Raw genomic sequence first — 72,089 nt, 5'->3', positions numbered from 1 at the left:
TAAGGTCAACTGGTGTCTCATGACTGGGTCTCATTCTCCACCTGGCCCCCAGCCTTCTTTTTCTGCAACTCTTTTTTTTTTTAAAACCCTCATCTTTATTATTTTTATTTTCCAATAAAATTTTCCAATTTTATTATTTTTTTATTTTCCAGATATATGCAAAAATAGTTGGGGTTTTTTGTTTGTTGTTTGTTTTGCTGAGGCAATTGGGGTTAAGTGACTTTCTCAGGGTAACATAGCTAGCAAGTGTTAAGTGTTTGAAGTCAGAATTTGAACTCAGATCCTCCTGACTTCAGGACTGATGCTCTATCAACTGTGCCACCTAGCTGCTCCTTTTCTTTTTTCTTTCTTTTTTTTCTTTCAAAAATAGTTTTCAGCATTTATCCTTGCAAAACCTTGTGTTCTAAATTTTTCTCTCTCCCTTCCCCCCCAGTCAATTAATCCTAGACAGCAATTAATCCAATATAGGTTAAACATGTGCAATTCTTCTACACATATTTCTACATTTATGGCACAGGAAAAATCAGATTAAAAAGAAAAAAATGAGAAAGAAAAAAAAGCAAGCAAACAATAAGAAAAAAACTATGTTGCAATCCACACTCAGTCCCCACAGTCCTCTCTGGGGGTGTAAATGGCTCTCTCCATCACAAGTCTATTGGAATTGGCCTGAATCACCTCACTGTTGAAAAGAGCCACATCCTTCACATTTGATCATCATGTGCAAAGATCTCCTGGTTCTGCTCACTTCATTTAGCATCAGTTCATGTAAGTCTCTCCAGGCCTCTCTGAAATCATCCTGCTCATCATTTCTTATTGAACAATAATATTCCATAACATTCATATACCACAATTTATTCAGCCATCTGATGGGCATCCTCTCAGTTCCAGTCCCTTGCCACCACAAAAAGGGCTCGGATAAACCGAGGTCAAGGGTTTATCCAAATCCAAGGACCTGGATGTCCATCAGGAAAACTTGCAGTGTGGTGTCCATCAGGAAAACTTGCAGAGTGTGGCAGCCCTTTTTTCCTCCCTGAATTCCTGCCCAGCTGGCAACAACTGGGCCCACTTATCAGCAGGCCTAGAGATGCAGATAAATATCTATCTGAGGTCTTGGAGATGCCGTGTCTCACCTCTCTCCCCATTTCCCCCCCAAAAAAAGTGTGTGGGGAGGAGGGAGTTTAAAAGCACAGACCTGTTAGAAGAGAGTCATTTCTATCCCTTGTTTCATTTATAAAAGGTATCATCTGCACCTGGCTATGTTGTGTCCTTCAGTTAAAAAAAAATGTTCTTTCTCCTCCCTTTCTTCACCTTGGAATCATTCACCCACTTCTGAATCTTTCCTTCCTCCCCCAGGCTCTGGGGTTTCACACAGTAAAAGCCTGTACCCTTAAATAGCATCCAGCTATTGAAGCTCCCACCCTCAAAAAGGAAGTGAGAAGCCTTCAAGCAGCTTGAGAACTGATAAATACCCAACTGTCTCCTTTCTTCTCCATCCCCCACCGGCCATCCATCACTCAACCCATAAGGCGTTTATTAGGTGCCTACTTAGGCCCTGATCAGGGCACATAGAGCTACCACAGTGCCTGGCACATAATAAGTCCTTAATAAATGTATATTGGATTAAATTGGGTGGCAATACGTAGACTTGGTTCCAGAAAGGTCCTTTTCTTTTCTTTTCTTTTTTTAAGGCAATTGGGATTAAGTGACTTGTCCAAAGTCACATAGCTAGTTAAGTGTCTGAGGCTGAATTTGAACTCAGGTGTTCACTCCAGGGCAAGTGTTACTATTTAGTTGCTCCTTTTCAAAGACACTGGGAATTTAAAAGTTGGAAAAGTTAAAAATTTAGTGACTAGTGACTATTGAGGGTTAAATGAATTACTGTGTCTAAAAAGCTTTTCTAACCTTAAAAATATTATATAATATTACTATTATTTAATAATTTATTGATATTATTATACCCATTTTACAGAGGAAAACTGAGACTAAGAGATAAAGTAACATCAAGCGTCAAACAGCAAAAACCAGAGGCAGAATCTGAAAGCAAGAGTTCCTGATTCCAAATCCAGGAGCCTAACTACCACACCAAGCTACTTCTCAAAAACCCTCTGACTCATATGTGGATTCTCCACCTCCTTCCCTCACCCCAACCCACTCAATACTTCTCAAGTCTAATATTGGTATTTATTAAAACTTTTTATTTTCAAAACATATCCATGGACAATTTTTCAACATTGACCCTTGCAAATCTTTGTGTTTCAATCCCCACCTTCCCACTACCCCCAGAGAGCAAGTAATCCAATATATGTTAAATATGGTTTAAAAAAAATGTTAAATCAATATATGCATACAGATTTATACAGTTATCTTGCAGCACAAGAAAAATCAGATCAAAAAAGGGAAAAAATGAGAAAGAAAATAAATTGCAAGCAAACAACAACAAGAATGAGAATGTTGTGTTGTGATCCACGCTCAGTTCTCTCTCCCGATGCAGATGGCTTTCTTCATCACAAGATCATTGGAACTGGCCTGAATCATCTCATTCTTGAAAAGAGTCATGTATGGGGCAGCTAGGTGGCTCAGTGTGATAGAGCCCTGAACCTGAGTTCAAATCTGACCTCAGACACTTAACACTTCCTGGCTATGTGATCCTGGGCAACTCACTTAACCCCAATTGCCTTAGCAAAAATTAAAAAAGAAAGAAAGAAAGAAAGAAAGAAAGAAAGAAAGAAAGAAAGAAAGAAAGAAAGAAAGAAAGAAAGAAAGAAAGAAAGAAAGAAAAGAAAGAAAGAAAGAAAGAAAGAAAGAAAGAAGAAAGAAAGAAAGAAAGAAAGAAAGAAAGAAAGAAAGAAAGAAAGAAAGAAAGAAAGAAAGAAAGAAAGAAAGAAAAGAGCCATGTCCATCAGAATTGATTATAGTATAATCTGGTTGTTGCTGTGTATAATGATCTCCTGGTTCTGTTCACCTCACTCAACATCAGTTCATATAAGAATCTCCAGGACTCTGAAATTATCCTGCTGGTCGTTTCTTACAGAACAATAATATTCCATAACATTCATATACCACAATTTATTCAGCCATTCTCCCGCTGATGGGCATCCACTCAGTTTCCAGTTTCTGGCCACTACAAACAGGGCTGCCACAAATATTTTTACACATGTGGGTCCCTTTCTCTCCTGTAAGATCTCTTTGAGATATAAGCCCTAATGTTATTTATTAATAGAATTTTGAGGAGAGCTCCAAGGACAATCCTCTGGACTATAAAGATAACCCCTAGAGAAGACGACCTAAGAGTTTTGCAAACTGAATGAGGCTTCTTTGTTCTGAGCACAAAAAAGAACTAGGGAGAGAAATGTTCCCTGGTCCGGTTGATCTTAGCAACTCTGAGATATTCTTAGTCCCTGGTAAGAGTAAAACTGCTGGGTGTTCTCAGTGAAACACAGCTGTCACCACTGTTTGTTTTAACGCTGTTTTTGTCTTAACTCTTCTTTTCCTTTGTCTGGAGGAGACCAGATGTTGGAGACTAGATGACAAATTTATCAGACAGAAGAATAACATGGGTGGTAGACAGGAAATCTTCCATTACAGTAGAAAAATGGGAGGCTCTGCTCTTATAGATTACTAGCTCAGGACAAAAACTGACCCTCTCTGACACAGGGATAAGGATAGAGACTGGACATTTCATTGGTATTTTTCCTTCCAAACCAATCCACACTGAGTTCAAATCCAACCTCAGATACTTAACTAGCTAGGTGATCCTGGAGAAGTCACTTAACCCTGTTTGCTTTAATTCCCTGAAGAAGGAAATGGCAAACGATTCCAGTATCTTTGCCAAGAAAATTCATGGATAATATAATTCTCAGGGTGACACAGGGTACATACATATACAACTGAATAACTCTAATAAGTGTATAATACAGCTATTTTTCATCACTTTCACTAGTCATTGCCCTCCATAATTTTTAGCCACCTGCAGGAAGAACCAAGAATGGAAGCATAGTGAGTGTGATGGATAACGTTCATATTGGATTCAGGAAGACTGCATTTGAATCCTGCTTCAGATACATTCTGGCAAGTCATTAGCTCAGGCTCTAGCACTGAGACTACAGTCTTAATCACTTCCCAGCCTCAGTTTCCTCACCTCTGAAATAGTGATAAATAACACCTCTGGACTATAAAAATAATCCCTAGAGAAAGTGACCTAAATGTTTTGCAAACTGAATGAAGCTTCTTTGTTCTGAGCACAGAAAGAGCTGGGAAGAGAAATGTTCTCTGGTTCAATTGATATTAGCAACTCTGAGATCTTCTTAGTCCTTGATAAGAGTAAAATTGTAGGATTATTGTAAGGATCAAATACTATAATATACGTAAAACATTTTTATAAAATTTAAAATGGCAAATAAATATAACATTATTATTATATATTTATAAGACATTGACAAAGGGATAATTTTGCATCAATTTCACTGGTCACCACTTCTATAAAAATTTCCCCCATCTTTAGAAGGGACTAAGAGCAAAAACATAGGATAATGCAGCCAGGAAAACCTGGATTCAAATCCTCCCTTTGACACTTATTATCCGTGTCATAAAGGACAGATGGCAGAGCTTCCTCTCTTTGAACTCTCTAAGATTTCTAAGTCATAAACCAGATGCAATCTGTGTGGGTGGGTGAAGGGAGTTCCCACACCTACAAAGTCACAAGTCCTTGACATATTAATTAGGTCAGGGCCATATTTGAGGTGATGAAACTGATAGAAAGTTGTTTAGGCAAGTAATACCTGAGGGCTAGGAGCTGTCAAACTTCACACAAGCTGTAGCTTATGGTACCCAGATTTCTCTAGGAAAAGGAGCCAGTGTAGATTTTGTCCAATATTGTGTGCAGAAAGAGTTGCCCTTGTTCTGCTAGCGTTCTTTCTGCTGTACTCTTCATGAGCTAATAGCTGTCCAGTGCATCACTATAACTGGGACAGGCCACTGGAGCGTTGTCCCAGGGCAATGAATTTAAAAGTGCTGATAGCACTTGAAGTCTGAGGGATAAAAAAAAAAAGTCTGTAGCTGGAAGGGACCTTAAAAGATGATCTGATTTCATGAACTGATGTTGAGTAAAACAAGCAGAACCAGAAATGTGTTGTATGCACTAATAGCAAGAATGTGCGATGATCAATTATGAAAGATTTGGTTCTCCTCAGTGGTTCAGTGATCCAAACAATACCAATAGACTTTGGGGAAAAAAAATTCCATCTGTATTCAGAAAGAGAACTGTGGATACTGAATGTAAATCAATACAATCCTGTTTTGGTTTTTTTTCTCTCGTGGTTTTTCCCTTTTGTTTTGATTTTTCTCTCCCAACACAATTCATAAAAAATTTTATATTAAAAAAGTTTAATGTGTAACTAGAAAAAAATTTTTAAAAAGAGATTATTTTATCTAACCCCCCCATTTGAAGAAAATGAGACTTTTCCTAATACAATCTCTACCTCTCTTGACTTATTTGGTTAGAAGCAGCTGGAAGGAACCTTAGAGCTCATTTAACTCAATGCTGGTCTTCTGTCTCTAATTCTAGCCCTCTTCCCACTGACCAAGAAATTCTCAAGCAGAGTAGGAACACTAACTTAGCACCAAGCTAGAAAGAATAGTTTGTTACAATAGGAAACTTCTAAAATTGAAGTGAATTTCTCCATTCTTTCATCAGTCTTCACTGGGCTGATTCTCAAGGCTCCTATCCCTCATTCTCCCCTATCACAATTTAAGGCATATTTCATGAATAAATGAATGGAAACTGAATGAATGAACGGAAACAAATTCTTACTACATATCAAGCAGTTTGGAAACACAATTATAAAAGTAAAACAGCCCCTACCCTCATGATGTTTACATTCTTTTAAAAAATAAATAAATAAATAACTAAAAAAGGAAGTTTACACCTATAAGAGACCAGGGAAGCTTGATTTAATTAGTCACAGGAAAGGTGAGCGGAATGTCATCTGCCCCATTTATATGGAGTGGTACAAAAATTTGAGCAAAAATCCCCAGTGATGGTTCTATGTAAGGGGAAATGAAACATAATAAATAATTAGAAGGCACACTAATATATGACAAGTGCATGCAGAAAAGTGCAAGTCAAGCTCTGGGGCAAGTGAGAAGGGGAGAAAGACCATTACCATGCAAAAGCAAAAGGGGAAGGGGCAGCTAGATGGCACAATGGATAGAGCCCAGTCTGGAGGACCTGAGTCCAAATTTTACTTCAAACTCTTATTAGCTGTGTGATCCTGGGCAAGTCACTTAACCTAAATGCCTCCACCATCCCCCTCCAAAAAAAAAAGGAAAGGGAGAGAAAGCTTCCTGCTGTCCTGCCATCCTCCTGTCTGGTTGGAAGTATTTTGAGATCACCCAGGCTAACCACTGACTCAACCCCCAAAAAGCTGCAGGACTTCGAAAACAGTCATCCTGGGGAATTTACAAGTTAACTGAATCTGCTTGAACCAGATTAGGAGATCTGAAAAGGATATCAGTGTATGAGTAACTGTTTTTAAGCTTCTTGGGAACGAGGGTGTGTTCTTGTTCCTGGGAAATACACATTCATAATGTAAATTATTTGCATAGCAATATTAGCAAGCATTTTAAAAGAATTTTACATTTTGTAATTGGAATTTATAGATATTATTCCATTAATTAAAGTATAATGATTAATTATAATATCTTTTAGCACTTACTATGTACCAGACACTGTCCTAAGCATTTCACAATTTTTATTTCGTCCTCATTACAGCCATGGGGGAAAAAAGTATTATCTCCATTTCATAAATGAGGAAATTAAGGTTAAGGGATTTGCCCCAAGTCATACAGCTATAAATTTGAATTCAGGTCTTCCTGATTGCAGACCCAGCCCTATCCACTGTTCCATCTATCTACCCTGGGTACATATTAATATTACATATTAATTATTTATTATAGACATTAAAAAAATCAGAAATTTGGCTCTTTTCAACAGTGAGATGATTCAGGCCAATTCCAATAGACTTGTGATAGAGAGAGTCATCTACACCCAGAAAGAACACGATGGAGATTGAATGTGGATCACAACATAGTATTTTCACCTGTTTTGTTGTTGTTTACTTGGTTTTTCCTCATTTTTCCCCTTTTTGATCTAATTTTTCTTGTGCAGCATGATAAATGTGGAAATACAGATAGAAGAATTGCACATGTTTAACCTATATTGTATTACTTGCTGTCTAGAAGGGGGGAGAGGGGAACGGGGAAAGATAAAAATTTGGAACACAAGGTTTTGCAAAGGTGAATGTTGAAAGTTATCTTTGCGTATATTTTGAAAAATAAAAAGCTATTATTATTAAAAAAAAAAAAAAGAAAATTTCAAAATAACTCATAAGTTGTAAGCAGACAATATTTATTGAAACTGAGACGCAAATAAATAGATGTGGGAGATCACTAGGTGGCGCCATAGTACACAGAATATTGGGCGAGGAGTTAATAAGATTCATCTTCCTGAGTTCAAATCTGATATCAGGCACTTACTAGCTGTGTGATCCTGGGCAAGTCACTTAACTCTGTTTATCTCACTTTCCTCTTCTGTAAAATGAGATGGAAAAGGAAATGGCAAAAAACAAAACAAAACAAAACAAAACAAAACACCTTTGTCTAGAAAATCCCAAATGGGATCATGAAGAACATCAATAAAATGTGGACCATGAACTCAGGGATTTGATGATCTAATTGAAAAGATAAGATAAATAAACATAAAAGTAATAAGACTAATAGCTGATATTTATTATGGATTTATTAAGGACAAACTAAAAGTTTGCAAAATACCTTAAATATATCTTACTGTGTCCTCTCAACAAACTATGGAGTTGATTCTATATATTCTTTTCATTTTATAGATAAAGAAACTGATTGCAGAGATTAAGGGATTTGCCTGAATCATACAGTCTACATGAAAACTAGCTCATGAAAGCAATGAAAAAAAAATAATACTGGATTAAAATAATTACTAAGGCCCACAGGTATTCAGAAAAAAAAAAAAAACTCCCTTTTTGGGATATAGCCTCTCTGATATCCATTGGTCAAAGATTGTGCATACCTTAATAGCTTTTTGAATATACTTTCAAATTAAAAGGATGAATTCTTTTATTTATTTTATTAGTTTGTTTAGTATTTATTATTATTGTATTTTAAAAATATATATATCACAATCGATGAAGCAATTGGGGTTAAGTGACAGACCTTGTAGGTATTAAATGTTTGAGGCTGGATTTGAACTCAGATCCTCCCGATTCCAGGGCCTGTGCTCCATGCCATCTAACTGCCCCCAAAGTGATAAATTCTTTAACAATTCTCTGGCCTGCTTAAGTTTCTCCATGTTTCTTCTAATACCTCTGAGGTAACTCAAAGGCTTTAGGTGGTAGCAAAAATGTGAAACAATGGGGGGCAAAACATGGTATAAAATCCAAAGTTGTGGGTTTGAGACCTGATTCTGCCATTTGACCTAGGTACCATTGAGCAAGTCATTTAATTCCTCTTAGTTTACTCACACAGAGAAGGTAAATTTTAGTACTTTAATAAGAAAGTAATATCTTTGTTAACTTAGTATAACTGATAATGTTGCAAAAATAAGTTATATTACCTCAACAAACTAGCTTATTAAGCTTTAATATATTTTACCTGTATTGGTCAACCTACCATCTGGGGGAAGGGGTGGGGGGAAGGAGGGGAAAAGTTGGAACAAAAGATTTTGCAATTGTCAATGCTGAAAAATTATCCATGCATATAACTTGTAAATAAAAAGCTATAATTTAAAAAAAAGAAAAATTTTGGTGTCAGAGAAACTGGATTCAAATCATAACTGATTTAGCATAACTGATAACATAGTGAGAATAGATTTTATTATCTTAATAAGGTAGGTTGTCACCTTAACATAACTGATTTCTTTTTGTTTTAAGACCATATGGTGATTCAACTGTCTTTTTTTTTTTTGCTTTTTTCTATGTTGTTTCTCAATATAAGACAAACATCTTTGTGGTAGGAAGTGGTAAACAATATGTCTGTGTTCTTAAAAAATAACTGATAAACTTTTGTAGACCTTCTGACAAAATAGATCAACAATGGGAAAATTTTTATAAGTAACTATCTGTAATGTTGAAATAAATTATCAATTAAATAACAGGGTAAACAATTTTAGCCAAAAGGAGGCTAAATATTTCTGGTGGCTTGCCCAGAATTATACTGGTGGTAAGTAGGAAACCTATGATTTGAATCCAGTTTCTCTGACACCAAACTTTTTCTTTTTTTTTTTTTAATTATAGCTTTTTATTTACAAGATATATGCATGGGTAATTTTTCAGCATTGACAGTTGCAAAACCTTTTGTTTCAACTTTTCCCCTCCTTCCCCCCACCCCTTCCCCCAGAGAGCAGGTTGACCAATACATGTAAAATATGTTAAAGTATAAGTTAAATAATATATGTATACATGTCCATACAGTTATTTTGCTGTACAAAAAGAATCGGACTTTGAAATAGTGTACAATTGACTTGTGAAGGAAATTTTTAAAATTCAGGCAGACAAAAATAGAGGGATGACACCAGAATTTTTCACCATACTCCTCTTGTTTCTCCAAGTTCTCCATGTTCTAAGCTCAGGCAAAGTTCTCAGACTGCCCATGAATCTGTCAGATTGGAACCATCTTTTAGCCTAATTGCACATCTAATATAATCCTTGGAGAGGCAAAACTTTATTTATAAATAGTGGACTAGAAAACTGAGCCACTAATGCATTGTTGGTGGAGTTGTGAAATAATCCAACCGTTATTATTACTGTTACTTCTGAATATTATTACTGAACATTACTATTAACTCACTTAACTCTGTTTGTCACAGTTTCCTCATCTGTAAAATGAGATGGAGAAGAAAATGGCAAACTATTCCAATATCCTTGCTAAGAAAACACAAATAAGGTCACGAAGAGTATGAAAAAGACATGACTGAAAATGATTGAACAACAATTCCTATGCTAAGAATGGACTCCCTAAACTGGGACACTGATGCATTTGTTGGTGGAGTTGTGGATTGATCCAGTCATTCTGGAGAACAATTTGGAACTATGATCAAAGGGCTATAAAACGTTGCATACCCTTAAATCCAGCAGCACCACTGCTGGGTCTGTATCCCAAGGAAATCATAAAAGAGAAAAAAGGATCCACATATACAAAAATGTTTGTAATAACTCTTTTTGTGACAGCAAAGAATTGGAAAAATAGTGGGTGCCCATCAATTGGGGAGTGGCTGAATAAGTTATGGTAAAGGAAATTAATGGAATATTATTGTTTATGAGAAATGATGAAAAGGATGATTTTAGAAAATCTTGGAAAGGTTCACATGAACTGATGGTGAATGAAGTAAGCAGAACCAGGAAAACATTGCACTCAACAATAGGAAGATTATGTGTGGAGCAGTGACCCACTAACCCAAAATAATCCAAATAGACATTTCTCAGAGACAAAGCAGAAAACAGTTTATTCAATTCTTGCAGCAACTGAGCGTCACCTTCAACCAGAATAGTCTAGTGAAGAGAGGCAAAACACAGGCAACAAAGTAGGGTTTTTATATGCTGAAACAACTTTAGTACATCTTGGGCCCCAACTGTCCCTGACTTAGTATCAAGACTCACAATCTGTCAAAGGAATCCACTCCACCCTCAGCGTACAAGAACAGGGGGACTATAGAGAACCAGTGGTTTGTGCAAGATTAAGCAAGAGGGATTTTCCTGGAACTCTAGCCCTAAACTGAAAAAGCCTCACATTCATCCCACTTAATTGTGTGATGATTAACTACGAAGGAGTTGGCTCTTCTCAGCAATTCTGTGATACAAGACAATTCCAGTAAACTTGGGGTAGAAAATACCATCCACATCCACAGAGAGAACTACGGAGACTGAATGCAGATCGAAGCATAGTATTTTCAACTTTTTTTCTCTTTTGTTGTTTTTATTTTCTTGTGTTTTTTTTCCTCTTGTTCTGATTTTTCTCTCTCAACATGCTTAATATGGAAATATGTAAAAAAAAAAAAAAAGAAAAGAATGTAGATGTATATAATCTAAAATAAATAAATAGTGGACAAGGATCAACCTCAGATAAAATTGTGAAATAGACATTTGTCTTGGGTTTCCCAAAATCCAACCTGAGATCCTAGTCATCAGCCTGCTCCTAAATGGAGATCCATGTTCTGAGGGCAATGCTCATTAGCAGAAGGTGGATTACAGAGTTGGCCGGAGACCACCTTATAGGAAGACATAGCGGTCAGGTAGGCAGAGAGAGAATCTCATCTAGACAGTTGACAAAGAAGCTCATTGGAACATGTCAGGCTGATGGTTCAAATTTGAAGAGGGCCAATGACATGATGAGGAGATGTCTTGAATTGTGTGAGAACTGGATTTAAGTGAGAAATAGTGCCACAAAGTCATCACCCTCATTTCTTTGCTAGTCATCAAAGTCCAGCAGCAAAACAAAAAATAAGCCAATTGATGATGGCCCCAGGACGCAGTGGATGACCATAAGGCCTCCTTCAGCCACTTTGAAGGCTGTTGGAACAAAATGTTCTCATACACTTATTCTGCCTGGGTAAATCTTCACATACTGGGAGGAGACGTTCCTCCAAATTCATAGAAAGGTTTGAGGACATCATTTACCCTCAACCTGGTTTAGCCCATTTCCAGATAGTTTTGCTGGGCTGTGGTCACTGTGCATGCTACAGCTTCTTGGAGCCTCAGGTGAGAAGTGGGTCATAAGTAGAGACCAAAGGAGGATGAACATCCCTGAAAAGAACCTGTCAGCCCTCACCCAGAGGGGCTGCTCCTCCCTGAGCTCTCCACACATCCCAGAGGGCACTGTTTGCACATTTTGATTAAGAAAGTTTGATCAAATGCATTAAGAAGTTTAAGTCAAATGAGTATTTGTCTCACTAACATATAAATGGCAAATTGTAGATGTGCACATTGTGTCATACCTCAACTATAAAATGAAAGATTAGACTAGATAGCCCAAGCTCCATTCCAGTTCAGCAACTCTGACTCTATGACCTTGAAAGTGGAAAAGTCCATACAGGTTTTAGATCTAGATCTAGGTCTTCTTGACCAAACTCGTCATTTTACAAATGAGTAAACTGAAGCTCGGGGGCCAAATGTCTCTTATCCAATCTTCTTATCTTATCCAATATCATCCTGGTAATTCATGGGAAAGCCAGGATTTGAATCTAATTCCTCTGACTATCAAACTACTCTTGTATCACCAAGGGCTAAGATTCTTTTAGGTTCTAATCTCATGTCCTAAATTTGCCTTCTTTTATTTGAGAGAGGAACCATTTTTCTTCCCAATTACAGATCTATTATAACCAAGGAAGGAAGTTTTTTTTAATAAAAACTGGCCTAGTATCAACCCTGGGTAAAATTGTTAAGTGGAAGACAGTTGTCTCAGGTTCCTTATTTTATGCCCTTTTCATTACCTTTGTTGTTGTTCTCTTCCCATCATTCATATTCTTCTTCCTCCACTTTTGTTGCTCTGTCATTTTTCAGTCATGTCTCACTCTTCCTGACCTCCTTTTGGAATTCCCTTGGCAAAGGTATTGGAGCAGTTTGCCATTCACTTCTCCAGTCATTTTACAAATGAGGAAACTGAAGCAAATAGGGTAAAGAGACTTGTCCAGGAGTAAGTGCCTGAGGCCAGATTTGAACTCAGAAAGATCTCAGTTCCAAGCTTAGAGCTCTAGCCAATGCATCACCTAGTTTCCCTCTTTCTCCATCAGAATCTGTTTGGGGAAAGGCCTTTGTGTAAAGCTTATCTTTGTTTGAATTATAGGATTTTTTTTTTCATTTCAAATTGATTCTTTTTTTTGTTCTTTGATTTTTATTATGAATATCACTTTATATATCAACAAAATGATAGAATATTACATTTAAATGATACAAAAAAAGACATTCAAATATCAATATCAATATATTATTTCTTTTATAACTCTTCTGATTGCTTTGATTACCTATTGACTTTCAATCTTTTAACCTTTTAAAATATTGTCACAGTGAATATGGAGATTGTTTTGTGGGTTTTTTTTTCCAGTTTACATGATCAATCAACAGATCAATTTGTGCCCCCAGGCATTCTGCCAGGCATAGTAGGCCTATATGATATGATCCAGTTGAATCTAAGCACTGATCACTGTTTCTCATTATCAAAGGGAAGAAGGACTCCAAGCTCTATTTCCCACCAAATGCCAGTTTCATAATGAACACACATATAGCAAATAACAAAGAAACTGATTTCTCCACATCATAGCAAAACAGAAATCAGAGAAGATATCCATAGAAGAATATATACTAGGGAAAAATAAACAATACTCTCAAAAAGCATATGTTCTACTAGGGGGTGACAAGGTACATTTATCTCCAAAATAAATAGAAAAATAAATGTAAGGTAGGTTGGAGAGGAAACACTAACAGGAGAGGCTTCATATAAAAAGTAGTGTTTGGATTCAAACCTATGATTTTACTAGTTTAGGGAATCCGCACTATAGAAATTCCTTCCACCCACTTAGATAGCAACTCATCTGCACTTTATCATCTTAAAAGAATTACCTGGGACATCAAGAAATTAAATGACTTGCCCATCCTCACAAAGTTTCAGAGGTTCAAAAGCAGGTTTTGAATACAGATCTTTCTGAATTCAAGTATAATATTCAATTGACTATATCATACTGTTATCATATTAACTTATTATTAATGTGTCATGATTTGTTCAGTCATTCCCCAATTATTAGACATTTAGGGTTGTGGTTTTTTTTTTTCATTTAAAAAAATTATATTACACATGGTACAATTAATTATAGATAGCTTGATCCAGATAGGGTTTTTTTTAAAGTTATATTCTTGTCATTTATTCCCAATGGTAGCATTATCACATGAATATGATCAATTTTTTGATTCTCCTGTAGGGTCAGATTATACTTTGAAAAAATGGAGTCTATCTGGAAATCCCATGAGCAATATCTGTATCCATTTTCGTTTTAAAGCCCTAACAGACTTTGTCCTTTTTTGTTTATCTTTGTCAATTCTATGGGTCTGAGGTATTATCTTAAAGTTGTTTTAATTTACATTTTTGTTGATTATTGAGCCTATGTTTTTCTTAATAGTATTTTGATTTTCCAAATACAAGCAAAGAGAATTTTTAGCATTCACCCTTGCAAAACCATGTGTTCCAAATTTTTCTCTCTCTCTCCTTCCCTCCCTCTCCCCAAGACAGGAATCAATTTTTAAAAATGTTTAACAGGACACGTATTTCTTAAATGTGTATTTATAATTTTTGTTCCCTCGTTTATGGACTGTTCATCTCTTTTCACCACTCATCCATTGAAGATTGAGTGTTATCCTTGTAAATTTGTTATAGAGGCTTGAAAATTCTCTGACTAGAAAATTCTGATAAATTTATACCAAAATTTCTCCCAATTGCTGTTTTTATCTCTGCCTTGATATTGTCTTTCTTTGTATCAAATTTCAATTTTTATATAATCAAATCCATTTACCTACAAGACTTTGTTGCAGTTGCTATATCTCTCTCTTTTCCTCTCTCTCCGTGTCTTTGTATCTGTCTCTCTCTTTTTACACACACACTCACACATACACATGTGTGTATGTATGTATGTATGTATGTTATGTACTTCTCCAGCTCTGAATTTATGGACCACCTCTTCCCTGCCAAACTTTTCCAAAAAATTATTTCACCTTTCCTGTGCCTCCCTCACTACTCTTTCCTCAACCCTTTGAAATTGTGTTTATTCCCTCACTATTCCAATGAAATTGCCCTAAGGTGTCCCAATAGACTTTTTTCAGGCCTCATCCATCTTTCCATAGTTTTAAATATTGCTGACTCTCTCCCTCATTCTAGCTACTCTCTTCTATCTTGAGTTTAGAAACAACCCCCTCTCCTGATTCTTTTCCTATCTTGCTGACAGGTCCTTCAGTCTCCTTTACTGTCACTTTAACCTTTTTTTCTCCATCATAATGTTCGGGAACTTGCCTAGGGTCACACAGCTAGTCTGTGTCAAGAAAATTTAAATCAAGGTCTCCCTGACTTCAAGACTTGACCTGATGCACCATAGCAGGCTGCCTCTCCTTAAGAGAATAATAGCTGGTATCTATATGGAACTTTAAGGTAGTCATCAAAACCATTTGGTACTGGCTAAGAAATAGAGTAGTGGATCAGTGGAACAGGTTAGGTCACAAGACACTATAGTCATTGAATCTAATGTTTGACAAATCTAAATACTTAAGTTTCTCAAATAAGAACTTACTATTTGACAAAAATTGCTGGCAAAACTGGAAAACAGTAGGGTAGAAACTAGGCAGTGCCCAACATCTAACACCCTATAAAAATAAGGTTGAAATGGGTTCATGATTTGGACATGATTTGGACATAGGAGAACAAAGGATAGTCTACCTCCCAGATTTGTGAAGAAGGGAGGAATTTATGACCAAAGAAGAACTAGAGAACATTATGAAATGTAAAATGGATAATTTTGATTACATTAAATGACAAAGTTTTTGCACAAACAAAACCAATGCAGCCAAAAGTAGAAGGGAAGTCTCAAACCTGTGAAGAAGGAAGGAATTTGTAGCCAAAAAAGTAATGGAGTACATTATTGAACACAAAATAGATAATTTTGATTACATTAAGTTAAAAAGGTTTTGTGCAAATAAAACCAATGCAAACAAAATTAGAAGGGAAGCAATAAATTGGGGGGGGGGGATTTACATTCAAGGATTCTGATAAAGCCCTCATTTCTAAAATATATAGAGAATGGACTCAAATTTATAAGAATTCAAGCCAGTCTGCAATTGATAAATGGTCAAAAGTATGAACAGATAATTTTCAGATGAAGAAATTAAAGCCATTTCTAGTCATAGGAAAAAATGCTCTAAATCACTATTGATTAGAGAATTGCAAATTAAAATAACTCTGAGGTACCCTTCATACCTCTCAGATTGGCTAATGATAGAAGATAATAATGAATGTGGAAGGAATGTGAGAAAACTGGTATACTAATGCATTGTTGGTGGAGTTGCGAAATGATTCATTCATTCTGGAGAGCAATTTGTAACTATGCCCAAAGGGCTAACAAACTGTGCATACCCTTTGATCCAGCACTGTCTGCACTGGGTCTGCATTCCAAAGAAATTACAATAGAGGGGAAAGGCCCCTTTTGTGCAAAAATGTTTATAGTAGCTCTTTTTATAGTGGCAAGGAACTGAAAATTGAGTGAATGCCCATTAGTTCAGGAATGGCTGATTAAGTTTTAGTATAACAATGTAATGGAATATTATTGTTTTCTAAGAAATGATGAGAAGTCTAATTTCAGAAAAACCTGGAAAGACTTACATGAACTGATTTCAAAGTGAAGTGAGCAGAACCAAGAGAGAACATTGTACACAATAACAGTAAGATTATGTGATGATCAACTTGGATAGACTCAGCTCTTCTCAGAAATGCAGTGATCCAAGACAGTTCCAATAGACTTAAGATGGAAAATGCCATCTGCATCCAGAGAAAGAACTATGGAGATGAAGATGGATTGAAGCATGGTATTTTCATCTTGTTGTTGTAGTTTGTTTGCTCGATTTTTTTTCCTTTCTAATGGTTTTTTCCCTTTAGATCCAATTTTTCTTGCACAGCATGACAAATATGGAAATATGTTTTAAATATATATATATATATATATTTAGTGTAAAGTAGATTGCTTGCTGTTTTGGGGAGGGAGGAGGTAAGGAAGGAAGAAAGAAAAATCTGGAATACAAAGTTTTAAAAAAATTAATATCAAAAACTATTTTTGCCTGTAATTGGAAAAATAAAATACTATAAAAAAAAAAAGAAAGAAAGAAAGAAAATAGCAACACATCTTCCATGTTAGAAATTTTGGCATTTAGGGCAGCTAGATGACACAGTGAAGAGAGTACCAGCCTTAAAGTCAGAAGGACCTGAGTTCAAAATTTGGGCATTTGACTCTGCCCTCTCCCTCATCTTTCGTATATATCCAAGCAACCAAGTCCCATCAGACTCACATATAAAATACCTTTTCTTCTAAGTATGGAAAGGGGAGAGAATAACAAAGATTTGAATTTCCAAGCCATGGATTTATTAAACAATGAATGCCAGTTGAATAACAAATAAGGGTCAGGCTTCCTCAGTTTAAGTTTTTAAAAAATCATCTTTTGAATTGTTTTGATCTTTCTTTCAGCAACTATTTTCTCAGATCTGTATTCCATTTGGTTTAAGTTGAGAAAATTCCTTTCAAATCCTATCGTTTCATTGCTCAAAGCATCAGGGCTGTGCAAATGACCTTGGAGTTCCACTTAAAAAGACTAGAAACATGGGACAGAGCTGGAAACCTTGGTCCTTTATTCCTTTAACATTAAAACCACAGTTCTCCTTATATGTGAATTAAATAAGTTTAAAAGTCTTGTCTACCTAGTTTAATTCTTTATTTAATTTTAATTTTAATTTTTTTGCTGAGGCAGTTGGGATTAAGTGACTTGCCCAGGGTCACACAGCTCAGAAGCATTAAGTGTCTGAGATCAGATTTGAACTCAAGTCCCCCTGACTTCAAATCCAGCACTCTATCCACTGCGCCATTTAGCTGCCCCTACCCAGTCTAAATTTTAAATTTAATTAAAATCAAAATTTAAGTTCCCCTTCCTAGCACTCAAGGCTCTTTACAGTTTGGCTCTATCTTACATTTCCAGTATTCTCTCATTTTATTCACTTCTATATACTTTAGACTCAATTCAAAATAGATTGACTCTCTACTCCCACAAACACACGTCATCCATTCATTGCCTCTATACTTTTACTTATATTATCCCCAATGCTTGAAATAGTTTCCCTTCTCCCACCCCTTAGAATTCCTACCTATCCTTTAAGCCCAGATTCATAAACCATTTTTTCCTTGAAGTCTTTTCTGATTCCCCCAAATGATCATCCTCTTCAGAAACTGCCCATCATTTTGTCTTGCGACTTACACCCTTAGGTAACATTGTATATCAGTTATGTAGACATTACTAGACTCCAGGCCTCCGTGGGACAGGGACTGTTTTGTCTGAACCTCCTATCTGTCCCAGAAACTAACGATGCTCAGAACGCAGTAGGCATTTTATGAATAACGTTTGCTGTTTCGGATTGGATCGTGGGTTTCTTGAATGGTGACAGTAGGTGGCAGGCTTGATTTATCCAGCAATATTCTGCCTTGAGAGTTTCCTCCCCTTGAGAATTCTGCCTTCCTAGGATGAGTAAGTCCAAGGTCTCAGCTGTTTCCTCTCTGCGCCTCTAGATCAGATTCAAAAATAGACCAAAGTAGACTATTGTTCTAAAATTTGGAACGAGGGGAGCAACAGCTGACAAGACAAGGACAAAGGAGGCAGGATATTTCCCTTTAGCTCCAAAGAAAAGGAGCTACCTCTAATTGAAGCTTCTAGATACTTGTCTAAAACATTGCCACAAGGGAATTATTGTTTCCCTTTCCCAGTAAGAGGAGTGGTCCTTCTGAAAAGAGAACCTATAGGGGAAATATTATAGTCAATACAAAGTGTAAGCATCAGAAGGGGCTTTGGAATCCATCCAGTCCAGACTAAAGGAAAAGCATTAGTTTAGGAGACAAGATAAATAAATACTCATCATCTTTGTCTCTGACTAGTTGTCAGCTTCTGTTTCCTTTTCTGTTTAATAAAAGAAGTTGGACTAAATCTAGAACAGCCAAGTAACTTTGAGGAGAATGAGTTGGACTGGGAAAGCCCTTAAGTGGGAGATCTGGCCTGTTATAATACCAGGCTGGACAGTTTCTATGATCTTGTGATTTAAAGAGCCCATCTATATCCAGAGGGAGAGGTCTGTGGGAATTAATGTGGATCACAACATAGCATTTTCACTCTTTTTGTTGTTGTTTGCCTGGATTGTATTTTCTTTCTCATTTTTTCCCTTTTTGATCATATTTTTCTAGTGCAGCAAGATAATTATATAAATATGTATGCCTATAAAAAATAAATTTAAAAAATATAACAGACCAGAGTGGAAAGAAAGGGACAGCTACAAGACATGTTGTGGTAATAAAAAGGACAAGATACAGCAAGTAAATGTTATTGAGTGAGCCGAAGAGGACGCTAAAGTTGTAAGCCTGGTAGTATTCTGGACAGAAAGAGGGAATTTGGAGGAGTCAGATTGTGGTGATACTATAGGATCAGTTAAATGAATTCATGCCCCAGTGTCTGGTTGGTGGTTGCTATGATCCTTCTTATAATGTGTATAGGATAAGGAATTAGGGTTCCATACTCCCCACCTCATATAATCATGTAAGAGTACATGAATTTTTTAAAATTCCAATAGTATTTTATTTTTCCAATTACATTTATAGAGTTTCAACATTCATTTTTGTAAGATTTTGAGTTCCAAATTTTTTTTCTCCCTCCCTTATTTCCCCTCTCCCCAAGACAGTAAGAAATCTAATATAGGTTATATATGTTCAATTATTTTAAACATATTTCCATATTAGTCATGTTGTAAAAGAAAAATCAGAACAAAAAGGGAAAAATCATGAGAAAAAAAGTGAACAAAAATTTTGAAAGGTGAAAATAGTATTCTTTGCTCTGCACTCAGTCTCCTTAGTTCTTTTTCTGGACGCAGATGACATTTTCTATCTCAAGTTTATTGGAACTCTCTTAGATCAATATCTATTCCATATCATTTATTTGCTATATCTTGTCTTTTTATTACCACAACATATCTTGTAGCTGTCCCTTTCTTTCCACTCACATAGCTACTTCTCTGGCCTGTTATAACCCCTATATTGTTAAGAGGAGCTAGATCTGTCATCACTGATTATCATTCAATCTTGTCATTACTAGAGCACATGAAATTTTAAATGTATAAACAAAATGATTGGGCAGCTAGATGGCACAGTAGGTAGAGCACCAGCTCTGAAGTTAGGAGGACCTGAGTTCAAATCTGATCTCAGACACTTAACACTTTCTAGCTGTGTGACTGTGGGCAAGTCACTTAACCCCAATTGTCTCAGCAAAAAAAAATAAGGAAAAAAAAACATTTACACTTTGTTATCTCTTTATGAAATATAAAGTCCAGTGGCAAGAAACAAGTCAAGATGACTGGTGATATCCTGAGATGCAATGAATCACCTGAATGGCTTCATTCTCTGATCAAGCTCTGAGTTCCACAGGGCTACCTTCGTGGCTATTGGACCAAATTGTTCTCATTAAACCATTCTGAGGGAACTTTTCACATGCTTGGAGAAACCCTTCAACTCCCTGATGGGTTTGAAGTCCATTGGATACCCTCATGGTTTACTGGGTCAGGAAGAGAATAGTTGACTAAATAGTGAAATAAGCTAAGCAACCTCTGGGAATTTTAAATATCCATCTAGTAGTAAAGGACTCCAAGTTCAGGGTCTAATGATTCTGGTTCCAGAGTTAGAACAAGGCCCTTAAAAAAGAATCACTCTTATGAGAAAGTGTGTCTGTCTGTCTATACTTCTGTGTAATTCCCTACCACAGCTCCCCATTGACTGTGTCATGAAATAGACCAGTAACAGACAGCACATCCAGCTGAGATAAGAGACAACTGACTCTGATTGATTAACAATTAATTTAAAAAATATATTATAATAAGATTTGGGCTCATTCTAATTGGGGTCTTGAGGTATGCGACTTGGATCACCCAAGTCTTTGTCAAAGAGACATCAATTTCCATATCACCTATCTGACAAAAGAGAGAATCCACATTTTCCCAGAACTGTCCAAATAAACACAAATGAGCTGGAATCTTCCAATTAGCTGAAACTTAAAATTTCTTTAATTTAAGTCTGATTAGAACTTAACCTGAGTAATTTTTTGCCTAGAATTTTTCCATACTAGTTGATTTCTGGATGAGGAATTAGAGTAAAAAACCTTGGTCTCAATACAATAATTAGTTACTAATATAATAAATGATCATTTCTCTCACCATGGACTTACATTTGTGAACTCAGAGAAGGTGCTACATAGAGATAGGCTTGCTTCTTAAAATTTTATAACTTTAAAAGACCTTCTTTCTTTGCAGATTGTAAATGAGTTAATATTGCTTGCTAGAGATATATGCATACATATATATGCAGCTATGTTAATAATTTAGGCCTTTTTCCCCTGAAGTAGGGATTCTTGTGTACTAAAGTTTTCTCTTCTTCTTCAATAGAATCTGAATGAGCATATTTAGAATAACAAGGGAAAAAAATCTACAAACACATCCATGGGAAGATTTTTGATCCTCACTTGAGAGAACAACCCAAAGCTATCTCCCAGGAAATTGCCAGTTTTTTAAAAGATAGACTGTCCTCGAAAAATGTGATGCTTATATAAATAAGATCATTTCCTCCACACACATGTCATTTCCTTTTTAGGTTATATAGGTACATTTATTTTTTACATATTTTCATATGATTCATTTTGGGAGAGATAAATCAGAACAAAAGGGGAAAACCATGAGAGAGAGAAAAAAAGAAGAAGAAAGGTGAAAATAGTAGGCTTTGATCCACATTCAGTTTCCATTGTCTTCTTTCTGAATTCAGATGGCATTTTCTATCCAAAGTTTATTGGAGTTGCATTGGATCACTGAATTGCTGAGGAGAGCCAAGTCTATCATAGTTGATCATCACACAATCCTGTTGTTCTTATGTTTTTCTGGTTCTACTCATTTCACTTAGCATCATTTCATGTAAGTCTTTCCAGGGTTTTCTGAAATCATTCTGCTCATCATTTCATTACTTTCATATCCCATAATTTATTAGCCATTCCCCAATTGATGAGCATCCACTCATTTTCCAATTCTTTGCCACCACAAAAAGAGATGCTACATATATTTTTGTACATGTGGGTCCTTTCCCCTTTTTTATGATCTTTTTTGCACCCAAGTAGTTTTGATTGCTTTTTACCTTCTTTTGCTCTCATCCTAAAATCAATCAATTTCCCTCTTCTCTTTCTAATCAAATAGATGTGTTCAATATTATCCATAGCAACTTGGACCATAGAAAAGATTCCCTACATCCTCCTCCTTGGATAATTTCAAGAAGATGGAGGGACTTGTCATTCCTGTAATTCTCATTCTCATTAACTAATTATAGCACAAAGATCCTAGTGTTTAGATCTCAGACCAAAGGTAACAGATATGGCTTGCTTTCCATTGATCACTATCTTAGAACTGCTCCTTCCCTCCCAGCAGAAAATCCTAGGAAGATTTATACAAACTGATGCAAAATGAAGCGAGCAGAACAAAGAGAACATTGTGCACCATAATAGCAATATTGTAAATGATGATCAACTGTGAATGATTTAACTATCTGATCAATACAATGATCCAAGACAATTCCAAAGCATGTACCAAAAAAAAATTCTGTTTACATCCAGAGAGAGAACTGATGAACTCTGATCTCATATTGAAGCATACTTTTTCCTCACTTTATTTTTCTTGCTTTTTTGTCAACATGGCTAATAAGAAAATATGTTTTGTATGAGTTCACATGTGGATATCATATTGTTTATCCTCTCAATGAATGGGGAAGGTACAAGAGGGAGGGAGATAATTAGAAACTCAAAAATTTTTAATGAATGTTAAAAATAAAGTATAATTATTTTTTTTAAAAGAACTTCCCCCCTCAAAAGGAAGAAACATTTTTAATACACCAGGGTTTAGGCTTTTCCTAAACAAAAAGGGAAAGCTAGAAAGTTACTCAAGAGCTGATGTGGGAGATACTCATTCTCCCTGTCCACCTTCAGCCCTATCACTACTTAGAATATTTCTTCATAATTAATGTTTGGATGTATGTAATAGTTTACATAATTTTCCCTTTTTCTATTCCCTAGTGTGAAATCTTAGTTACTACATAATCACTCATTTGGGAGGCCAGTCCCAAAGGTAACAGGGAACCAAGCACTGAAGTTTCTTGAAAAGGATAGTGCCATAATCAGATCCACACTTCAGAAATATTGATTTGAATGTTTATGGAGTATGTATTGGCATAGGGAATGAATTAATGCATAAATACTAATCTCTCATTCAGATGAGAGATAATAAGGGCCTGGTCTAAGTAGGAAGAAGGGGACAAATGCAAAATATATGGTGGAAGTAGAATTGATTAAATTTGGAAACTGATTAACTAATTAGATGTAAGGGTAAAGGGAAAAAGAATAAAGAGTCCAGGATGACTCCTACATTGTGAATCTTGGTGACCTAAAAATGGTGTTATATTTGACAGAGATAGGGTAGTTGGGTGGAGGAGTGAGCTTAGGGGGAAAGATAATGGATTCTATTTTATTCATGTTAGGTTTGAGATGCCAAGTGTTAAACCAAAAAGATAAGTACTAAGAATAATTCACACTTTAAGCAAAAATAAGCCAGTTGTTAACTAAATGCAAAAAACCTCAGGGAGCTTCATTTGCTAAATCACTGAATGTTTCAGAGAAATATTTCATTAAAGTCGTGGGAAAAAATATATATATATTTTTTTACTCTTTTATTATGCTGTTTAAATCTAATTGCAGACTACACCCAGAATATCTTTCTGACCTCATTTATTCTCTAGGAAGGCTGGAGATGGCTATGAGTAATTTTGAGTTTCCACTGGCATTCTTGGTTTTGGGTCCTCATACCCAGGACTTATTTTGGGTCCACCCAAGTTTGTGTTTTTGGTTTGCTTTCATATAATTTGGGTGTAACTTGTGTGTGGAAATCTTTGTCAGAACACTATATAACAAACCTTCCAGAACAGGAAGATGGGAACTACCTTTTTTCTAGGTCTCTACCAAATGACCTAATAATTTTTTTTTTTCTTTTAAACTGTTAGGATTCTTACAAGGTGCTAAGTGAGTGGAATTGAGGGGACAGTGGTTAAATCTAGTTTAGCATTGATTTAATCCTACAACAAATAATGGTTTCCTAGTGATATAATGATTGGTGTGTACTCAATGTACAGCATATAAGCAAGAAGCTTTCAGGGCCAGGAGGACAAGCCCACTAAAGGACAAGCCTATTAGAGGAAGCCCTCTAGAAGCTCTCTGAACCTCAGCCAGGATTCAGTCGAGGAGATTCACAAGCCAGAAAAGGCAGTTAAGCTCTCGGAACCAAGACTACAGAAAGCCTCCAGAAAACTAGCCGAGCCCCAAGTGAAGGAGATAAAACTTTGAAGGAGACGATTCGGACTTTAACTCCTGGCTACATTTGGGTTGATTACTCAGATGAAACGAAGGCTGCTCCCAGATGCCCCCCAAGAAACCTGCTCCCAGAGAAGATTACATTTAGAGAAGAACATTACATTAAACTATTTCAGATTTTGGGAATTGTTCTTGTAAACAAGATCGATAGAGATAAAGAAAGGGTCGAAGATAGAAGGAAAGGATAATTCCAAAGTGAAGTTTATATTTTTGAAAAGATACAGTGAGAACAGAGAAATCTAAATAGTTAATAGCATAAGATACAGGGATTTTGTTGAGAGTGTTTTTTAATTAAGGCTTTATTTTCAAAACAAATGCATAAGTAATTTTTAACATTCACCCTTGAAAAACCTTGTGTTCCAAATTTTTCCCTCTCTTCCCCTCATCCCCTTCCCAAATAATCCAATATATGATAAACATGTGCAATTCTTCTGTAATTTCCACAATTATCTTGCTGCACAAGGAAAATCAAATCAAAAAGGAAAAAAATGAGAAAGAAAACAGACAACAATAAAAACATGAAAATGCTATGTTGTGATCCACACTCAGTTCCCAAGGTTCTCTCTCTCCATCACAAGACCATTGGAACTGGCCTGAATCATCTCATTATTGAAGAGAGCCACATGCATCAGAATTGGTCATCATATAATCTTGCTGTTGCTGTGTACAATATTTGAGAGTGGTTTTTTTAAATAATAAAAAACAATAAGTGACAATATAGCATAGATAGAGTAGGTCTGAAAGCCAGGAAGATCTTGATTCAAATCTTGCCTATGAGATAGGTTGGCTATGTGACTGTGTCAATCTCTCAAACTTAAAAATAGCTTCTTATTGTTATTGTTGTTACTGGTCCTTAGCAGAAGACTTGTGATAATCTGAGATTGGCTAAAATGACAGGAAAAGATAATGCAGAATGTTGGAGGGGATGTGGGAAAACTGGAACACTGATACTTTGTTGGTGGAATTGTGAACACATCCAGCCATTCTGGAGAGCAATTTGTAACTATGCTCAAAAAGTTATCAAACTGTGCATATCCTTTGATCCAGCAGTATTACTACTAGGCTTATATCACACATGGTAGATGCTTAATATTTATTTACTTACTGGATATATAGATAAATAAATGAATTGAACTTCAAAAATAAAAAAAAATTGAGTTAAAAAGCAGAAAACAACACTATTATGTGGCTTCTATAAAACCCTGTTGAATGAAATATGTTTGATCCAGACAGAGTTTTAAAAGATGTAAAGATTTTTTTCCTGCTATTTACCTTTAATTCACAAAAGGCAAAAGTGGTACTGATATCAATCAAATTTTAACCAGAAAGCTTTAAGAGAGAAAAACAGAAACATTATAAACTTATTAACTTTTAAATCCATACATCTAATAAGTTTGCAATAAAACTTGTAAAGGAAAAAAGTATAGTTTTACAGAAAAAAATAAATTACAACAATTATAGTAGGAAATTTTAGCATCCCACTATTAATATATTTGAGGTTTAGTATCAAATAATGAAATTTAGGAGAGCAATTGGCACCAAATTGGTTCACTCATGTGAAGAATTCATAGTGGCCATTCTCTTTGGCAAAAGGCAGGTTTATTTAGAAGCAGTTACAGAAAAAATATAATAGGAATACAAGCAAATAGGAATGGTAAATTTGAAATAGATTTAAGAGAGCATTTAACAGTTAACAATAGAAAAAACAAATTCCCTAGTGGAACTCACAATTAACCAGAAGAAATGGAGTACTCTATAAAGTGGGATTATGCCCTTAACAGACAAGTTAAATCCATAGAACAATTTAGCGCCCTAAAAGAGTTAATTAGCTATAAGGATAAAGACATCATGAGGCATGGGAGGGAACAGGAGAAACACTGCACAAGGCAGAATGCCTGTTGGTGAACCAATCCAAAAGGGATTTGGAAAGATGGTGTGAGCCATGGACAGATTTATAGGGAAAATTTAACCTTGGGGGTTTGACATAGTTTGGATTTCTGACAGGGCACAGCAAGGTAGGGCAACCCACAACCTCCACAGAAGGTGGGAACTTTAAAGTTAAATTAATCTTCATCAGGAGAGATTCCTGCCTCAGGAAGTAATTTTATCAGTATATCAGATTCTGTCAATCCCATTTGGTAATCCAGGACTTCATCACTATCAAAACAAGATAAATCCAATAAAAAGAAAAATAAGAGGAAAATTACAGAGCTTAATCAAATAGTAAACCAGTTTAATCTAATATGTGCATATAGGTATATAGATATAGATATATACATACATACAAATATAAAGAATTCACTAGGAAAGGTATAGAATATTTTCCCAGTAAATTCCCAGAACATTTTTGTTCATGTACTAGATCACAAAATAAATAAAATATAGTTAAATTAGTAAAGCTAGATTTATATTGCTGTATAAGTATGTCAAGCAGAAAATAAGAATTTTAATGATTTGAGTTTGTATTTAAAAATTGGAAAAGAAAAAAAGCAATACAATAACAAAAAATAGAAATAACTCAAATGAGAACAGAGATTAATAAAATTGAGTGTGAAAAAAAATTGAAATAGTAAATAAAACCAAGAGCTGATTTGTTTTAAAATACCATCAGTATCAACAAATAAGTCAATCAACCATCTACTCTGGTACCAGACACCAGAGAAACAAAAACAAAAATGAAATAATCCCTGTCCTTAAAGAAATTACAAAATTAAATCAAAGAAAGAAGAGGGAAAAATCTAAATTATCCAAATGAGAAAGTAGAAACCATAGTAAAAAACACAAACAAATAAAATTAACAGAGACAACCTGTAGCTTTATGTTATAAATTTTAAAACTTTAAAGAAATAGACAAATATCTACCAAAATGTAGCTGTCTTCTTTTCCTTAGAATGTAAGCCTTATCTTTCTTGCTTATATTTGTATACACAGTGCTTAGCACAGTGTCTATTACATAGTAATAATTTTATAAATATCAATGATTGTATAATTTTAAATTTTGAAAAGTTTAGTATCTTTCATTCATTCCAATATTAACTTAGAAAAATCTTATTTAATCTAGTCTCATTCGGACAGAATTCATCTTCAGACAAGAATGAAATGAAGTGTCTTTTTTCTATGTATAACAGATTGATTTGTCAAATTGAATGAATAGTAAAAATATACCTAGGAAAAATTGTCTTCAACAATTTTAGAATTAGTCATTTGCATATAACTGATATACCAGTTACAAAGCATTCTTCTCTATTGAAGCACTATGGGAAATAGAAAGAAGATCCAGCTGAGGACTCTGTGGTTGAATGAATATAAGACCAGGTATTCAAATTCCATACTTCCCTGAGAAGTACAGGTCCCTAAGAACTTGTTTCCTATTTTAGTTAAGAGTGTTGCTAGTGAAAATAACGAAATTATATTTCTTTTAAAATATTCTTTCATTCAGATTTTTCACTATTTCTTATTAAACTCTCTCCAATTAATCCATACTAAAGAGGTCTGATTGACTTTTCTTATGAGTAGCTCACAATGTTGTGGCTTTTTCAGCATCCCTGCTTCCTGGTAGATCAACCTGACCTCATCTATCAAAAACCATTTTTCTAGTACCTCCAGTTTTACTCATTTGTCATCCTAAATTCATGACCTTTCCCCATTCACCTAGCTCTTCACCATGGCTTCCTAATTCAAAGTTTTTGCTTAAAAAAAAAATGACTATACACTAAACTTTTTTTTTCCAATGGTATTTTATTTTCCCCAAATACGTAGAGAGTTTTCAACATTCGTTTTTGTAAGATTTTGAGTTCCAAATTTTTTTCTCATTCCCTCCCTTACCTCCTTCCTCCCCGCAAGACAGCAAGCATCTGATACAATGGAATGGGATAAAGGAATAGGATAAACTAAGTAAAGACCTCTCATAAGAATTTGGCCTTGATCTATATCCTAATTATAACTGAAACCTTTGCAATAATAAGTAGTGCTATAGCCAAAAGCTGCAGGTGTTCACTCAACTTAGATAAACATCCATTTTCCTCCTGTTCCCTTTTCCCTTTTTGCCACTAGCATTAAGTTCCTAATATGGTAAAAAGTGTGTCATCGGCTAGCATTCTTTATCTCTGGGTAGATTTTTAGACTCTGGGCAGATTAGAATGTAAGCCTGTTTTCCCCAGACAACAGGAGAAAAGGTCAGAAAGGGGTGGGGAATTTCCATGTTAGGTTCTATATAATCCTGTGTTTTGAAGTTTGCACTTTACAGACACCTTGTCTGTTGGGCGTTGTCCTTTCTCTCAAGATAGTAATAAACCTTTTTTGCTTTTTACCTTGAGAGTCTCTAATTTTAATTTGGGTAAGGGTCACTGTCCCACACATCCTTTTACAAAAATTGTGGTAAATCAGAACTTAGTTTTTTGGGGTTTTTTTTGTTTGTTTGTTTTTTGTTTTTTTTTTTTTTTTTTTTTGCTATGTTAGCATTAAAGCAATATGCTGGAACATGCATACAGTAGGAAGACCTGAGTTAAAATCCAGTTTAGAAATTTATTAGCAGAAATTTCTTCAAGTATAAGAGACACGTAAATCTTTCCTCTCAAATTAGTCCATGTAGAGCGCTGTAAGCAGCTGGATCTGTAGCCTGACTTAGTTTATCTTTAGAGTCCATTTAACAAAGTCTGTCTCTTTAGGGGGTATTGAAGTTATGACTCTTCCTGTATACTTTGTGTCTCTCATTCTACCCCTGTAATGTCCCTTCAGGTAGAATATCATTCCTTCTAGAAATTCCCAATAGATAAAGCATTTAAATAAGTGATCCTGGAGGTTAAGAACCCCAGAATGGGAGGGGGAATCCGTTACATTAAAAGTAACTCCATTTTGATTTTTATGCATCATTTCAACTTCAGCTGGTTGGAAGCTATCTGATTTTGGAGAAGTCACAGATGTCATCGAATTTAAGGGATGTTACAAAAACTACCTTTCTCCTCTCATCTCAGGGTTTCCTGATCCCCATCTCCAACTATGAGAAAATAGATGGTTTATTCCTATAATTCTGCTTTTCCTATTTTTACTCCTTCCAAAACGTTTATTGATTGCTTCTGAGTTCAGAACATTGGTTCCTGATTGTTTTGCAACCAAATGCATTGCTTAATAAATCATTGCCTAGATATAATTAGTTAGTTGCTTTATTTCACTGTAACAAGTAGAATACACGTTCTGACAACTATTAAGCTGGAAAGGTTTTAAATACAAAACTGGCAAAGAATTTTAATTGTCTCATAATCATGTTGATACAGTTCAGTTCAGTTATTATAAAAGGTTTAATAGGTGATCTTTCCATTACAATACAATACATTGTTTGCCTCTAAATTACCCTTCTGTTCCCTTCCGTCAATTCTAAAAAAATCACAGATACTCATCTTTCTTTTTTTGTTTTTCTGGAGGCGGGGATATCACTATCACTAGCTCCTTTATCCTTCTTTCAGTTCTCCACACACACAAACACAAAGTCCTCCTTTGTAATAAATAAACATAGTCAAGCCAAATAGATCCATACACTGGACATTTCTGAAAATGTATGACTCATTTTTTATCTCTAATCCATCAACTGTCTTGTCAAGAGGTGACAAGCATGCTTTACCATTGATCTTTTGGAGTCGTGCTTAATATTGCATTGATGAATGGTCTTCAGTTTTGGAAAAAAAAATTTCTTTATATATCATTGTAAGCATTGATCTCCTAGTGAGTAGAAATTTTGCATCAATTCAGGTTTCCTGGTTTTTCTAGATACTCTTTTCATCATTTCATAAAGCAAAATAATATTTCATTATATAAACAGACCATAATTTATTCAGCCATTCCCCAGTTGATGGGACCCTACTTTGCTTTCTATTCCTTGCTACAGCAAAAAATACTTAGGTTCTTTATCTCTTTAAAGATAAAGGTCAAAGAGTATGCAATTTGGTGACTTTTGGAGTATAGTTTCAAATTGCTTTCCAAAACTGTTACATCAATTCATAACTTCACATTAAATTAATGAATCTGCACTCTCAAAGCCATTCCACCATTTTTTAAATTTTCCTTTTCTGTCCAACTTGTCATCCAATTGATATGAAGGGAGGTTGAGTAATTTTATTTTATGTATTTATTTATTTGTTTATTGGTTAAGAGTAATTTTAATTTGTATTTCTCATTATTAGTAATATGGAACATTTTTAACATGTTTCCTAATAGCTTAGATCTCTTCACTAAAATATTCCCTGTTCATATGCTGTGACCATTTCCCTATTGGGAAATGGCTCTTGTTCTTATATATTTTAAGCAGTTCCCCATGTAGCTTGGAGAACTGACCTTTATTAGTTAGCTTTCTCTGATGGCAATCAAATGTGGTGTTGGTCTAGATCTTTTTCTGCCTTCTGCTTATGCAGTCCTCCACTAGACACTAGTTCCATTACTTGCTGACAACAACCTGACAAATTAATAGTAAATATCACAATGGTTTCAGATCTCCAGGCACATGCACACCCAGCCACTGAGCTGGTCCTATCTCCTGTTATATTTCCTAGGGATGCTTTAATCCCTGTCCCGTAAGGTAGGGAGACTAGCTGTCCTTATTTCTATATTGAAAGATCAGAACTGAGGAAATCTCTGGCTTCAAATCCCAATTATAGAGCTTAAGGTGGCTTCTGACCTTCCCTGTAAGAAGCATTCCCTTCTAGAGCATCTACAGGTTTCAGGCCAGTTTACTGGAGTCTGGACTAGCTTTCAGGCCTTTTGGCAGCTGGTCCTCATACTGAGATCACCTCCTGAGGATTTCTTTCTTATATCCAGGTCCTAGCCTAGAGAGAGAAGTATCCTGAGGCTTCTCTTTGATTTCCTAAATCCTTAGTATTTTCTTAAATCCTTTCTATATTCGTATTGAGAGTGTTTTATGGGAAAACTAATATCTAAAACTCAATATAACTCAAAATGAACTCATTCCCCATCTAACCTGACTCTCCCTTCTCAGTTTACATGGGTGTGAATACACTATCCTCTCAATAAACTTTAATTCCCTCAAAGGTAAAGAAGATGTGTCTTTTCATTTTTGAAGTTCTATCTTTAGGTTACGGACTTGGGACATTTGATGTTACTGAATAGAATGGCATTCAGATTCCTTATATCACCCCCATACCCTTCGATATCTCTCACCCTCATCCAATCAGCAGCCATTTAACTGGTGTCTACTATTTGTATTCACTTTTTACTCAGCTAGAGTGCATAGGAGATAGAAAACTGGGCCTGGAGTCAGGAAGTCCAGCCTCAGATATTGACTAGCTGTGTGACCCTGGACATGTTATTTCCTCTGTAAAATGAGGATAATAAAACATCTCCCTCTCAGAATTAAGGATCAAAAAAGATAATAATTGTAAAGTGCTTAGCACAATGCCTGCAGTCATGAGCAGCACTATATCAAGTTTTTTGTTTTTTTAATAACTTTTTATTGACAGAACCCATGCCAGGGTAGTTTTTTACAACATTATCCCTTGCACTCTGTTCTGTTCCGTAAATGCCAGTTATTATTACTACACATAATGCTTGTTCATTTCCTTATCAATTTTTACAGACATTTCAGAGTTCCATTGTATTTGACCAAAAAAAAAAAAAAAAAAAAAACCCTGCTGCTATCCAGTCAATTGTCATATGTCTACACAGATCCATGTGTTTAACATGCAATGCCACATGTATTGGGAAATAAATTTATTAATAAATATCTACCAAGTCTTTAGTAAGTATGTGGCAAAGGATGCAGTAGGTCATGGGGGAAATATAAAAATGAATGACTAGGTCCCGGATTTCCAAGGGTACAAAATTTTGACAGGATATTTGGGGGGAGAGGGAGATAAAATATGAATAAGTGTGAATAATTGTTACGCCACAGTTCTCTTTAACTGTCCTGACTCAGTTTCCCTGTACGAGTTTCCCTTGTCCCAGTTTCCCTGTACGAGTTTCCCTTGTCCCAGTTTCCTTAACTGTTCTGTCTCAATCTCTTTAGTTGTAAATTCCCCTCTGACCCAGTAAAACTAAGGATTATTCGCTCTCAGGTTATAAATTAGCAAGATAGCCAAGAGAGTAGATCTCCTGACTCTGTTGTGTCCTCAAGGATTTACAATATCCCTTTAAAATATTCCAAGATACCCCATGATATCTTTACTTCTTTGTATTCAGACATCCTGTCTCTGGATTTTTTTTAGGGTTTATGGCTTCCCCTTCCTGATAAAAACTTTCCCTCCTTTCCTCTTCTTTGTCTCCAAAAAGGTACTTAAAGATTTGAGATTCTCCCATTCAGCACTGGATAATTCCAAATGAGAGTCTTGTCCAGTCAATCTTACTCTCCCATTAATAAAATATTAAAAACTCTCTAATCTCTCTCTCCTGCCTCAGTTTCTCCGGCATTACATAATAAGATTAATAAATCATATTTACATGGGGCTATAAAGTTTACAAAGCATTTTTTCCTCAATTAGCTTTATGAGGTAGGCAGTGTAGGTATTATTATTCTCAATTTTACTTAAGTGGAAACCAAATCTGAGAATAGTTAAATAATTTGTCATATTGCTACTGGAATCTGACCAATGTCCTTATCACAGTGTCCACAAAACAAAATGCAGAATGTGTTAAGTTCTATCCAAGTACTATATAGTGTGATACCTGAAAGAAAAACTTCAAGTTATGGATGGTAATTAACAATTTTTTTACTTGTAATAAAAGGGAGGCACATAAATAGCTTTCAGGACAAATTCTAAAATGAATTTTCTAAAGAAATTCTTTATATATAAATCACATTCCTCCACAGCATAATAAAAGGAAATGCTTTCACTATTCTGAGTAGCTACACTAACAAGGTCCTTCAACATGTTATTAACAAGATACAGGGTAAGGAGAGGGAACAAGCATTTATTAATCTTCTTCTATGTAATAGGCACTGGGCTAAGTGCTACTATTATCTGGGAATAAATATATTCTCATGTCTATAAAAAGTTATAAATATGTGAGAGTAAAAATATTATTAAGAAATTAATGTTTTATAATTTGAAATTATGCAAATAAAGTGACTAAAGTGTCCATATTTTTTGACCCAGAGACTTTATTATTGGATTTATACCTTAAGGAGGTCATTGAAAAAAGACATCAAAATATTTATAGCAGCACTTCTGTGTGTGTTTATGTGAGATAGCAAGAATAGGAAACAAAATAGATGCCCAGAGATTGGAAAATAGCTAAACAGATTGTGGTCCCTGAATATAATGGTCTGGAGGAAATGATGAATGTGATGAAAACAGAGAAGCATGGAAAAATCTAAATAAATAATGCAGAGGAAAGTAAGCAGAGTTAAGAAAAGAAAACAAGATACATAATGACCACAGGATAAATGGAAAGAACAACCACATACCAAAAAAAATTAAATAAATAAGAAACAAAAGTGAATGTGGCAAAATTACAAAGAAGAAGAATGGTTCAGTAGAGGTATAATAACATACTCCCACCTTATACTTTTGCAGAGGTAGGAGGTCTACAAAGGCAGACTTTCTCAATATTTAGTTCAATTGTGATGATTTTTTCTTTTTTTTATATTTTAAAATACTATTTGTTATATGAGATGACTCTCTGGGAGGGGAAGGAAGAGTGATTTAAAAAAAAAAAAAAAGATGTCAATAAAAAACTTTAGGGAAAAAAAAAAAAGAAACCTGCTTTAACCAGCAGTTAAGAGACAGGTGAAGCAGGATACAGATGATTAACAACAGTTAAGAAACATCTGTTGGAACAAAATATAAGCTATAGAGAGTTCTTCCCAGATAAGAATTGTTATGCTTTTTTGCTTTTCCAGAATACTAGAACAGTCCTGTTATTTTTTAAAGCCAAGAAGGAGGTACTTAAATGCAAAATTAATTAAACTCCATTTAGTGGTAGCAAGTACTACGAGGGCATACAAGAGGGATAATAACAGAAAAGTCTTTCCAGCAGAGACGGAGTTCAGCACATAGTAGGTGCTTAATATTCTAGTGAATTGAAATAGGCCTTGAAGGACGAGTAGAATGTCTACCGGTAGAGTTAAAGCAATAAGGGGAGGTATAGCGGGCAGGGGAGCAGCGTGAGCTACGGTGCCTCGGGACAAACAGGTGAGTGGGGGGTTAGGAGATGAAGTTTGAAGTGCTGCTTCCCAACTCGCCCTCGGGGGGTCACAGGTCATCAGGGCTGAAGGGAGCTTTGAAAGGGCTTCTGGTCCAACTCTCCCGTTTCTCAGAATAGAAAAGAGAAGTGGTGATTTCCTCCAGGTCACACATTCAATGTACAGGAGAGCCCAGACCTGCTCTATCTAGCTTAACACAGGTAGGATCCACCAAAGCGCCCCGCCCTCCCAGCCCAAACTCAAACTCCTTCTCCCACCAGTGCGCAGCCCGGGTATGCAGAGGGGCGGGGCTTAGATTTCCATACGCTTTGCTGATTGGGCCTCTAGCACAGCCGGCTTGGGGGCGGAGACTGGGCGTTTGAGGAGTCCAAATCCTCAAAGAGCATCCCAGAACCTGGAGCGGGAGGCTCCGGAGCAGGAGGGAAGCCGGGCTTGGAGGTCACTGTCCTATTGGGCCCCTTCCGAAGTATTGTCACTAGTGGGCGGGGCGCAGCTCTTTAGAGGGTGGCTTGAACTATGTGCCTGGGGTGTGGGTGAGAACTTCACCTGAGTAATGGTTAGACTGAGAAACTCCCCCCTGGACGTCCCCCTAGCCCTCGGTTGTTTTACACATTCAGTGGTGACTGTCTTGACCGTCCTCTTCCCCCCTCCCCCCCGCCCCCGGCAACTCTCTCCCCGCCCCACTATTGTGGTGACTTCCCCACTCTTTGTCCTGCAGATTTTATCTTGGAAGCTTGGGGTATTCTCACGCAGCGCCCACTCTCTGGTTGGCCTTTTGTGTCCCAAAAGTGCTTGGCTCCCTAGCCGCCACCGGGGAGGGGCAGAGAAACCAGGAGCTTGCCGAGTCCCCGAAAGGCAGGGGAAGGATTTTGGGGTTCGCCTGGTGTCCATCAGCCTTGGGCCTTGGCATCACTATATAAGTTTCACATATTCTTGAATCAACAAGCATTCCTTAAGAGCTCTACTTTCTCTGTGCTGAGCACTAGGTCAGACCCAGATGGCCGGACCACCAATTCTTAGAGAGCTGCCGGTCGCTAGAGGCGGGAGGACTCACACTGGCAAAATCAAAGACTTTCGAAGCTTTGATGTCACAAGTGGAAACGGAGGAGGGAAGAGGGGACGGGGGGGGGGGGAGGGAGGAGAGGGGGAGAGTGTCGAGGGAAGGGAAGTCGCGTGTGGGCTTCAGCCACACTCCCGCTTCCAGTCTATTCTGCCACAAGCTACCAAAATAATACAATTTGCGGAGGGGGTGGGGCAGCAACTAAGTGATCTCTTAACGTCTCATCTAGTAGTATTTCTGATACCTTCTTGATCGAAAATGTCAATTCCCTTTAGCTTACAGGTATCCAAACTTTTTAGCAATCAGCATTCTTACATTCTGAGCCTATCCTATTTCCCACTACTCCTTTATAATTACTTAGACTAACAATCAGAGTTACTGCCTGTTGTTCCCAGGATTCGACACATTTTGTGCTCTTGGTGAATTAATCAACTCCCATGAATTATCTTTACACAGATGACTATCTGTGACTATCTATGACTATAACTATCTCCCCTCAACTATCAGCCGTACCTAATCAATTGTCTTAATCAATTGGACACCTAATCAATTGGACATGAGCAATTAGATATTACAGCAGGGACTCAAATTAAGCTTGTCCAAAACAGAAATCAGTATCATTATTGGTTTGCATCTTAGGAATCATACTTTAGTCATTATTTCCTTTCATTCCATTATCTAATCAATCAGCAGCCAAATCTAGTTGAATTCCATCTTCACATGAACATCATCAATTCACATAGCTACTACCACCTAATTCAGGTCCATTTCACCTTTCTCTTGATATCAACTCCTAGACTCAGGTGTCTCTCCCTTCTCCAGCTATCTGCCTAGCTATGCCATTTCCCTTTGTGATAACCTCCCAGCCACCTCAAGGATCAAATAAAAACTCCTCTACCAGTCATTTAAAGTATATTTAAAGGCACCAATCTACTCTTTCAGCACTGTTATTATTTCCTTGTCCTGTCTAATATGGTAGAGCCAAAATAGCCTGTTCCTCCTCATACATCCCACCCTATAATACCATCTTCATAATTTTTGTATTGGCTGTCCTCCTTCCTTACCTTATATTTAGAATTCTTGTCTTTCTTTAAAGCTCAGCTTGAGTCACCTTTTACAAGCTTTTCCTACCATACCATCCCCAATTTTGTGCCTTTCCTCCAAAAAAAAGTATCTTGTATTTTGTATCATTTTATACAAGGGCCATCCCATAAAGTTTATATAGATAGATCAGAAAGCCTGACCTCTCTTAAGGGGGATGGCAGACTCCCCTTCACAGGGCTGAACTCTGATGTATGTATGAGTCCAAAGCTAGAAGCCCCTTAATGGAAGTCAGAGAGCATGCATGACATAGCCCCTAATTATGTATATGTGGTCTCTGACAACAGGATGATGTAAGCTTCTTGAGGACATGGTCTCTTGCCTTTTTGTCTTTGTATTCCTAATGCCTTTAAAAAAGGTATTTTTTTATTGATGGCACTTGGTGGACATATTGATCGTTATACTTCACTCGATAATTTTAAAAAATTGCCTGGAAGATAGCTGGGATGAATCTACTCAACCAAAACCTTAATTTAAAAAAAAAAATTTTTTTTGGCTTTAGATAAAGAAATTCCTGTATTTTAAAAGAACAGATATCAAAGTAGATTAACTTACTCTTCTCATGGTAACTGCTGGGATTAAGCTTAATGCTGATATCAAGGTGATAAAATATCCTGTTTAGAAGTAAATTTTAATCCAATAAAAATCTTTCTGTAGGTTAAAATTATTATATTAATTATTAAATAACTAGAGTATTCTCTTTTTAGACCTCATACAAATAAATATGACTAGAATAACATTAATGAAATTCCATTAAATGTTATGTCTAAATCATTTTCCAATTAAGTCTGTGTAATGAAGTGGAAGTCATTTCATAGGCAGGACTAAAAAGCACTGTAGGAAGATATTAATTCATAAATTTAAAAAAAACAGCCACTTTCTCTGGGGAGACTCAATCCTATTCAATTTATTGGGTTGCCCTTTTCTCCTGTCTAACTAACTACCCCAAGACTTATGTCTTACATTCTTTTTTTTTTTAATTTCTCCATAGAGAGCAAGTTTTCTGAGACAATGGAAATATACTTCTATTACTTATTTTCTTCAGTTTCCAATACTTCAGGGTACATAGTAAAGTACTTCATACATAGTAAAGTATACATAGTAAAGTATGAAGGACATTTTTTCCTAATAGGAAGAAAATACTTTTAACTTTTCTGCGCCTGAGTCTCTGTAGACAAATGTGACTAGGAATCCTAGCAGTTGGATAGAACATAGGTAAAGCTAGAAATTGTAGACTCATAGACTGAGACCAGAGGAAACTAGAGTTAGTAGAGAAATAGAATCCACTATTTTCCAGTAGCTGCAGTGAGAAGTCCTAATTTGTCAACCAAGAAAATTTATAGTAAAATGAAGAGGGACCAGCCCCTTGGTGCTGTTATATTCAATATATATTGGATTATGACATATACTTATACAGAATCAAGATCCAGAAAAATCTCAACAAGCTAGAATGTGTCAAACCTAAGATGAAATTTAAAAGGGATGCTTGTTAAAATCCTGTTTTCGGGGGAGGTTTTTTGCACTGAGGCAAATGGGGTTAAGTGACTTGCCCAGGGTAACACAGCTAGGAAGTATTAAGTGTCTGAGGTCAGATTTGAACTCAAGACCTCCTGACTTCAGGGCTGGTGCAATATCCACTGCATCACCTAGCTGCCCCGTTAGTCTTTAAAAATCAACTTCATAAATCTAGATGGAGGATATCAAAAAGTTCATGTGAAAAGGACCTTGAAGTGTTGAGGATCTATAAGATCAATATTTCAATAGCAGTCCCAAGAGAGATAATGCAATATTAAGCCACTTTAAATAGCGGTATGATGTCCAGAATAAGGGAAGTGATAGTTTCAATGTTCTCTACTTTTATTAGCTTATTATTTTGGTATTATGTCCAATTTTTGCAGGTGCTAGCTTGTTAAAAACAATGCAAAAAGTTATTCAACCTTCAGTTATGTTAGTAAAATGGTCCCTTGCAAACTGTGAAAATTCATAATTCTGCAGAAAGTTCTGAAGATAGATGATTTGTCCAAATGAAATAAAGGAATCACAAAAGGTAAATACCCTTGTGAATTTGATGTTAAAACTCTCCCCCTATATTGCTCCCCTCAAAAGAAAGCTTTTCTGTGCTATTTCATGATTGTGAAGGACAAATCAAATAAAAATAGGGGGAAAGCTGTGTCTAAATTTTCATTTTCATTTTGCTTCCTTAATCTCTATCAGTTCATCCATTACAAGTCCTTTGTTAAGAAATACCCAGACTATATCCTCAGACTATATGAACAATGGAATTATAGTTCAAATTTTCTGTATTCATCTTCATAATTACATCTTAAAATTGGAAGGAACCAGGTACCAAGAACAACCTATTCGCCCTCATTTTGTTGTTTTTCATAAATTTGTTATTCAGTTGTAACCAACATTTTGCAACTCCATTTGGAGATTTCTTGGCAAAGATAATAAAGTGATTTGCCATTTTCTCTCCAGCTCATTTTAAAGATAAAAGAAACAAGCAAACAGGGTTCAGTGACTTGTCAAAAGTCACACAGCTACTAAGTTTCTAAGGCCAAGCTTGGCTCCCTATTCACTTCACCATCTAGCTACTTCAACCTCATTTAACAAATGAGAAATCTAAGCCAAGGACTTTGGACAACTTGTTCAAAGTCATAAAGCTAGAAAAGTGGCAGAACTTAAACAAGACCCAGGACTATTCCTCAGAGCTGTACTCCTTGGGGTTTGAAAAACACTGAAAATTCCTTTCTAAGAAGACTAATCAGTTGAGGGATGCTGGAGTCTTCCATTAGTTTCCTTAAGGTGGCTGTAATGGGATAAAGGAAAGGTACCACTACTCTCAACATACCTGCTCAGGCCTGTAGAAAGCTGGAAAAGGTAATCTAACAACTAAAGAGTAAATATTTCCACTGAATCCATTCATAAAATTTTCATTCCTGTGGAATTAAAGCAATTTGCCAGAAGACACTACTAATTTGTTACCTAGATCAATCACTAATATAAAAGATCTTTATTAAAAGTCAATCTGCAAGTAGCACTAGACTTGATGCTATCTAAAATGAGTTACAAAGACGTGATTCCTACTTCCAGAAATTCATAAATCTCTGACGGCTAATTCCATTGTGATATATCAGGATAAAACAAAATCACAAATTTGCTAAAAGCTTGCTCACATTTATAACATTCATAGGGTTTTTATCTGATGCTCAATAAGGACTGAGCTCCAGCTAAAATCTTTCCCATATTCATTACCTTAATAAACATTCTCTCCATTATGAATTCTCTGATGATGAATAAGACCTGAGCTCTGAGTAAAGGTTTTTCCACACTGATCACATGAATAAAACTTTTCTCCCCTATGAATTCTTTGATGTTGAATAAGGTCTGATCTCCTCTTGAAAGCTTTTCTACATTCATTACATTCAAAAGGTTTCTCTCCTGTATGAATTCTTTGATGTTCAATAAGGACTGAGGTTCGGCTGAAGGCTTTTCCACATACATTACATTTATAGGGTTTCTCTCCAGTATGAATTCTCTGATGCACAATAAGGTCTGATTTCCTGGTGAAGGCTCTCCCACATTCACTGCATTCATATGGTTTCTCACCACTATGAATTCTCTGATGTTGAATAAGGACTGCAGTCTGACTGAAGGCTTTCCCACATTCACTGCATTCATAGGGTTTCACTCCAGTATGGATTCCCTGATGCTTTATAAGGCTGGAGTTCCTCATGAAGGCTTTCCCACATTCATTACACTCATAAGGTTTTTCTCCACTATGAATTCTCTGATGTTTAATGAGGTCAGAGGTACTCCTAAAGGCTTTCCCACATTCTTTACATTCACAGGGTTTTAATCCACTATGAATTTCCTGGTGTTTAGAAAGGTCTGAGTTGCACCTAAAGGCTTTTCCACATTCAGTACATTCATAGGGTTTTATCCCACCATGAATTCTCTGGTGCTGACTAAGGCCTGAACTCTGCCTGAAGGCTTTCCCACAAATGTTGCACTCATATGGTTTCTCTTCACTATGAATTCTCTGATGTTGACTAAGACCTGAACTCTGTCTAAAGGCTTTGCCACATTCACTGCATTCATATGGTTTTTCTTCACTATGTGTTCTCTGATGACGAATAAGGTCTGAGCTCCTCATGAAAGCTTTTCCACAATCATTACATTCATAAGGTTTTTCTTCCCTTTGAATTTGTTCATTTTGAGTAAGGTGTGAGCCCCACTGGAAGGCAGTCCTACACTTATCATATGTATAGAATTCACTGTTAAGAGCTTCTTCAAAATCAGGTCCTTGGGGAAGAGCTATTGGGAATTCAGATGATAACTTCTCTTGTGATTCAACATCTTCAGAAGCTTCCAAATTTGAAAGAGACTCCATGTTTTCAGTCTCAGATCCATCACCTGAAATGAGAGAAAACAAAAATATTACCCATACTTTGGGGAAAAAAATCAATTCAATTCAACAAAAATTTACCAAGCAACTTCAAGGTATAAGATGGTCCTAGTGATGGGATAGTTTAAGAATAACGAAACAGTCAGTGCCCTTAAGGAGCTTACATTTTATTACGAGAATACACTTATACAAATAAATATTTTCACCCAGGAAAATGCTTTCACTATTTGATTCCAAAAGTTTTCTCACCCTGAAACATCCCTTTGCCCCATATAGCCACGTCCTCTGATCAGTTCCCTCCTAAAATCTCTTTTAAGGAAATAGGTTTTCCACAAACATTCCTTCAATCCTCTCAGATCCCAGTTCTGGATTCCCCAGAATATTTTCTTTACCACACCTCCTGGATACCTTTCCCCTCTTCCCCAGCTTCCTTTGATAACTGATAATATTGCACAAGAATAGAAGCTCCTGGGAGGCAGGATCTCTGTCTTTCTTTTTTGCTGCTATTTGTACTCACAGTGCTTGAAAGTCTCAAAAAATGCTTGTTGATGACCAGATAATAATTTTATAAGGGAAAACCAATTAACTGAAAAGGATTAACTGCTCTGAGTAGATAGCACTTCACCTGAATATTAAACATTAGAAGAAGTGAGAAAGAAGTGTAGTCTGAGTTTATCTGAAACCAGAGCAAGATTAACCAAATAAAACTATGCTCACTAAACATGTATGTGACTTTGATAATAATTTTATAAGGGAAAACCAATTAACTGAAAAGGATTAACTGCTCTGAGTAGATAGCACTTCACCTGAATATTAAACATTAGGAGAAGTGAGAAAGAAGTGTAGTCTGAGTTTATCTGAAACCAGAGCAAGATTAACCAAATAAAACTATGCTCACTAAACATGTATGTGACTTTGATAACTCTTAAAAATGTCCTGCCAACTACACAGAATATAGGAAGAGAATAAAAGCAAGCATGGAAGAATATAAGCTATTTAAAAAAAACAAGATCCAATAGCCAGAAATTACTGTACTGATTACTAATATCAAAAGATAAGAATAGGAAATTTTCAGATGAAGAAATCAAAGCTATCTATAATCATAAGAAAAATGCTCTAAATAATTATTGATTAGAGAAATGCAAATTAAAATAGCTCTAAGTACCACCTCATAGCTAAAACTGGCTAATATGACAGAAAAGGAAAATGTTAAATGTTGGAGAGGATGTGAAAAAATTGGGACACAAATGAATGATTTAGCTATTCTCAGCAATACACTAATCCAAGACAGTTCCAAAGGACTCATAATGAAAAATGCTAGCCACAAGTAAAGAAACAACAGAGTCTGAATGCAGATTGAAGTGTATTATTATTTTTCGTTTTGTTTATTGTTGGATTTGGATTTTTTGGGTCTGTGTCTTCTTTCATAGCCTAATATGGAAATATGTTTTGCATGACTACACATATATAACCCATATCAAATTGTTTATTGCCTCAGAGGGTGGAAGGGGAGGGAGAAAGTTTGGAACTATGATTTTTAAAATGAATATTAAAAATTGTCTTTATATATAATTGGGGAAAAACATTTTAGAAAATAAAATAAAGCTTAATCTTGAAAAGAGTGACTAAGTCTGTGGAAGCACTGAGAAGATCTGAATGTCAGAGAAGGAGGTGGAAGACAGCCAATCTTAGAATTTTACCAACAATTTTTTAACTGTTAAATCCAATGGCCTATTTTGTCCTAATCAACTAAATTTGTCTGAAGATTTTAATACTACTGCTGCCTTTTTTTCTCAAATACCCTCTCTTCCTTTGGTATCCATGTTACTGATCTCTCCTGGTTCTTTGCTTATTTGTCTGACTATTCCTTCTTAATCACCTTTGTTGGAACATCAGCTTTTTGCTACCCCCTTATTTGGTCACACTGTGGAGGCTGTGGACTTGAACAATATTCCTCTCCTCAAATGTTTCCCCAGACAGTGAGATTGAAAACTTCATAGAAAAGCATTGATGGTAGCCCTCTATGAAGACTTGCACATTGTATCCTGGATCCCACCTCTTCTCAAGCCAAATCCCTACTAGTCTACTAGATACAGGTAGCAGACTCATTGCTTTGGTAAACTGAGGACATCTTGGACTATAATGCTCTTCCTAAGCAAGTATAAACAGCAGTGATAAACAAGAATTCAGGGAAATACTTCAGAGATGAGGAGAGTCTCTCAAAACTAAGGACCAGAGAAAGACATGGGAATACGGAGTGCGGAAAATAATCTCAGACAGTAAACCATTAGACCACCTGAGTGAGAGAAGAGCATCTAGGTCTCCCCTCTCTCCTATTTTCAGGAAGGTCTGATATTGTGGAGGTTACAAAAGGACAGCTAGGCCTGGTTCCCTAAGCTCAAGGTTTCTCAGGGGTATAATGCCAGTAGATCCCATATTTACATTTCTCTGGGTATTCATAGAGGAAAATAAAAGTTAGTTTGGGGGATCTCCAATTCCCCTAAATAGTTATTGACTATGAGAACTATAGCACACAAGGTGAATGCAAGGAAAACATAAGAGTTGAAGTTAGGGTTATAGAAAAATCTATGTTTTACTGAGTGGAAGAATGGGCTGAGTTATTATAATAAAATTCCACAGCAGAAAATGAGGTACCTCAGTCAATCTAGTGATAAGAAGTATAGCACCACAAAGACTGTTGTTCAGGGGTCAGTTTGATTCTATTTTATCTACTCATCATGTTAGGAACTATGTCCTGTAGAAAAGGGAAACTTTATCTGAAGGGTAATGAATTGAGAAAACCAGAAATGTGATATAAGGGATCCCAATTAGTGGTGACGTGAAAAGGGAGGTTTCCCTAGCAGGCAGACAGTCTGCCCCTTCAGGGGGAGGCCCAACACAAGACATGAGAACTTTTAGTCAAGATGTGTCTTTGAATGTATACATATATTCTATTTAATTTATACTTTAACATATTTAACATGATAGGTCAACCTGCCATCTGAGGGAAGGGGTGGGGGGAAGGAGGGGGAAAGTTGCAACAAAAGGTTTTGCAATTGTCAGTGCTGAAAAATTACCCATGCATATATTTTGTAAATAAAAAGCTATAATAAAAAATAAATAAATGAAGAGATGCGTCCTTGGAAGATGAAGGAAGATTACAAAAATCACAGAATTCTGCCACAGAGGAATGCAGAGAATGCAAAAAGATTATTGGCTTTTCCACTGGATTTCTTGGCCCAAGCATGCTAAGTCATAGTTACGGCCATCAAAAGTCTTAGACAACCATATTTTGCCCAGGTTCATAGCTAGATCATCCTAGCAGAAAGAGGGCTCTACTCAGCAATCCTCCTCAGAAGAAAAGTATGGAGCTCATAGGAGATCAAACTTCTCTTGAGTATAAGCATCATGCCAGCATGGAAGGACAGCTGAGTTTGGCTCAGCTCTACATGGCACATTAGTTTATGTAAGTTTTACTGAGTAGCTGAAACATTTGTAATCTGTATGAGAGACATCAAGGTAACTGATGATAGATATATAAATTTAATATTTTACAACAAAGAATCTTTCTATAGATCAACAACACCCTTAAATATAGATCATGGTAAAGTTGAAACTGCTAAAAACAGAATAGCAAGGGCCCGACATCAACTCAACTGCTCCACCACCTATAGGTTCAATGTGGGCAAAGAGTTGGGATGCTCTATGATCGTCTCTATCTGAAATACAGTTCTGATTGAGAGCAGTTCCTGCTCCCAAACCTGAGAACTTTTTCTTATGAGAAAAGCCATGCAGGTACAGGCAGTGGAGAATCGTTTGAAGCAATGTAACAGACTGGACAGGATCCTGAGAGCAAACAAGTTACTCCCTTAGGATTCCCATCCTCTGAGCCAGCAGTTCTTGAAATGCCAAATTTTTGAATCTCTGAAAAACTACAAGGGTACTGTACAAATTAAATGACATTACATGACATTCATACGGTTGCCTTCTCTGTAGTCTCTCAAATCTAGTTAAATTTTTCTTGAGGAACGAGAACTAGAACCCAATACATGATTCCAAGAGAAAAAACAATTTAGTACAAGGACAAACAAATCTAAGCTGCCTAAAACATGTAATATTAAACATTAAAGGGCTCTTCTTTCCTTCCAACTGATTTCACAGACCCAATATGATGTCAGAGGTTGTAAAGCAAGTACTGTCTAGTGCCCTTCTCTCCCAGCCCTTCTGCCAATGTCCCCTCTCCTTTTCAGACATTGACCAACTATTTCAGGAAGAAGCCCAGAATCTTTGCTCCCTTTGGACCTCTCAAGCCCCTCTGCTTCACCAACCCCTCTCAGGGATTAGAAATGTACTGTCTCTCCCAAACAGACAGTAGGTACAGTCTCACTTTTGTATTTGTACCTATATCACTTAAGTTTTTTTATTACCTTTTCATGCACTCATTCACTGAAGGAAACATGTTTGAGATGTTACTTCATTAATTATCACATTTACCCCAAAAGGAAGCATTGGTCCCGCTGAACTTCCAGAGAATGAATATCCATTTAATGGACACCTGGTCTGATGGAATATTGAATTTCTCATATTCATGAACAAATGGGATAAAGAGAAATAGGGTTAATAACTGTGAATTGGAACTGGGGAGAATTCTTACCCAACAAGATGTCATTTCCGCAGCTCTCCAGCATCATATCCCTGTAGAGGGCTCCCTCAGTGGGGTCGGGCTGCCCCCACTCCTCTGGTGTGAGATATATGGCCATATCCTCAAACATCACCGACTCCTAAAACAACAGGGTCCTGCTACCCTGGGGATAATTCCACCAGGCTGCCCCAGGATGATGGGCAAAGTTGGCAGCAACAGAAAGATGGGGAAGGGCATCTGCAGGAATCAAGGGTTTTGAGGTTGTATGGAGTATATACTGGATAGTTACAAGGAAGGATCCCAAAACAAGAGTACAAAGGAACTAAAGGAAATAATAATTAGGAAAGTTGGGTTCTAAGACCCTAAGTAGCTAATCTGCATTGGGAGAACTTCTTCATAAATACCAAAGAAATCACAGATGCTGTTTTAAAAAAAAAGAAAAGAAAAGAAAAAGAAAAAGAAGGGACAACTAGTTGGTATAGTGGACAGTGTACCAGCCCTAAAGTCAGGAGGATCTGAGGAGGAGGAGGATCTGAGGAGGAGGAGGAAGAGGATCGGAGGAGGAGGAGGATTGGAGGAGGAGGAGAAAGAGGAGAAAAGAAAGAAAAGAAAAAGAAAGAGCAGGAAGGGATTCTTTAGAAATCATCCAGCCACAGGCTCATAGCAATCAGAGCAAGAAAGGACTTCAGAAATCATCTAATCTAAATTCATTTTACAGGTGAAGAAGATATCCAGAGAGGTTATATCACATAGGCTTTAAATGGCAAGATTCAACCCTGGGTCTTCTAACTTCAGATCTACTGTTCTTTCCCCTAAATATATTACTTCTAACCTCACCATTTTATAGAGGAGGAAATTGAGAATCAGAGAGGAAAAGTGACTTCCTAACATGCAGTTTAATTAGTAAATCAGAATTAGAACCCAGGCCTGCTAAATAAATGGAATAATACTAGCCTGTAACTATCACCAAAAAAATGGGTCTGGCATCTTACAGAGGGAGCTAGAACTTAGATCCTTGGAGAGGACATTGCTGGAGAGAAATGCTGAGGGACAGAGTGAAGGTCACACTAAGGAAACAGGGAACTTACCTGAGACCTGGTTGTCAAGGGTGCTGCTGCCATCACCTGGTCTCCTGAATTTTCCTTGAGGAGAAGTGTGGGAACCTTGGGAGCATATGGAGCTAAGGGGTGAGAAAGGATCCACGAATAAGAATATACCTCCAATAATCCCAATAAGGAATCCCCATTAAGTGACTATCTTTCTCTCCCCTCCATTATATATTATAAAATAATCGCCCAATAGTCAATTAAACATCTATAATAGATAAGTCATCCTAGGTTTTTAAAGAATAAATGAGTGGCTTATATCCCAAAGAAATACTAAAGAAGGGAAAGGGACCTGTATGTGCCAAAATGTTTGTAGCAGCCCTGTTTGTAGCGGCTAGAAACTGGAAAATGAATGGATGCCCATCAATTGGAGAATGGCTGGGTAAATTGTGGTATATGAATGTTATGGAATATTATTGTTCTGTAAGAAATGACCAGCAGGATGAATACATAGAGGACTGGCGAGACTTACATGAACTGATGCTAAGTGAAATGAGCAGAACCAGGAGATCATTATACACTTCGACAACGATATTGTATGAGGACATATTTTGATGGAAGTGGATTTCTTTGACAAAGAGACCTGAGTTTCAATTGATAAATGACGGACAAAAGCAGCTACACCCAAAGAAAGAACACTGGGAAACGAATGTGAACTATCTGCATTTTTGTTTTTCTTCCAGGGTTATTTATACTTTCTGAATCCAATTCCCCCTATGCAACAAGAGAACTGTTCGGTTCTGCAAACATATATTGTATCTAGGATATACTGCAACATATCCAACATATAAAGGACTGCTTGCCATCTAGGGGAGGGGGTGGAGGGAGGGAGGGAAAAGAAAAATCGGAACAGAAACGGGTGTCAATGTAAAGTAATTATTAAATAAAAATTAAAAAAAAAAAAAAGAATAAATGAGTGGATGCGACCTGCAATCCATCTCCTCTACAAGTATAAATAAAAACGGGTTTTTTAATTAGGGGATTAGGTTACCAAAGAAGCCATAATAAATTGGAGTCTGAGAACAAAAGCTCAGAATTGTAGATAATGGGTCACTTTTCTCTCTTGTGCTGTTGCTGTTCAGTCATTTTACTATTGGGTCTGACTCTCTGATCCCATTTGAGGTTTTCTTGCCAGAGATACTAGAGGGGTTTGTCATTTCCCTTCTCCAGTTCATTTTACAAATGAGAAAACTAAGGCCAACAAGAGTAATTGCCTTACCACACAGCTAATAAGTGTCTGAGGCTATATTTGAACTCAAGAAGAAGAGTCTTCCTGACTTCCAGGGCCAGCACTCTTATATCACCTCGATACTTTCTTGCTACCCCACCACCAACTCTACAGGTAGGCATTCTCTGTGGCCTAGTTCTTAGCCTTCTCTTTTTTTCTACACACCACTTTCTTTAAAGATTGTGCCCCATCTTCAACTAGTACATCTATGCTGATAAAAGTGAAATCTGTACTGCAAACCAATCACAAACTTTCAATAAAACCCCAAAAAGATATTTCAACAAAGCCCCCAGAATCTGTAGAACACAGCTATTTATCTATTACCATCCCAAACTCAACTCAAAATGAGCTTTCCTTACCATCTCTCCTAATTCAATCAGTGCATCACCATTTATTCCAATAACACAGGTTTAAAACTTCAGCATGGTCGTTAACTATTCCCTCAACTTCATCCATTTTATCTAATTAGTCACCAAAGTCAGGCCTCTGGAATATGCCCAGTTAGACAATAAATCCCTGGGAGGCAGAAATTCTTAGAATTCTTTAAATCACCTTCAGTGCCCACCACAGAGTTACATTTAACAAGCCTATATGTCAGAAACTCAATAAAAACTTGCTGAACAAACAAATGAATAAATGAAGTACTGGATTGTGATTCATGGAAATCGTGGAACACCATTCTGTTAACATGTTGTGTCTCAAATGATGAACAGCTGAGAGAAGCCGAACCAGGAGGGGACTCTGTTGCTTGAAGAGCTGCCATTTCTTCATTTTAGCATGCATCTATGGAAAAATCAGGATAGGAAAATAAGCAACATTTTTTAAAAACATAAAATGTTTGGAGGTAAAATAGTGAAAATATCTGATATGAATGATTTGTTAATACACTTAAGTATATTTACAATTTAACACGTTAAAGAACAAAAATATCAGGGAATTAAATTCAGTTGATTTTAATAAATATCTATAAGCATTTATAAGATTCAACGAATTAGATATTAGGGGAGATTCAAAGATGAATGAATAAGAGTCTCTATGATCATGGAGTTTTAATCTATTAGGGGAAAAAAGAAGTATACAATGCAAATTAATAGAAATTAGAAAAGCTTGAGTCAAGTACAGAATTCTGAGGATTCAAAAAAAGAGAAAAAGCATTTATAGATGGCTTAGAAAGACATGGAAGACTTTATAAAAGAAGCATTTAACATTTCAGCAGAGCCTTAAAAGAGCTTAGATTTTTGACAGGTGGGTTGAATGTGGAAAGTTGGGCAGGGAGAAAGAAGAAAGAGGTATTTTAAGCACAAAAGATAACATGAGCAAAGGCAAAGAATCGAGCACACATGAAATAAGTTTGGAGAATGTTTGACTGGAAGACAGAATAAATAAAAGGGTGTAGTATGGAGAAAGACTACAGAAGGAGTTTATAGTCAAACTTCGGAAGGATTTCTATTTTTTTTGTTAGGGAATGGGAAAAGACTGAAGGAAAGAAAAGTAGATAGGAGGCTATCACAATAATCCATATCAGCAAAGTTGGGTGCATGTCTGGCTCTCATGGATACAATGAACAACTTCTTCATTGGGGAAGTACATTCATACAGCCACAACTACTAACAAAATGCCCCAGTCGTACCCAACAGGATTGTGCAAGTCCATAAAATCCAGTAGAGATCTTTCATACACTAAGGGGAGTCAGTAGAGAGGGAAAGATAGAAGATGAAAGGAAAGAAAAGAAAATTTATAAAGGGCCTGGAGAAGACAGAAGGGAATGGAATAAAGAATATAGGTGCAGAAGCAACCTTTGGCAAGGAATGCCACCTCTCCTGTGACAAGATGGGGAATATAGGTAAATTCCTAGAAAGGTATAGAGCTGAGGAACAGTTTCAGAAGAGGTCTAAGTGGCAGGCAGTCAAAGGATGGAAGACAAGGAGGTGTCTGACATAGTCTCTCTGTGAAATATGCTAAGAAGTGACTAGATTAAGAATAATAGGACTGTTAGACAGTGGGAAGGGTTCAGCTAAAGTGAGATAGTATCAATTTGTAGTCATTCAGCCCTGTCTTAAAGACCTTAGCATTGTAAATAAAATCCCAAGAAGTAAGGTCTCCAGGTCTTATTAATCAATTTATTAATTAAGATAGCCAATAATCAATAAATTGATGGTCAATGGTTTCTCTTGATAATTAAAGATTCTAAGGGAAACTCTGAAATATCTTAAATCAATTGTATTCCTTCTCACAAGGAACTCCCCTGACAAAGGAAACTGACCTTGATTGGTGGACATTTAATGAGATGGGCTATACCTCCCACTGAGAACATAGCTAGATTGTGTGACTCAACCATCTCATGGCATCTGGCCCTCTCTGGCTAGTTTTCTCCTTAATGAGCTGGATCACCCTAAACTCTAATGAAAGGTCAAGCACAAGGAGACAAGTCTCTAGCAAGGGCTGGTTTTTGTTTCCAGAGTAACCTTTCTTTCATTTACTCTATAAATAAGTTCCCTTTCTTTCATTTACTCTATAAATAAGTTCCCTTTCTTTTATTTATTCTACAAATCAAAGTAAGAATCCCAGCCCATACTTTGTTAATCCTACAAACAAAAGTGAGGGTCCCAACTCAAGTAGAAGCCTTCAGAGTCAGGAAATAAATAACTTATTCAATTATACCCTTGAGAGATGGAACTGACCTTTTCAGGAGTGAGGTCTTTACAAAAATAGGAAGGATGAATCACAAATTAATAGTTATTAATATAATCATATAATATTAATTTCTTTCATTTGCAAAGATAGTATATTCCACTTTGGAACAACTCTGTGAGTAAATTTTTCTTTGGGGAAGCTAGGTGGAGTCAGGAAGAGTCCTTTCCCTGAATTCAAATCTGGCTTCAGATACTTATGTGACCCAGGGGGAGTCACTGAATCCCATTTACCTCAGCTTTCTCACCAGTAAAATGAACTGGAGAAGGAAATACTGAACTATTATAGTATTTTTGACAAGAAAACCTCAAATGGGATCACAAAGACACAGGCGAAACAGCTGAACCATAACAAGCTTTTCCTTATATCTGATCTAAAATATCTCGCTGCAACTTCTCCCATTGTCTTCTGAAGTTAACCAAATCTAATCCTTTCTGTCTCATGACAACCCCCTCCCTATTTAAAATGAGGTGATCTCAAAGATTCTTTCCAGTTCCAAATCAGCAGAAACATTCCATGGTTTGGATGAAAGAAAGAAACAGATGGAGGAGTTAGCATTCTGTTGGGTAAGGAATTAGCCTGAATGACTAAACAAATGAGGAATTCTGTAGTTTTGATGTTATCAAAGAAATTACTATTGATATCTCCAGTCTGGGAGAGCAGTCAGTGAAGAAGAGAAATGACGGACTAGGAGAATGAGGAAGATTTAAGTATGAGAAAGATGAGGATCAGCTTTAGCAGAAGAGAATAGGCACTGGGGACTTTAAAAAAGATTTGAGAAATATTAAATACCACGATATCTTGCACATTTACCCTCAAACAGCAACTGGCCCTGTGATTTAAGAGACCTAAGTTCTAGGCCAAGCTCTAAAACAAAATTTGTCTGTTTTGGGGCTTGTCACCTGACCTCTCGGAGAGTCAGTTTTTCTTCAGTTTGAAATGACTGCAAGACATTCCTGTGGATTGTGATACAACACTGGAACATGGCAAAAGAATAGGGCCAGATAAATATATGTAGAAGTAATTTGCAAGCTGATGAGATCACCTAAAGAGTTAAAGGGAAAAAATAAATTAGATCAGAGTTTTGGGGGATGTCCATTTTTAGGAAAACAGACAACAATACAGCAAAAAAGACTGAGAAGGAAGTTAGACAGGAGGAAAACTAGGAAAGACTAGTGTCAAGAAAACCAAGGAAAAAGAGTCTCCAGGAGGGAGTGGTCAACAGGATTGAAATTGCGGGAAGGTCAAGAATAAAAAGAATTGAGAAAAGAATCAGAATTAACAATTTAAGAAATCATTAATAGCCAGGAAAAAAGCAGTTTTAGTTCAGTGGTGGGATCAGAAATTGGATTTCAAGAATTGTGAAGGAAGTAGTGCCAAAATGCCATTAAATGCTCTGACCAATCTTGAATCTTGAGAACAAAAGTTGAAACACAGCCACCTCCTGTTGGTGAGGAAGTAGTAAACTCCAAGTGTGAAATCCTCTGTGGCCTACACATTAACTTTATTCTTTGTTCTAGTGAGGGAGGAGGTAATTGGGAAATAATCTTAAAAGTCTTAATAAAACATTTATTTTTAAAGAGAAGTGGCAAGTAAAGAAGTAAAAGTAATGAACCTATAAAGTCATTTTCTAGTTTGACTGTGAAAAGAGAAAAAATTGCATTAATATTTTGAGGAAGTGAAAAGGTCAAATGAAGAAGAGAGAAGACCTGAACATATCTGTAAATAGCAGGGAAGAAGTAGATAAGAGATACTGAAGATGAAGATATTAAGTGCCTACTAACTATAGGGACAGAAGAGGGAAAAGAAAAAAAAAAATCCTTGTTCTTCAGTCTTACATACAATTAAGGAATACCACATATACAAAGTTAAGAAAATACACAGTAATTTGAAGGAGGAAATTTTATGGCGGGGAGGGGAAGGGGGGAACCCTGGAAAACCATGGAAGGTTTTAAGACAGAAAAGGCTTCTTGGGGGATGGATGGGGAGGCTTCTTATTCCAGGCAAGAGGAATAGCCCTGCAAAATGCAAAGAAGCATGTCAAAGAGTAATATGAGAAAAGGCTGGAAAAGTAGGTTGAAACCAGATTTCTGAAAGACTTGAATGCAAGGCTGAGGGTTTAGTGTTTTTATCAGAAAAGGCATCTCCGGAGGTATTTTTGTAAGGGAAGTAAAATGGTCAGTGAAAGATAAGGAAGCAAGTGAAATTTAGTCTTTCTAAAATGTTTAACGGTGAAAGGCATAGGAGAGAAAGAAAAACAACTTGAGGGAATTAGAAGGAGCCAGTAGAAAAATAAAATATGGAGGAAAATATAGATGAAGAAGGTACTAGAGGGAGCAAGGTCTAAAAGAAGATTGGAAAAGATAGAATCAAGGGCAAGAAGGATTAGCAATTTTAAAAAATGCATTCAGTCCCCCTATTTCAGTACTACGCGTACCCTGATCCGAATCATTGTTAATAGGATAAAAATCTTGTCTCCTGTCTCATCTTGTTCTTTTCCTACCCTTTAAGCACTAGGATCTCAGACGTTAGTACTGGCTCCAACAGAACAGGTTGAGATGGGAGATAAAGAGACTGTGGAAGGCTGGGTCCAGGTTTAAACACTCAAAAATTTCTCAGCATAGGCTTAACTCCCTGACATACTCTTTCTTTTCTTTTAAAGGTACCAAAGATTGATCTACTTTCTTTAAAAAAAAAAAAAAAAATTATTTTCCCCAGTTACATATAAAACAATTTTTAACATCTGTTTTGTAGATTTTTCTCCCTTCCTCCCTCCCCACTCACCCTCTTATTGAGAAAGCACATGTGAAGTTATACAAAACATTTCCATAAGTCATTCTGTGAAAGGAAAAAAAAAAGATCTCCTCCTGTAAAAAAAAAAAAAAAAAAAAAAAAAAAAAAAGACCCTCAAGAAAAATAAAGTTAAAAAAAAAAAAAGTATGCTTCAGTCCTATATTAAGTCACAATCAGTTCTTTTTCTGGGTATGGATAGCATTTTTCAGAAGTCCTTCAAAGTAGTCTTGAGACTGATTCGCTTTCTTAACTTTCCAGTACTACCACCTGTGGTTTCAGACTAGGGTTTCTATTCTTCCCTAGCATATTGTAGAAACAATGGAGTCTCAGTTTTTCTCATAACCTCTTATTAGTGAAATAAACAGGGCCCATATGAGATTTCCTAAGGATTTTTGCAGGCAGCAATAAGCATTCTTTCCTCTGCTCCCACCTTCTTTATTTTTTTAAACTTAAGCCCAGTAGAAAATGACAAAATAAAAAACAGATGATAATGGAGGGTCTTTGTTCCTGAGATGGTATTCATACTCATAAGTGGGACATATTTAAACCAGGCACTGCTAAATACAACAAAAACATCTATGGTGATTCCCTACAAGTCCAGAAGATGGGGATATTCCTCACTTGAAAATAATGATTGTGACTTAAAATGAGACCTTGGTTTCAGGAAACTCTCAGCCGGCTTTCTCTCTGGTTATTCTTTGACTGTCTTACCCTTCTCTTCTCACTTCCTAAATATTAACCTATTTTAAGGTCCAGTTTTCAGCTCTCCTTTCTTCTCCTTCTATACAATAGTTCACTGAAATGTCATCTATTTCCATAGCATCACAATAATAGGCAAATTTCCATCCCAAGTCCCAATATTTAATTTAATAAACATTTATTAATCATGTACTGTGTATAAGACATTGTGTTATGTGGCAAAGATCCAAAAACAAAACAAAATAAAAAGTCTTTGACTTCAAGGATTTACTGAAAGGCATAACATATATAAACAGATAAGTACAAGATAATTTGAGGGAGGAAAGAACATTAACTAGAACATATTAGATGTTAGGGATATAAAGACCAAAAAAATTATCCAGGGAGATCAGGAAATGTGATCTAGAGATCAAATTTATCCTTGAAGGAAGTCAAGGATTTGAAAGATCAATGGTAAGGAGGGAGAGCATTCTAGACATGGGACACAGCTTGTATGTGCACAGAGGCAAGAAGAGATGGAATACCCACCTCTTGGAACAGCAAGTAGGCTAATCTAACTGACACACACAATGTAAATAAGTTATATGAAATAAATATGGAAAATAAATCAGAACCATATTTTGAAGGATTTTAAATGACATGCTAAAGAATTTGAATCATGCTCTGGAGCAGGGCTTAAACTTTTTCCACTCACAGACCTTTGTCACCCAAGACATTTTTACGTGATCCTGGATATATAGGTATAGGTAATCAAATCAAACATTTACTGATAATAAATTATAATTTCTCCCACATTCAGTTACAAGATCTTATGTGGAGTCTCAAACTACAATTTAAGAAGCTGAGCTCTAACATGGGTTACAGCAGGGAAAAGCCAGGACTGGGCAATCAGGGCTGGAGACTTCTCAGAGAAGATTTCCTGGGCTGGGCTGCCATTAAACTGGCTGACTTCCTCAGAACATGAAGATCTAGGGATGCTATCACCAACACTCAAACTCAGGGAAGACTGCTGATTTTAAGGCTCCTGTGTGGTTTCTGAAATTTCCTATGACATTTTAGGTACCACCATATTTTCTGGGAACAGCATCAGAGAAGTTGTGATACTTTGTGGGTATATTTCCATACCTGTAACTTAGTAGTCAGTTGCCAAGAGGGAAGTTTGGCTTACCTCAAAGAATACCGTTCCCCACAGAACCCTCTCTGAGCTAGACCCTCCTTCCCATCAGGATACCTTAGGACCAGCACATTCATTGGGAATAAGATCCTAGAAGTAGATCAGAGGTTCAGCATTCTAAAAACCAAGTGCAGAATATGACCACTATCTGGGACTAGTTTTCCCTTTTCTCTAATATCTGACCTTCTAAACCAACTGACCTGGGTTGGAATATTTATCAAAATGAACTTTAAAATTACATTAAATCTTATCTGCAAATCAGAGTGCTGTATAGAGAAATAGCCATCTAGACTAAACAGAGGTATTTAAGTCATAGTCCATAACTCCCTTCAGATTTTGAACACTCTGGCAATCTTCCAGAAGTTAACAAAATCAAGACCAACTGGGCTGCAAGGTGGCAGTCTAGTCACTAAGTGACATCTTAGTTTATTCCTGGAATACCAAGAAGCATACTCAGTTAAGTTGTACCATTCTTGATCTTAATCATCTATACCAAGAGCTTTTTCCAAATATTAAAAGAGGCAGTGGGAATAAGAGTAGATATCATTTCTGGGGCATATTACAGAAAATGAGAATAAACTCATACAGGTAAAAGAATAAGTAAAGACCCACAATGCCCTTGGAATATTTTGGTAATCATCTGTTATTAGATTTTCCACACTGATGATGGCTTTGTCAATATCTTCAATCTCCTATGATAGCGTGACAATTTAGAAACCTGATAAAGTAGTGTACAGACTCCCAAATTCCTTCTACCATAAGAGATCAGTCTCGAGAATGTCACAATAGCAGCAGTCCTCTCAAAGGAGAATTCATTCTCTGATCTATTTTTATCAAGTTAGTACAAGCAAAAAAGAATTACACCATGTCTATAAGAGGTTCTTAAAGTTTGGTCCATGAATTTATTTTTTTAATTTTGAGAACTATATTTCAATATAATTGGTTTCCTTTGGAATCCTATTTTATTTTGTATATTTAAAACATTTTTCTATAGCAGCTATAGGTTTCCCCAACTGCTAAAGGATTTACCTCACAAAAAATCCTGATCTAAGGAAAGGGCAACTTCATGGGCCAAACCAAAATAAAAGCATATAGATATCATTTGAAGAGTCTGGTATCTATCCAATCATTACACATGTTGACTATTAAAAAATATGGAACACCTACACATCACCCACAAGATCTATGAGTAATATTCTTTTACCAAATTAGTTTTTCCATTTTCTATCTCCCAATGCATAGCTACCAACCAACAAACAAAACCAGAACATGAGTATGCTACAAACCAGCCAGTCCTGTACCTGCTTCTGGAGGTGGGGAACTTCATGCTAACCCAAATTTGGCCCAGCAGGTTGAACCTATTATGTTAATAACAAGTCACAGTTGTCTACATTCTAAACTGATTCAGTCTTCATATCATAAGGATATGACTGTCCACAAAGGATTCACAATAGTATAGAAGAAATAAAGAAATTTAAATATAATTATAAAGAACTATAAAAGATGATAGTATGTGACAAGGGCCACAAAAGAGGTACAAAGTCACAGAGGAGTTCAAGAGAGCAAGATCACTTCTAGCAGGAAGAAGGTTCTTGAGCTGTGCCTTAGACTCTAAACTTAAAGGACAAGTAGACTTTTAAGATTTGAAGGTGTTCCATTTGGAAAGAATAGCATATTTCAAAGGCTAAGCAATCCAGTTTAGCTCAAAGATAGGATTCCTCTAGGAGAGTGCTGGTAAATAAGGGAAGAAAGGAAATAAGACAGCTTAAGAGCTAGATCAGGGAGTCTGAATTTGACTCAGTAAGCAATAGAGCCAATAAAAAATTTATAGCAATAGTGTTAGAAAATGGACTAGAAGAAGGATTGAGACAAGTGGCAAGAACCTCAGCGATGAAAATAGTACTACTAAGCATGAGAATCTGTGCGATGGCACTAAGGAAAATCAATTGAAAAAAGTGTTTTAAAAAAATAACAGAATTTGATGACTTACTGGATGTGAAGGACAAGGGAATGGAGGAGATCAAAGATGATTTTGATATTCTGACTCAGAGTGAAAAATAGCACCATTAATAGACGCAGAATACCAAGAAGGGCACTCTCATCTTTCCACCACCACTCTCTCCACCAAGTCAATTTGTGTTAAGTGACTTTCAGATAATGGAAGCAAAAGTTTCCTTCCAACTGTCAAATCTGAGCTTTGCAGATTAAATCAACTCTGTCATACAGGTGATCTGCTCTAAGAGAACCTGGTTTCTGAGGATGTATTATAGACAGGAATAGAATCACAGAAACTTAGCAATAGAAATTTAGGAAAATAATTAAATTAGATGATACAACAAACTCTGGGGAATTCCCTTCTGTGATCCTGTTGTATTGACTACATTAAAATAACCATAAAAGCATATTCTGATAAAGAAAGAACAAAGGACTGGGAATTATGGAATCAAGTTCTCAGGTCTGCCACTAATTCCATGTGATTTTGGGCAAGTCCTTTGACTTCTCTAAACTAGTTTGTCAATCTGTGAAGCAAGAGGTTTGGTCTATTTCTAAGGTTCCTTCTAGATCAAAGATTCTACAGCTCAGCTTTCAAGTTTTAATTACTCCAAGGACTCTATCCTTATTTGAACCAGACACTAAGAGTTGAAAGAGATTTAAATAGCCATTCTAAATCCTCATTTTATAGACAGGAAAACTGAAAAGGAAAGAGCTACAGTAACTTGCCTAAGGTCAGTCTAAATAGATTTCTCCAAGGACTGGCAAAAAGATAGGCCTAAAAAGTGAAACATTTAAGACAGGGTTTTTTTTTTTTTTGTTTGTTTTTGTTTTTTGGGGGGGGGAGGGGGAGATAAAACATAGAAGAGAGAGAAAGGAACAACACAGAAAATTAGCTATAATGCTCAATAAATGTTTGATGTAATCAAATAGAGAAAGGGAATTTCTCCAGTGGAAAAAGGATTGTCTTCCCTGTTGCCTAGTTTTTTCTCTGCCTCACCTTCAGGAAGAAAAAAGCTTGGGAGGAATAAAGGAAAAACAAAGATCTGAATCCTTGGTTAAAGAGAAACTCCAGAGAAGAAGTTCACAGGTTCTGTGTTGCTGAGGTTTCTGCTCTCTTCTCCCCTCCTCTCCTCCCTCCCAAAGCCAGCAGATTGGAAGAAGCAAAACTTATGTAACTTCTATTAATAATTACAGCCTAGCCTATTGCTGCAGGTGACAGGGGAATGAGGACTGTGTTGAGATTCATTCATTATGGTTTCTGGCCTATCAAAGAGAATAGGAGAATTGATTCCAGAGGAGGGTTACCATTAGGAGGCCAAGGAAGCTCAGAAAAAAATTGCAGTTGTGGATGCTATTGCTACTGTGGCCATCTTCCCACAGGGTGAGTGGGCTCTCCAGTAAGCTATAACAGTTATAAGGCCAAGTGATTCAGGCCATTCATTTGTAGTTTCTCCCAAGCTGTTTAGCATCTCTCTAATGCATTTATCATGTATTAGTCTGTCTTATCTGTCATTATTCATCATATTTGTGTATGTCATGTTTCCCAGTTCAATTAAGCCATTATTAAACGTACTAGGTGCAAGGGACTGTTGGTGGAGATTACATGGATGACAAAAATGACAAGAAATATTCTGTAGTAGTTTTCAATCCACTGGGGATTAGGGGAAAACAACCTATATACAAATAACGGATGTTACAAGGAATAACAAAAGAGAGATCCAGAACAAGTACTCCAAGAAAATCTGAGGAAAAATTACTGGGCAAAGATCCAGGAGCAGGGTACTAAATCAAACTTTCTTCCTCCCCAGTATGTGCTTTGCATACATAAAGGATTTAATAAATGTTTATTCCATTTAGTTTTTTAAGAGGTCCAACTCTCTTGTGTGGACAAGTCTTTTCTACCTCTGCAAGTCTCAGTCTCCCTATCTATAAAAGGAAGGGATTGGAGGGAATGGTGTCTAAAGTTTGTCCCACCTCTGACATCATAGAATCTAGAAACTAAACAAAATTGTGATAAAATTTACCAGGTGACATGTGTGTTTATTTGTAAGTGTACATATATGTGCATATGTGTGTGTATATATAGGTATAGATATATTAACTGTAGCCTGTTGGTGAGGTGAAAGGAAAAGTAAAAAAGTGCACAGCAGAGGGCAAAAAAAATCTATAAAGAAGCAAAAAAAGATGGATAATTATGAATATAATGTCTTCTATTATTATGTATGCTTTCTTCAAGTAAAAATTTATTGTTACATATTTTGAATCCTCCCTAATGTACTGGATATATGACTAATTTCTTTTTCCTTTTTGTCTTTCTTTTTCCTTCGTTTCTTCTGATTTTGTATTTGTTTTAAATAAACATACATTTAAAAAAAGAAAAATGTCACTAAATAAATGAAAATCACCCAGAAGGCCAAGTTTAAAAAAAAAATGTTAAGAACTCAAAGGAAGACGAAATGATAAAGGGAATCTTTAAAAAATAACATTGAAATACAGGGGGAAAAACTGAAAACATCAGAGTAAGAAAGTACTTTACAGATCACCTCATTCTGGAAGGCAGAAACAGCTAGGTGATACAGATCTGAAATGCTGGACTTGGACACCGGATAGCAAATCCTGCTTTAGAGACTTAGCAATAATAAATTTGATCACTTTCCTCACCAGAATAATCGAGAATAGCAGCAGTATCTATTTACCAAAAGGGCGTGTTATGAAAAATATTATCTAACTAGAATATACTCTATAAATGTCAGCTTTTATTATCTCATCCAACGCCATCATTTTACAAAAGAGCAAAACAAAGACCATAGGACAGGAAAGCATTTACTCAAATGATCCTAATTCTTGACAGTGCCAGAGCTCACAACCTCCTCTCTACCAGGCAGGGGGCAGTAACATAAAACACTTGGCAAAGTGAGAGGACTGGACTGAGAGATTGAGAGGTACGTAGTTCCTATTATTTTGTTTTCTACTGAAAATATTTTTCCAAATTGAGAACTTAATTTTTTAAAATTAAAAATAAATGATAAATGTTTAATTTTTTTCAAGAGTACTAAAAGAATAAAAAAAACTTCCACTGTCTTGCCTATGATTGGTAGAGTTGAGGGGAGGGGCAGAAAATTAACTTTACTTTTAAACGTTAATACTGCACCTAGTCCAAATCAATGACAATATAAACACTATTTTCAATTAAAGTTAAAAGAACAGAAACAATTTCCCCAACTCCACTACCCTCTCCAGTACCCGCGGGCTTAGGTTCTGAAGTCAGTGCATCGGCCCGAGGGTAGGGAGTCTTGGGTTCTAGTCCGAGCCTCGGTTTACCCCTCAGTATAATGGGCGGCATTGGCAGTCGGTGGTCCGAATCAGTTCGGAATAAAAGTTAAATAGAAAACAAGCCATCAGACCGGCAGCCTTGAGAGAGGGGGGCGCGAAGGGCGGGGAGTTGGGATACTTGGGTGCTGGTCCCAGACCGCCTGGCCCGGCCCCGCCCCGCCCCCCATCTCCTCTCCCGGCTGCCTCACACTCACCCGAGCCAGAAGAGGACCGCGGCGCTGCCTGCCGCCGGAAGTAAGGCCCAGGCGCCGTGGCCGAGAGCAGGCGAGGCGTGCGTGCGTGCGGCGCTCCCTCCCTATAGGGCACTCTCCCCCGCCTCTCTAGGACGCTGCGGAAGTCTCCCCATCTCAGTAGCACTCTGCATCCCAAGTGCGTTGTGGGGTTAGAGCTGGGATTTTGAGAACGGGAGAGTTTGGGAAGAAGGAAAACCAGGAAAGATCCTAGATAAGAGTTGGAAGGGACTTTAGAGGCCATTTTAATATAACCCCTTCATTTTATAGATTAGAAATTGAGATTTAGAGATCAAGGCTGGGCCCGGTAAATGCCTTCGGTTTGAAGGCTAGCCCTGTTGGATTCTTGTCTTTGTAGGGGTAGTGCGGTAGCAAATGCTTGGAGAATGAGCGGATGGAAGGTGAAGAAAGGGGAAAGAGAAGGAAAGAGTGAAAGGGATGAGGAGAAAAATGAGTGGCGCATGAAGTAATGAGGTTCTCAGTAGCTGTCACCTCTGGAGGTGGGCTAGTCAGAAACCCAAGGTATATCAGATCCCCGAAGCTCACTCTGGGGTGTTCGTGGACAGCCCAGCTATTTCCTGTGAGAAATGCCGGTCATGTCTCTGAGGTTAAATTTCCACTACCTGATAGGTGTGGATATATGTTTGGAAGAATTGCACATGTTTAACCTATACTGGATTTGTAGGAAAAGAGAAAAATATAAACCCAGGGTTTTGCAAGAGTGGATGTTGAGAGCTATCTTTGCATGTATCTTGGAAAATAAAAGATTATTATTAAAAAAAAAAAAAAAAAAACCTTTCCCCTATAAATCTGCTTTTGACTCATGTCATCATGGCTGCCCTCCTTTGGGTCAGAAAATCTGCCTCATGGTTTCTTTCCCTTTGTCCCTCCCCCATGCCATGTGCTGTTTCTCCTCGGATCCCCCTACTATACTTCATGGTATCTTTCCTTATCCCCCCACTATCCTCTGCTCTCAATTCCCATCATCCCTTTCTCCTTCTTATAACTAACTCTTTTAGGTGCTAAATTCTTTTTAGGATTTAATCTGCCAACTAAGAGCATGTCCCAACTTCATGGAGTATTTATTTCCTTTCTCCTGACTAATTATGGGTTCCACTAGGGAACTTCTTTCAATCATTAATTGTTAAAATCCCTTTCTTTGCTATGTGCTCTTCCACTCTATTTCATATTTACCATTCCTGGTGTCTATTATATCTCTTCATTTTGTCTTGTAACCTCTTCTTGTCAAAGAGAATGGCCATTGTGAATTCTTCACATGACGGAACCCCACCATTTGGTGCACATTATCTGGTGCTACATCAGCCACATCATGACTCTTCCATCTCATTTGCACCAACTGGTTAATAACAATAGCTAGCATTTATCTAGTACTTTAAGGTGTACAAAATAAATTTACATATAATCTCATTCAGTCTCCACAACAATCTTGTAAAGGAAATTTTATTATTATCCCCACTTTATAGATGAAACAGCTTTAAATAACTTGCCCACCATCACACAGGGTCTGCAGTAAAATGTGAACTCAGGTCTGTAACTTCAGGAACAATATTAACTGAGCCAAATAGCTCTCTCTCTTTGGTCAGAATTAGTAGAGGCAATGTGGCCTGTTGACCTAAGATTCTTGATACATAGACTATGATCTGGATGTAACTAATTGGCTATGTGACACTCAAAAAGCATGTTCTTCTCAGAGCTCAGTTTCCAATTTCTGTAAAATGAAAGGATTGTAGTTGATGTAAAACCTAGGATGGAGTGGCTATGTGTTGCAGTGGTTAGAGGGATGGAAGTCATGACTTGAATTCAATGTGACCTGAGAGAAATAGTTGTGTGACCCTGGGCTAGTTACTTAATCCTTCAATTCCTAATCTGTAAAATGAACTGGAGAAGAAATGGCAAACCACTCCAGTATTTTTGCAAAGAAAACCCCAAATGAGATCACAAAGAGCACTGAGGCTACTCTCTGTGTTTCTCTGTCTTTTTCTTTCTCCTTTCCTCTCTCCCTCTCCCTGTCTCTGTCTCTGTCTCTGTTTCTGCTTCTCTCTCTCTCTCTCTCTCTCTCTCTCTCTCTCTCTTTCTGTGTGTGTGTCTCGTTCTCTCTGTGTTTTTCTCTCTGTCTGTGTCTCTCTTTCTTTCTCTGTCTGTCTATATATATCTCTCACACTCATTTCTAAAGAAACTACTCCAGATTCAAGTATTCTCTGGGTTCCTCTTCATACAAAGTCAGAATTTTAAAAAATATATATCTTTTTCTGTATCTAAGCAAGTGAGATGAATCCTTACCCATACAACCCATCTAAATATTTACTTTTACTTTTTAGCCAGAGGACACAAATTAATTAAAAACAAAGACATTTAATGAAATGATATAGTAAGAAACAATAAAATATGTTCCTCCTAACCTAGAGAAACACTCTTACACCATCAGTTGGAAGAATGGACATACCTAGGGTATATTCATAGCATAGTGCACATATAAAGAAATCATGTGATCAGGGTACATGTTTTAGAGTGGCAATTTATGCTTCCCACACTGCAAACTATTAATATCATTTGCCCACATCATCACAAGGCTTACTGGGTATGTGTTCCACTGTGATGGCAGGAACACAGTCTGAATGGTGAGTGACTGTGGTCTATAATTCCTGTTGGGTGCTCTTCCTTACTAGTCTCACATGGCCACTGATAGTGCAACATTACTGGCCAGCTATGGTTCCATTAAGCAGAAAATTGAGAAACTTCTCTCTCCTAGCTTCTGGCTTCAGCTGGAGCTCTCAAGTGAAGTTCTAACTCTACCTCAAAAATGGAAGAGTGAATTCTGCCATCTCTCTTTTAACTTAAAGCCTAGAGGCTTAAGTTTATTTCTTTTAGGAAGGTAATGCTTTCATGCAGCAGCATCAAACTATAGAAAAACAAACTCTCCCTTTTTTTCTCCCTTAAGAAAAGTCTACTAGTTCCCAATGGATTATAGATGCAGAGTTAGAAGGAACCTCAGGAATGGTCTAATTTAGTCTTGTTTTACAAATGCAGGACAGTGAGAGCCAAAAAAGTTAAGTAACTTGCCCAACATCACACATTGAAATAGCAGAGCCAAGATTCCACCTCAGATTCTGTGATTCCAAATTCATCACTCTTTTCACAAGATCATGCTATGTCCCTTGACTAGAATAGGTATATTTTCTCTTTTCACCTTGGGGCCAAGGCAACTTAAGCACTTTTTGTGCCAAGCATTGTGTTAAGTAACATCTTTGCAAAAATAGATAGATCCTGCCTTCAAGGAGCTTACAAGGTAATGGAGAAAGATCATGCACAAAAGTAAAATGGAAGTGAGATTGTGGAGAAAGGAAATATAGCCAGGATGTAGGCATAGTTTTGAAATCTGGAAAATTAGAAACATAGTCCAAAAGGTAAGTAAGGTTAGTTGGTCCCCTCCACAATATGGAGTTCCAAGGAAGAACTCACCAATGGAAAATTACTGGTACAGCACAAAGATATTCCTGAGTGAACAGGCTGTATGGATGTTCAGGATGTTGAACTCCTGAAAGTTAGAAGCATAGCTGGAAGGGGAAAATTCATTGGTACATAAAATTTCAAAATAAGCTTACAGTTAGCTGACCCTACTACTTTCCTACTCTACTTGCCAAGTAAAGTTAGCTGGCTGTAAATCTATTTTGAAATTTTATTTTTAAGTATGAAATAAAACAAGCATTTCCATAACAAAATAGAAAAAAAGGTGATTACACATGAAACTACAAATCTATTATGTACAATTTGCTATTCCTTTTAAACATGTAATAAAGTAATTTTTCCCTTTTTTCTTCACCCCTCCATGACTATCATTAGACACAAATATATGTATTTATGCAAAGTCATTCTGTACTTCTATTTATCAGTTTTTTTCTCTTTATGCAGATAGCACCTTCCTTCCTAGGTCCTTTGTGGTGAATTTCTAAATTTTCTATGCCTCTATCTGAATCTCTGTTAGAAAATACTGGTATCATTGATAAATGGTCAAAGGATATGGACAATCTTCAAATGACAAAATTAAAGCCATCTATAGTTTTGTGAAAAAATGCTCTAAATCACTATTGATTAGAGAAATGCAAATTAAAACAACTTTGATCTACCACCTGACACCTCTCAAATTGGCTAAGATGACAAGAAAAGATAATGATAAATGTTGGAAGGGATGTGGAGAAACTGGGACATTGATGCATTGTTGATGATCCAACCATTCTGGAGAACAAGCTAGAATTATGCCCAAGGTCTATAAAACTGGGCATACCCTCTGACCCAGCAGTGTCATTATTGAGTCTGTCACCCAAGGAACTCATCCAGGAGGGAAAAGGACCCACATGTCTAACAATGTTTTTGTGATAGTAAAGAATTGGAAAATTAATGGATGCCCATTAATTGGGGAATGCTGAACAAGTTGTGGTACATGAAGGTAATAGAATATTATTGTTCTATAAAAAATAATGGAAATTTTAAATTTTAAGATTTTAAAAAGGCTTGGAAAGATTTACATGAACTGAGGCTGAGCTAAGCAAGCAGAACTAGGAGTACATTGTACACAGTAACAGCAAGAATGTTCAATGATCAACTATGAAAGGCTTGGTTCTTCTCACAGTTCAGGGATCCATAGACTTTAGATAGAAAATGCCATGTGCATCCAGAAAAAGAACTAGGGAGACTGAATATAAATCAACACATGCTATGTTCATTTCTTTTTTTCTGTTTTTTTTCTCTCCCATGATTTTTCCCTTTTGATCAGATTTTTCTCTCCCAACATGTTTCATAAAGCAATGTGTATTAAAAATAAATTTACTACAGTAAAAGAAAAAAAAAAAGAAAATCCTGATATCTCTGTTTTTAGTGATTGATTGATTGTAAAATAATACCCATTCAGCCTCATTTAAGGGTTACCCTTCAAAAAAAATACTTCCAAGAGCTTTTTGGGTTTGAGATCCTCTAGTTTTCAGATGAAAAGGGAAAAGTCAAAAAATAAAACTCCCTTAAGTAGAAATGCATCAAGTGTTTCTACCTTGATCACTTTAATTTTTGCTCACACACATGTACATGTATGTAACAACAAACCTTGAAGTGCTTTACATTAATGGCACCTAAGATCCCTTCCTCATGTTAAATTTCTAAGACAATGATCATGAGATTCAGAAAGAATCTGAAAGAATCCCCATCTGGAATGGAGTTTACTTTCAAGAGATATTAACAAGTATATAAGTCAAGTCAAATCAACAAGCATTTATTAAGCATTTGTGTATCAAGTACTGTATTAAGTTCTATGAATACAAATACAAGAAGAAAGACAGTTCCTATGCTCAAGAAGCTTATGTTCTGAAGACAATACATCCATAAGACCTAAAAATCCTGAAGACAAAGATCTAGGCAGGAGGAAAAGGTACCTAAATGTAATGGAAAAGAACAGGGAGTTTGGAACAAAGCAGGGAGAAGAGTATATACAAGATCAGAAGATTTTTGTGGATAAATAAGCACAATAATACTGAATTTCAGAAAGGTCTTTCATGGATGACTTATGTCAGTACTGACAGTTCATAGATGTTATATCCCAAGAGAATTTTAATTTACTTTTTGCCTTCTGAACTCATTTGGATCAGGAAATTCAAAAGGGAAACAAGGAGAAGCAGATTCTGGTACCTTTCTAGCAAAAGGGGACAATTTTAGGATTATATTAATTCCTCATATCAAAGAGCATTAAAAAGAGGAAAAAGAATGGCTATAATTTGTAGACTTCTGGGAACTAATACTTTTTGTGAAAGGAAAAAGATATAGAAAAATACCTTAAGCAAAATCAAGTGAAAGCCTTTGTAAGGATGAAGGAGAGGATGATGGGATCAAGAGCACAAATGAAAGGGTTAATTTCAAGAAGTCTCACCTCTCCATAAAAAACTAGAGCAAAGGAAAAGAGTATAAAGGATGTCGATGTTGAAAGAATTTGAGATAGAACACTTAGAGTGAAATAGAGAATTCCTGATGGACTGCTTCAATTTTCTTTGTATGTTGGCAGGACAGCCTAACAAATCATGTGATTTCTGAGACATTGCTACAGTCAAGAAACAGTTCAACCGAAAAAGATGTGAAGGATTTTAGTGTATTAATAGTTAAATATGAGATAACAGTATGACAAAAAAAGTGAAATGCAATCTGAGGCTATATTATGGGAAGTCAGGGATTGTCTCTAGTTATTTGTCCTGCTATTCTGTCCTAATGAAAAGTTTTGCTATTTGATTTATGTTTCCTGGTTTGTGGGTAGATAATGCAAAAGATGGACACTCAAGGAGTATTTGCTTCTACTACGAGAGCACAACTTTGATGGTAATCCATGCTGTTCGACCAAAAGTACATTTGCCTAAAAAATTATTTTATGGAGAACTCACACAAGCCAAGCACTCACAAAGCAGGAAACACCATATAGACTATTCTTCAGCCCTTTCTAAAGGTAAGCTCAGTCTATGAAGGAAGAATCTGGCAAGAATCTTGCCAGCAATGACTAAGAAAGAGACAGCCTCCTTCTCTCTGCCCTGCAACCTCTGATTATCACAGGACATTCCCTTTCCTTTAACTTTATTGAGATGGACAAGGAAGCATCTTTGAGTTCTTTCCTTTAACTTTATTGAGATGGGCAAGGAAGCATCCTTGAGCTCTTTCCTTTAACTTTATTGAGATGGACAAGGAAGCATCCTTGAGCTCCTATTTTGACATATAACCCAAAAGATGTCAGTCAGTTTCTGTATGAACAGTGAATCCCTTGCCTTGTACATCTCATTTAGAATAGAATCAGTACTAGGCACTTTGTCATTTAAGAGGAATCTAATGGCATTCAAAACCTCTTCTTTAGTTAGAAATTTAAATAGAGAGGGATTGATTTCAACCTGACTAGTTGAAATGGCTTCAGAATGGTTGATGACAGTCTGTTGAGAACATTATGGAAATGTTTAGCTCATTTCTCCAGAAGGATGGCCTACTCTACTCAGAAACTCTTCACATCCCCTTAACTCACCAATGGGTCTGAGAGTTTAGCTTCTCTGCTGAAAGTTTACAGGATGTGGCTGCTCTGCAAGCTACAGCATCTTGGAGCCACAAGTGAGAGTCGGGTGGCAGATAAACGTCAAAGATAGAGAAATAGCTCTGAAAAGGAGCTGGAAGGCTATCACACTAGAGGGACTAGTCTTCCCTGAATGTTCATGTATTTGAGTTTCCATCAATAGCTTTGATTGGTTCCATGATGGGAAATGACATGAGTATTAATCACTCTGGCATGGAAGGAGCTCAGCCTGTGGATGGGCAGAGTTCTACAGGAATAGAATCTGGAACTCTATTAGAATATAATAGAAGGAGAGAAGAATATAAAGATCCAAACATAAAGCCCTGATTTTAGATGTGTTATCTAGGTTTTTATTTGTTTGTTTTTTCTTATCTTGTGTAGACATCAATCTTTGTCATTGTGTGTTAGTAATAAAATTACATTTTTATAGATATTAGAAATGTATTGGATTAACATTTGTAAATGACCTATTTGGTTAAGTAATAATATATAATAGTTTTTTCAAAAAGAGAGAAAATCTAATTTTTAAAAAATGTATAATATCCCTAAAGTTTTGGCACTATATTTTGTGCCACTGAATTTCCAAAGTGTACCTATCATATTTTTTTTTTTACTATAAATAAATAGAAAGAGAGAGGAGATCCTGACAAGGCAAAGAGTAGGATATTTCTCTTTCTTTCCTCCCTCCCCTAATTTCCACCACTGGTCATGTAGCTTTGAAAGAAAGTTGCTTAACTAGTGACAGACATTAGATTCAGTGGAAAGTAGAATCACACACTCTAAGCATACATGAATATATGGATCACTTAAGGGAGGAAGCAACTTCTAGGAGTGGGACTTCTGGCAGCAGAGAAAGGAGCTAGCTGTGGACTCAAGAGGTAGTCAGCTTTAGCTATACAGAGTCAAGCTAAGGGCAGACCTAGGAATCCCAGCTGAGCCTAAAGACACAGCACCAAGGTAGAACAAAAAAAGGAAATCGAGGCCTACATTTCCATACCTGTGAATATCTTGGCCACATATTTCCTACGTGAGTGCTCCAAACATGGTGCTCATTCTTCCCAAGGACACTGTGTACATTGGTGGGACAACATATCCCAGTTTACAGAGAGAATATTTTATAGCTATCATTCTTATGTTGTTGTTCATCCTTCATTTTCAAAGACAGCCAATGACATCGGAAAAGTAATATCTTGGCTTTTTAGTGAATTGGATTTACGTGCAGCAGAATGTGCAAGTTCATCAGCCCCTTCTTCCTTCATAGTCAACAAAGGCCACTAACCAGATAAAGGTCAAAATGACTGGCAATGACCAAGCAAGCAGTGGGTCTCAGTTTGTCTGAAGCTAGGCAATGGCAGAGGACTAGATAAGAGTTGAAGCAAAACGTGTTTATTGGCTGATTGTTAATGGGAAACACACCTAACTACCCTCTAAGAACCTAAATTTGAGTTCTTGTTCAAGGTAGAAGAGTACCCCAGAAGGGGCTGCTACACTACAAAATATATACATTCAGAAGCAATACAACAGGATAATAGATACAATTTGGTCAATCTCAGACTGGATGGCATCTAAGTTTTCCAACATTTTGTTTGAATCTGGATCTATGATCTAATTTGCTGAGTTGTCTGTAACTTTATAATTATAGATATCATTATGGATCATCAAACTAAAATATTCAAACATATAAAGAATAAAATAAAAGATTATATGTGAAGTTATAAATTTTCTATTGTTGTTTTTCAAAAGTGAACGTTGTTTTAGATATGGCCAATTAAGAAAACTTGTTTTCAAGATTTTGCAAGGGTCAATGTTGAAAAATTATCCATGAATATGTTTTGAAAATGAAAAGCTTTAATAAAGTAAAAAGAAAACTTATTTTACTAATTAGGTATGTTTGTTACAAGTATTTTGTTTTTCTTTCTTTTTCCATGAGGAAGGTGGGAGAGTTGGATTTTTGATCATTGAAAAGAAATTTTTTAAAATATATACATTAAAGGATGTGGCTCTTTTCAACAATGAGGTTATTCAGGCCAATTCCAATAGAATTGTGATGGATAAAGCCATCTGCATCCAGAAAGAGAACTACGGGAATGAATATGGATCTCAGCATTTTCACCATTTTTGTTGTTGTTTGCTTGCTTTTTGTTTTCTTTCTCATTTTTTTCTTTTTGATCTGATTTTTTTATGTGCAGCATGATAATAGTGGAAATATGTATAGAAAAATTGTACATGTTCAACATATAGAAAACAGAAAGCAGGGTTGGTCACAGAACAATGCCTTTCGTAATAAAATATGGTTTTAAGATATATAAGCAGCATGATTTTTCTTAATAAACAGATCTGTTGAATTATCAGCAACTCCATCTCCTTATTTTCAATCACCACTAGCTCATTTGTGTTGTACTGGTCACAACAGTTTCTTTGCCCTTCTCTGAATTTATTTTCTTCTGTGTATTTTATGTTATGATGCCCTTTAAAGCTGGTATTTGTTTAAAGTAGAACTTGAACCCCGTCCTTCCTAATTCCAAATCTGACCTTTTAATCATTATATCCCACTCCACTGCTTTTCTTTTCAAATATCATCCTTTAAAGTGCACCAGGTAGAACCTGGTCCATCTTGACCAGCTGGATAATATTCATTTTTAACCACTTCAGACTCCCAAAAAATAATGGCATCTGGACTTTCAGAACTTCACTTGAATAGCATCTTCTTCTCCATTCATTATCAAAACTGAAAAAAAAAGGATTCCATTCATTTGAAAAGGATAGGGCAAGGTAGTTTACAATTATAAGGCATATATCACTTAATAAACTGGTGAAAAACTATTGGGAATAACAGGCTTTGTCCATGAGACAGATCAGATTCCAATCTGATAACCAGTCAGTCAGCAAAACAAATACAAATGAATGAACAGTACTGTAGTTGGATCCAGAAGGAGACATAAAACTTAAAAAATAATAATAATAAAAACAAAAACTCTTGCTACATCGTCTAGAAATGATCTTCCCTCAAAAAATACATTAAGACATTTTTATGATTTTAAAAAATACAAGATTTGGTTTATCCATTTCCAGCCTGTTGACCAGAGTTCATTGCTTCTATTCCCTCCAAGCTTTAGAAAATCATAACAAAAGCAAACCCTTAGAGAACTCTTCTTTCCCACTCCAAACTCAGATCATAGAATATCATAGCTTAAAGAGATCCTAGAAATTATTTGATGCAACCACCTTATATTATAAACAAGGAAACTAAAGACCATCAAAAAAGAAATTTGGTCTTCAGGAAAAGGGTTATTATCATTGGGAGGATAAGAATAGGAGGGCAGATCAATACCTACATAAATATCCTTTTGAAGCTTCTCTAGTTATTAAGCTTCCCCTTGCAAGGACCTTAAAGTCAAAATAGCATGTAGAGCTGGCCTGCAGGGTAAAATTTTCCAGAATCTGCTTCAGTCTGAAGTCAAACTTGTAAGAGAAAGTTTTCCATCTGCTTTTTTTCATTCTCACTAAATGACCAATCCACCTCATTTTCAGTTTTACATTTCTTCACTGATGGCTTTTATATTTTTCTTGGTTTGACTTTTGCATCCAGGAAGATACAATTCATGATCTAAGAAAAGTGTCTGTTTAATGTCACAGGATAATACTGTATTATTAGAGGAGAATAGTTATAATTAAATTCACAATAGAATATCTTTAGCCTAAAACTCCAGGCAGACTAAAACCTTTCCTTTGATATTTTCTAACTTTGAAATCAGTACAAACAAATTCCTTCTTTTAACTTGGGCACTTTCACAGAAATGTGATCTAAGCCAATCAAGCTTATCTATCTTAGTAGATCTATCACATACAAAGACACTATGTTAAGTGCTGAGGGTAGGATTTTTCTTTTTTTTAAATTAAGTAGTCCCTGCCCTCAAGGAACTTTTTATTAGAGGATACAACATGTAAATATATGAGTGTAAGAGGCTGTGTGATGTATTTTGTTGCTCATATAGGTTATGTATATCAATACAGATCTATCTAGATGTGTATAGCAGAGCAATGTGAATAGATCCCTAGAATCTCCTCTACCCTATTTTCTCCA

The 72,089-nt window shown here is 36.4% G+C and overlaps 1 protein-coding gene across 4 annotated transcripts; it reads right to left on the bottom strand.

The window, feature by feature from the left end:
• Nucleotides 1-39,581: 39,581 nt before the first annotated feature.
• Nucleotides 39,582-62,422, bottom strand: LOC127563156 (zinc finger protein 501-like). 4 transcript variants are annotated; one of them, XM_051999456.1, is made up of 5 exons: nt 60,868-62,422; nt 48,634-48,771; nt 46,743-46,834; nt 45,667-45,891; nt 39,582-41,020 (listed from the first exon to the last, which is right to left on the bottom strand). In XM_051999456.1, the coding sequence occupies exons 4-5, from the start codon at nt 45,782-45,784 to the stop codon at nt 39,861-39,863; spliced, it is 1,278 nt and encodes a 425-aa protein (XP_051855416.1). In that variant the 5' UTR covers nt 45,785-45,891; nt 46,743-46,834; nt 48,634-48,771; nt 60,868-62,422; the 3' UTR covers nt 39,582-39,860. The 4 variants fall into 4 exon arrangements, with proteins under 4 accessions (XP_051855416.1, XP_051855392.1, XP_051855400.1 ...); XM_051999432.1 differs by having other exon boundaries at nt 45,667-45,793; nt 60,868-62,421; XM_051999440.1 differs by lacking the exon at nt 60,868-62,422 and adding an exon at nt 60,584-60,861 and having other exon boundaries at nt 45,667-45,793.
• Between the last annotated feature and the right edge of the window lie 9,667 nt (nt 62,423-72,089).

The sequence above is a fragment of the Antechinus flavipes genome, chromosome 1 (assembly GCF_016432865.1).
Source record: "Antechinus flavipes isolate AdamAnt ecotype Samford, QLD, Australia chromosome 1, AdamAnt_v2, whole genome shotgun sequence".
NCBI classification, from domain to species: domain Eukaryota; kingdom Metazoa; phylum Chordata; class Mammalia; order Dasyuromorphia; family Dasyuridae; genus Antechinus; species Antechinus flavipes.
The sequence above is the reverse complement of the archived record's forward strand: the minus strand, read 5'-3'. Positions and strand labels throughout refer to the sequence as shown.

Excerpts from the sequence above, each read along its gene's own strand:
- LOC127563156 (XM_051999432.1), bottom strand. The coding sequence starts at position 48,751 with ATGGCAGCTCTTCAAGCAACAGAGTCCCCTCCTGGTTCGGCTTCTCTC. Across the intron at positions 46,835-48,633 it reads TTTCCATGAATCACAATCCA|CTCCATATGCTCCCAAGGTT; the intron begins GTACTTCATTTA and ends CTCACCCCTTAG. Across the intron at positions 41,021-45,666 it reads CGGAAATGACATCTTGTTGG|GTGATGGATCTGAGACTGAA; the intron begins GTAAGAATTCTC and ends CTCTCATTTCAG.